The sequence below is a fragment of the Humulus lupulus genome, chromosome 7 (genome assembly GCF_963169125.1).
Source record: "Humulus lupulus chromosome 7, drHumLupu1.1, whole genome shotgun sequence".
In the NCBI taxonomy this organism is placed as follows: domain Eukaryota; kingdom Viridiplantae; phylum Streptophyta; class Magnoliopsida; order Rosales; family Cannabaceae; genus Humulus; species Humulus lupulus.
Window position 1 is genome coordinate 32202036 of NC_084799.1, and position 72089 is coordinate 32274124.

At 38.6% G+C, this 72089-nt stretch overlaps 2 protein-coding genes across 3 annotated transcripts; one reads left to right on the top strand and one right to left on the bottom strand.

Annotated features, from left to right (window-relative positions):
• Positions 1–19611: 19611 nt before the first annotated feature.
• Positions 19612–23941, bottom strand: LOC133791103 (large ribosomal subunit protein uL22c-like). Of its 2 annotated transcripts, XM_062229000.1 has the most exons (9): positions 23576–23941; positions 23341–23422; positions 22492–23059; positions 22168–22333; positions 21979–22061; positions 21064–21231; positions 20443–20553; positions 20273–20339; positions 19612–20197 (listed from the first exon to the last, which is right to left on the bottom strand). In XM_062229000.1, exons 4-9 carry the CDS (start codon positions 22286–22288, stop codon positions 19917–19919), a joined length of 831 nt encoding a protein of 276 aa, XP_062084984.1. In that variant the 5' UTR covers positions 22289–22333; positions 22492–23059; positions 23341–23422; positions 23576–23941; the 3' UTR covers positions 19612–19916. The 2 variants fall into 2 exon arrangements, with proteins under 2 accessions (XP_062084984.1, XP_062084983.1); XM_062228999.1 differs by lacking the exon at positions 22492–23059 and having other exon boundaries at positions 23576–23940.
• Positions 23942–25753: 1812 nt separating this feature from the next.
• LOC133791563 (uncharacterized) lies at positions 25754–27420 on the top strand. The gene is made up of 3 exons (XM_062229485.1): positions 25754–25790; positions 26070–26595; positions 26946–27420. Exons 1-3 carry the CDS (start codon positions 25754–25756, stop codon positions 27418–27420), a joined length of 1038 nt encoding a protein of 345 aa, XP_062085469.1.
• The last annotated feature ends 44669 nt before the right edge of the window (positions 27421–72089 follow it).

A 72089-nucleotide genomic window follows, 5' to 3' on the forward strand; every position in this document is an offset into this window, starting at 1 on the left:
AGTGATCTGTGGTATATGCCTACATGGTACCCCCACAACAATGGCTCAAAACTAAATTAAAAGAAATAATTACAGATTCTGTGAGCTACAAGGACTAATAGATGATTAATTAATGACTATAAGTTTCATTATAGTAGAAGATAGCCTAGTGAGAAAAGTACAAGAGGCATGCAATAATGTATATATATATATATGAAGTGTAATGATATGTTTAACAATTTTTGTCATCAATATTATGTTATTTATATATAATATTTGGGTGGATATTTTTAGGTATCAATAATATTCAACATATCAATTGAATATCTCTTATTATTATCTTATTCTTGTGTTGTTCTTACCAAACGATACAAATGGCCAAATGGGGTTTGGTTGGTCCCCCATGAGTCAATTTGCTTTTATCCAAAAAATCGGCCAGCTTCAAACCCGTAAAGCCCGAAAAATCAAAACCCGCACCTGTCGAATCTAACCTGATTTGAAACCCGCATTTTTAGATTTGGGTTCGGGTTTTAATATATAAAAATCGAATTCGGGTTAAACCCAAAACCCGAAACTATTTAAAAAAAAAACTATATTTATATATCCCTAATTCTTTCGGCCAAAGTCGCCCCTTTCCTTTCTCTCTCAATCCCTATTTCCAACTTCTCTCTTCTCTCTACCCATCCCTCTCTATCACGACTAGCCACACCACCCACCCCTCCCCAGGCAACCCTAGCCCCTCTCTCAATCTCGCCTCACTCCCCGGCAACTCCGATCCTCTCACTCTCATTCTCGGAGCCTCTCACCCTATTGCCGAAATCGACCCCGAGCCTCTCTTCTCGAGTCTCTGTGGCTGGAAGGAGCTTCTCAGTCAAAAGGAGCCTCTCCTCTTCGTCGCTCTCATTGTCTCTTTCCTCCTCTCTCTCTCTCTCTCACACACACACACACATGACTTCATCTTTTCGTCCCTCTCTCTCTGTCTGGCTAGGCCATGGAAGTATCCTCATCTCTCTAACTTGATGTTGTCGTCGACCGCGCACAATCGATGGAGGTCTTTGCTCGGCCATGGAGGTCTCCTCGAACATGTGATATTTTTCTTCTTTTTGTTATTTTTTCTCCTATTTCAATATCATTATTGTTTATTTGAGTTCCAAAATTAATGGTTCTGGAATTAGTTTGGGTTTTATTTGCTTGCCTCTATCATGTTAGTATCTGTTTGTGCTTAATTTTTTTTAACAAAAATATTGTTATATGGGTTGAACTTGAAAATGATTCTATTATGTTAGCATCTGAAATTGGTTTTTGATTTCTGGTTGTCTTTGTTGAAGATGATTCTATCTATTGTGTAGGTTCAACTTAGTTTTGTTTTGTGTTGCTAATGCTAATTGCTATAGTGGTCAACTGCCTTTGCTATATAGTGTTTGGCTTCTATACTATTTTTTGAGTTGTTTAATGTATAGATTCTTGTTATTCAATTTGATGTATTGTTTGAAAATCTTGCATAAACGATAAAAGTTTTGATGAAATGCTTGTTTCTCTGTTTCTTTTTAGGAAAGAGTTGAATAAGTATGAATATCTATGTGTGTATATAATATATATAAATGCTTGTTTATTATGATATTGATGATGAGTTTGTTATTTTTTATGTTTTGCAGGGATAAAATAGAAAGTGTGGTTGATCTATTTTTTTTTTTACTTTTTTATTATATGATAGGGTTTATACATTTTTAGACCCTATGTTTTGTCTCATTACCTGTTTAGATCCTGTGTTTTGACAAATTATTTTTTGGACCATGTATTTTCTAAAATAGTTCAAATAGACTCATAAACCTGATTTTGATCAAAGTTTTTTGAACTAAAATCACAAATAATTCATCAAAGTAACAACTCAGAACAAAAATATAGTCATTCTGCCTAAGAATTATGTTGTTATACTCAATTTTTTATTCATCAAAATCATTTAGGAACATATTTGAACCATTTTATAGAATATAGGGTCCAAACAATAATTTGTCAAAATACAGGATCCAAACAGGTAATGAGGCAAAATACAGGCTCTAAAAATGTATAAACCCTACGTGATATTATCAAGGTTTATAAATTTGTATTTAGTTTAAATTTAATTAAGATTTTATAGTATTTAAAATAATAGAATTTAATTAGATATTAAAGCCTAAATTCACTTTAAAATTGAAACCAAAATAAAAGAGGACCAAAACCTTTTATTTTACAACTTATCTCAAAACTTAACTTAAAAAATGATAAAAATGATATTTTTAATCTTTAAAATGATTAATTTCAATTTAAACTAAACCTGAGGTCCAATTGAGGCGAAATTCGAATCCAGTTGAAACTTGCTCGAAACCCAAATTCGCGATAAAACTGTATATATATTCGGATGGAATTCCGTAATTATTTTTTAAAATCTGAACACCAAAATATGAAATCCGTCAACTTCAACCCAGTACACCCTAGGGATAGGGAAAATACAAAATATATAAAAATAATTTTTCAGAGTCCAACCTCTTATACCTGCCCGGCTGGCGCCCCCCCAAATATAATTTAATTTGGTGTACCACAAACCTAAAACTCTTCTCAAACATTAAAAGAAACAAATAATCATAAATAAATAAATAAAAAATGAATGGTTACATTTGATTTTAATGTGTAGATAAACGACAAAAGTATTATTTTCATTCACTATTATTGGTGTTATTAAGTAGTTCCCTCTTGACTGCCGGGTCTAAAGCCGCCGTTTACTGTTTCTATGACATTAACATTTGAGGTTTGTTTCTTTGTTTTTTATTTTTTCGTAAAATGATTTGACTTTTTTTTTTATAAGGGTGAAGGGTTATATATGATTTGACTTTTTGTGGGTCTTCTCTTCGTTATGATCAATGTAAAATCATTGTAAAATCTATGATAAGTTTATTGAATTATATTCAAAACTCTTTCATAGAATTAATGGTGCATGCTTAAAGCGCCGTTGTTTTATGAAATGAAAAACTTGTGATGCACTACAAGAAAAACAAAACATATCAAAAACTAGAAAAATATATTCTTATAGATAGCTTCATAAGAAAGAGGCGTGAGCAATGAGCACTAAACAAAATCATAACTGGTATACAAGAAGCAGAGGATTATTTGTTGTGAAAATAAAAGAACATGGCATGGCTAAGCTAGAGGCTTAAAAAATTAATGTGAGTTGAATTTTTATGTCCTAATTTTACTTAATAGATTTAACCATGTTTATTATGATATGACCAAGTATTATAGATAGATTATAAGTAGATGCTTAGTAAGCTACTTGTTAATGAGATATGAGATCTATATCTTTATATATTATAAATGTGAGTTTAACGGAAATTGTTCTTCTATGTTAGATTTATTAAACCAAAATCTTATTTAATATTTTTTTTATTGTTTTCTAACACCGTTAGTTTTAAAGTTATCTAAATAAAATTAATAATTTTAAAAAAAAATAAAAATTAATAAATTCATCTAAATAAGATAAATAAATTGAAAAAAAAAATCATTTAAATAAAGTTAATAAATTAAAAAAAAGTAATAAATGAATAATAATTTATCATCACATATTTAAATTACTCTATCAATTATATTTTCAAAACTATAATCGAAAAATATGTATATGCTTAAATTTAATATTTATTCTTTTATTAATTATTTATTTTATCATTTAATTTTTTTTGTTTATATATCCAAGCATATATGTGATATTATAATAAGACATAAATATACATATTTTCTTATTGTGCTCTTTAGTTTTTTTAATAAGAAATTACTTATTTTAGTTCCTCTAGTTATTAATTAAATAATATATATTTATATATAGTTTTTTGTTGGCTTTAAGATTTATTAAATTAAATAATTAAAATTTGATCTAATAAACTTTTTAAATTCATAGTTTAAATTAAAATTTCTTAATATTTTATTATATTGAAATTCATATATATATATAAAAAAGAAAATTAGAAAAAAATATTTAATTTAAAAACTAGATTGCACCATAACTTTATATATAAAAAGTGTGTATTGGTTTAACATTTTTTATTTTTTTTTTTGTATATTTTATTAAAAAAAATTGTCTTTTTAAATTATTTTTAAAATATAGATAATGTTTGGTTTATTTTTTTAAAACTATGTTTATGTTATTCTTGTATAATATATGACATTGTTCATTTATTTAAAATTTATATGACAATTAAAAAATATAGTAAAAATAAATTAATATATTCTCTAAATAAATTAAGTAAACTTGCATTGCACGTTGTTTTAACTTAGTTTATATACATAGTAAAATATCTCTATAGTAATAATGTTGGGATCAACTATTTTTATTACTGTAAGGAGTTTATAACTTAATAGAAATATATCTATAAAATATTATAAATATACATACTTAACTTTAAATTAACTAATAATTTATAAACTATATCAAATATATTGTATAAATATTGATAAACGAAAGTACTTATAGATATAATTACCATGTATATATCTATGTTAGAAATATACAAAGTTATCTTAGAAGTTTAAATTGATAATTAAATTATAAATAAATATGTCATATTTAATATATAAGCATTGAAAAAGATATATATGATAGTTTAAAAAACTAGACAATAAGAGAGGGAAGATAATCCTGAGGATGAAACTACAAAAATACAAAAAGTTTCATGCCAAGAAGTTCTAAACATGTTTGAGAAGATAGAAATATTTTGGCTTAAACAATAAGATACTCATGTTGGTGAGTTATTACAAACTTGTGAATTCGAAGATTTGATAGCAACTCTAAAAAATAAATTATTGTCTCCAACAACTTTAGATAAATATAAAGAATAAATCATTGTCTCCAACAACTTTAGATAAATATTTTATTTCATCCTAAATTTTTAGTATAAGATTGTATATATATAAATTCAATTTTAAGATAATTATTACTATATGAAGGCGTATTTCTTAAGACAAGATTCAAAATATTATAACTTATTACAATATAGAGTTTATTCTTATTTATAACTGGTTCTAAGTTGGGACTCAAAAATTTATAACTATATAGGAGTTATTCCATTATAGAGTAACAATTTAGGGAGGTTTTACTCTATCTCTTCTATATAATAAGTATGTAGATAACGGAAATTCTTGGTTTTAACAGTTTTTATTTTTTCCCATTAACTTTAACAGAATATTCTTATTTTTATCGACAGGTTGTAAACATGACTTAAACTTAAATAAAATAAATAAATAATTAAACAAATTAAAATATGAGATTTTTGAGATATTTTATAATGATAATTATTTAAAAAAATAAAATCATATGTTTTATAATTTAAATAAAATTTAATTAAACTTAAACTTAATATTATATTAAACATATAATTTATAATCTTTTGTTGTTACTGCCAAATTAAAAAATTAGAACAAATATAAACTTAAAAAAAAATAAACTAATTAATTAATTGAAAAATGATATTTTTTAAGATATTTTATGATAATTTAAATAATGAAATCATATTTATTTAAAAATAATAAAAGTATACATCATTTTTTTTATCTTATAAATTTGTGTGATAGTTTATTTTTTATCAAGTGATTAGAGTTTTTTTTCTTCATCAAATTCACCAAAAAATAATGTAAGATATATTAGAAACTAAAAATAGTTGATGCATGCATATTACTATCTACGTACACTATGACTTTTTCTATTCTTATTTGATTTCTTTTATTAATTTTTTAAAATATTATTGTATTTTATATATATGTCATGTAGACTAGGGGTGAACATTTGACCCGCAAAACCCGCCCGACCCGAACCGCGAGAACCCGAATTTTTGGAAAATCTGTTCATTTCAGGCTTAATCTCGACATATGTCGGGTTGGGTTCGGGTTTAAAATTCAGTAATTTCGACCGAAATTTAAAAAAAAAATCTAAAAAATAAGATGATAACCCTAAAAACAATCTTTATTTTTTTTCTTCTTCTCTTTCACTCTCACTCACGCACGGCCCCCCTTCTTCTCAGCAAAGAAAACAAACTATAAAAATTTAAAAAGTGTAAAAAAAATTGGTATTTTTGCAAAGTTGGGCTTTTCGGCCCAAAACTCAACAGGCTCAGCTCAACCTGAAACCCAACCCGAAAAACTCGAAACCTGAAAATTTTGGATCGGTTTCGGTACCATTTTTCTCCACCCGAAACCCGCAAAACCTGAACCCGAAAATCTGACCCGTGTGCACCCCTAATGTAGACATGTAAATATATATATATCTATGTCAACGTTATGTTTAGATGTCATATATGTAAAGATTATTGATATAAATATTTATATATACTATAGAATTATAATATAATCTATTCTATATATATTATTTAAAAAAAACAGTGAACTAAATTTTATTAAAATTATAGACAATGTTTACAACTTTAAAACTAAATAAACGTGCATTACACATTGTTTCTACCTAGTATTTATATAATGTATTCAAAGCAGGAAATATAAATATATTGGTCAATTAAAGTTAGGAAATTAGCATATCTTACAATAAAAAACTTAAACAATATGTTTGGTACTAGTCATTTTTTTTATCAGCTTAATAGATTAATTAAATATTTAAAGAGACCTCATATTTAAATGGTTGTTAATCTAATCTCCGACACGTTTGAAGGATAGAACAAAGACTCATAATCCGGTTAGTTGGAAAGACAAGAAACGTTACATGTACTAGTCTCTTTCAATAATATTTATATATATATATATATATATAAGCAATATTATTATTTAGACCGAATGGTGGTGGGACAATATTTCAATTTATAGTAAGTAAATGTCTATTCACTCGGAATTTAAACAAAAAAATAATAATATGATATTTCTCTGGCTATATTAGACTATCTATCCTTAATTTTATAGAAATTATGAATAATAATAATAAGCACAATAAGTTCCACAGTTGTATTTTGTAGTCATATTGGATGATTATAGGCATCGTTGGGTAATGGGTTATTATTATTAAGCAATTATGGATGATAAGTTAAGGGAAATTTGATAAATCATGCTTACATTAGCTTAATAATTAAAATTTGAACCAAAGTTAACCACCTTATGATACAAATGCTTATCTTTCATTTAATACCAAAAATACCCCTCTCATAACAAAATCTCATACCTTTCCTCTCTAAAATCTTGCAAAAAAGATACACATGGGTAAGTAATTTTCTTTGATTCTTGTTGTTGTTGGTTGTTTTTTTGATTTAGATTGCTGTTTAGATGTTGGATCTGTAGTTTGTTGGTATTTTTTGCTGTTTTTTGGGTGAAAATCGTGGTCTGTGAAAATCTGCGTTTTTTTGGGTTCCTTGAATTTTTTTCTAAATGCCCGATAGTGTCCGATATAGGCCCGATGCAGGGACGATAGTTGTTGGGTTTCAAGGTTAGTGATGAGGTCCGATGGCCACCCGATGCTTGCCCGATATGTTTTGGTTACCCGATGGTCATTAAGGTTCGATGGCTACCCGATGGTTGCCCGATATTTATTTTCATTCTACAAACCCTTTAAGTACGATAATGGATCGATACGAGTCCGATGCATGCCCGATAGTTGTTATTAAGTTAATGCAGACCTATTAGTACGATGGTACCCGATAAGTGCCCGATGCTTGCCCAATAGTACGATGGTACACGATTTTACCCGATGGTACACGATAGTGATAAAAAAACTTGATAAAAACCGTACCTTTCGGCTTTTCCCCTGCCCATTTCCCGTTCCCTCCCAAATCCCAACTCTTCACTCCCACAAAACCATCGAGCAACATAAGTACTCACACCCGACGCTTCTCTCTCCCTCACCCACCATCACCCGACGCTGCTCTCTCCCTCACCCGACGGTCGGAAAAACCCCCACCGGAGACGTAGAAAAACCAAGCCCCAACCCCCACTGGAGACGAAGAAAAACCAAGCCCCAACCCCCACCGGAGACGAAGAAAAACCAAGCTCCAACCCCTCACCGGAGAAGAAAAACCAACACCCCATTGCGCAAAAATGTCTAGGGTATGTGTTTTTTTTAATCTCTTCTCCATTAAAAAATGTTATAGTATGTATTGTTGAATTTGACTGTGTTAAATCTGACTGTGTGACATCTGATAAACCGTAAAATTTTGAAAAAAAATTCTGGGTTTTTTTAGAGGTACGATAAGGTACGATAGTGGGTCGATATGGGTACGATAGTATTTGTGTTTCTCATAACTTCAGGTTGAAGATGAGTGTACGATAGGGGTACGATAGTGGTTCGATGGTGGTACGATAGGTTGTGTTTTCTGATAACTTGAGGTTGAAGATGGAGGTACGATAGGGTACGATGTTGGGTACGATGTGTGCCCGATAGTGGGAACAAATTGTTGTGTATGTTATAATACGATGGTGTATGATGTGAGGTACGATTGTGCACGATAATGTTATAGTTCCAGTTTTTCATTGGTGTCCGATATGGTGCGATAGATTCCGATAGTTGCTCGATAGTATATTGCAGAATATAAAATTTGATGTTTTTTTTTGTTATTCTATTTAATTGGGTATTTATTTGTTTTATGCAGAACTTAAGACCTCCACAACTGATAGTTCCAGTAGAGGAACATTTTACGGGACGTATCACTTGGCGCGGCAGTTGGTACTTTCCAAAGATTAAAGCAAAATTTATACAGTGTGGTTTATTGGATAGGGTGAAGGAATCCCCTTTCAAACAGTTCTTCATGGCGGAACCATTAAATTTTTCTGGTGCCTTAGTCCATCAATTGTTGTTGCACAAATTCAGAGGGGAGAAGACTGACGAAGTCCAGTTTTATATTGGGAAAAAAAGATGTAGATTTAGCCAATTGGAGTTCGCTTTAGTTACTGGTTTAAATTTTGAGGCCGGACCGTCTGAAGCTGAGATTAAAGCGAAGACCACTTCGGATCGGTTAATTCTTGAGTACTTCAATGGTCATTCCCAAGTGAGCATAGGGCAACTGCGCAGAACTTTTGAGAGTTGTCAAATAGTTGATGATGTGTACAAGATGGGTTTGTGCTTATTAGTTGAGGGTGTTTTGAAAGGTCGTGAGGAGAAGTTGATGGTTTGGACTGACATGCTGAAGATGGTAGACGACGTTGACTTCTTTTTCCAGTACCCGTGGGGGAAGATATCATACCAGAAGTTGTTACAAACTTGTCAAAAAGACTTTGTTGAAATGAAGAAGCATTTACAGAAGAAGATTGAGAAAGGAAAGACTCAAAAGGAGGCCAAGTACTCTATTTATGGGTATGCTGCAGCATTGCAGTATTGGGCTTTTGAGTCCATCATTGAGTTGGGTCAGGATCATGCTGTGAGATTGGGCCAAGGCATACCAAGAATGATCAACTGGCAGAGCAAGGAGAAAGTAGAGATACACAAAGAGCAACTTATTAAGTTGTTTGCCAAAAAGGTGAGCTTTTACTTTACTTTTGAATGTTCTATATTTTTTTTCTAGATATGCAATTTTATGGGTACTGCACGATAGGAATACGATAGAGTACGATTTGAGTACGATTATGGGGTTATTTTGTGGTTTTTTGTCAACTGTTTGAAAACTGACTAAGTGGTACGATTTGGTACGATGATGGTCCGATGGGGGTACGATATGTATTCTTTGTTAATGTAGTAGTAGTGGTACGATATTGGTACGATGTTGTACGATGATGGTACGATAGTTAGCAAGCAATTCTCACTTACGGGTACGATATTGTTATGTTATGGGTACGATATGGGTACGATAATTGCATGATATGGGTACGATATGGGTACGATTGGGGTACGATAGTTTACCAATTGACATGATATATTGTTTTACTTTCCAATCTAAATATGCATTGTTTTTTGTGGCAGTTGACAGTATACCCCTACCTGTGTGCCCGACCTGCTGAAGAACAGTATGTGAGGACCCTTACAGACAATGAAGCCCCATTGTATGTGGACATGGGGTTAGAGGAACTAGAGGTGGGTCCCGATGGACAGCCTACACAGGAAGCCTTACAGAGCCAGGCTGAAAAGCTTGCTGAAAAGTTAGCTGAGCAAGCAGAAGCAGCAAATATTTTTAAGGAGGTTCCACCAGCTCAACCTGAGGCACCTGAGGTTCCCCCATCAACACCTCATGCCAGCACCTCCTCCCAAGCTGAGCAACCAGGCTACTCTATGATTTTGGCCAGGTTGGAAAAGGTTGAAGGGCAACAAAGTGCCCTTATTAAAGGTCAGTCCGAGATCTTGGGTCAATTGCAGAAGCTTATGACAATGATGGAAGATCTTAGTAGGCCAGTTCCAGATCCACACCCTCAGTCCACTGAAGAAGGCCCTCAGTCTCCTGTAGATGAAGACATTCTCCCTAACGATTACAGACCTGATGATGTAGATGATCACATTTTTCGCACACCAGAGGATATGCAAATTACTGTAATCGGAGATACTGAAGATTCTGAAGTACAATTCTTAAACATAGCTCCACCAGCACCGGAGAAGAGGAGAGAAAGAAAGAGGCCTAGGTGGTTCGATGAGTACACTGCAATGAGGAAAAGGAATAAGAAATCGAAGACAGCAGTGAATGTGGATCCATTGAGGGTTGTTGATGGTAAATTACTTATGACCTTTCACAAGTGGTTGCTTGGCACGATTGGGAATAAATATCCGAGGGAATGCTTCTCAGGGACACACGATGCTGCTTGGTTCCTGAAACTGCATACTCCGAGGACATGGCTTTCTGACTCTGTAAGTTTTCTATAACTTCATAATTAAATAATGTTGAAAATTTATTTAAATGTTTCTATATATAGTGGTACGATATGGGTACGATATGGTACGAAAGTAGTACGATAATTATAAGTGTCAAATTATAAACTGTTTATGTCAATGGTACGATGGTGGTACGACATTAGCACGATAGTGGTACGATATAATTTGTTAAGTAGTTACTATTACCATCATAATTTTAGAATTTGTAGTGGGACAATTTAGGTACGATGGTAGTACGATAATGTACGATGATGGTACGACAGTGGGACGCTAGTGGGTACGATGGTGTATAATACTAGTTTTTGCCATAAAGGTACGATGATGGTACGACATTAACACGATATTGGTACGATAGAAGGTTTTATTGTTAATATATTCATGTACGATTGGGGTACGATAATGGTACGATTGGGGTACGATAGTTACTATATTCATGTCTGATAGTTTTTGTGTTTGTTTATTTTGGTACGATATTGTGGTTACTGACTTAATTTTCCTTTAATGTAGCATTTAGATGCAGCATTCCATCTCATGAGGAGGCGTCTAGAATTTTATCCTAACGTGTACCCTCAGAAATGTGTTGTTATGCCTACAATTTTTCCCGAATCATTGAAGGGTCGGTGGGACGCTTTTCCAGGTTCTGACTACTCTAGATTTAGTTGGGATGACAGTATATTGGACCTGGTTAGGGGTGATGCAGTCCAGTTCTTACCGAGTTGGCAGAACAAGGAGTTCATTTATTTTGCCCTCTTCTTGAAAGACCAAATGCATTGGGTAGCTGTAGAGGCAGACCTGAATGGGTGGATGCTCAACATCTTTGACTCCAGTATTGGATCAATTTCCGAAAACGATTTGATCAGCTTGATGGTTGACTGGTGTACCATTTTCCCGTCGGTCTTGCGACAATCCGGTTTATTTGAGAACCATGACGTTATACTCGCGCCTCAGTTGACAGCATCAGAGAGTCAGGTCAGACCCTTCGATTGGAAACTCATTCCACGTGAATTCGTACCGCAAACAAAATCCAGGTGAACTTTATTAAATATCACATATTAATTATTATTTCTTAATTACAAAACTTTATTAAATTATTGTTTATTTTCTAATGCAGTGGCGATTGCGGATGTTACGTAATTGAGCATATTGAACATAAGCTTCTACAACTACCATTTGATAATGTAACTGACAATAATATGAAACTTTTTAGGCAAAGGTGGTGTGTAGACTTATTCTACCAAAACTTATGTTGAACGGTCTTAATTTTTTTGAATTGTATAATTTTTTTGATTGCTCTTTTTGTAATTACTACATTTTAATGTGCTTAATCTCTGCATCGTACTATCATCGATCACTATCGTACTCTATCGTACCCTCACTTGCCTCACAAATTTCACGAACAGTCCTGAAACCATACCATCGTACCATTATCGGACCAATATCGTACATTATCGTACCCTAATGTCGTACATTAACTATCGTACTACATCGAGCAACGTCGTACCATATTGTAAGATACATTTAAATAATCCTACAACAAACAATATCGTGCATTGTCGTACCGGCATCGTGCACTATCAAACCAACACTGGATTATTACATATTTAAGAGTTTCATAATGGAGAAAAAAACAGAAAAAAACCTGCAAAATCCAGCACATAACAAATATTACTAGTTCAAGCAGAAATAAAACATAATAGGTCAACTAGAATACAAACAAAACAAGTTAACCTCGGTACTTGCAAGACGCTTTGTTGTGCCCTTTACCACCACACTTGCTACAACATCGTTGTATCACAACCTTGTCTCCATTAGAAGGATATCGATTTTTCCTAATTCGTCCGACCTTTTGCTTCTTCGGTCGGCCTACAGGTTTCTTCTCAATCGGTACTCCAACTTGGATGTTCTTAATGTCTTCAGGCAATTCCCAATCATCCTCATCACCAACTGGCATAATTGTCCCCTCATATGTGCTCTTCCAACTCTCTCTTGTGTAATATTGAGAGCACAATGCGTACATGCTAATATTTCGTTCTTGAGCAGCAGCACATGCATGTGGACAAGGAATCTTCATGATTTGGAATAGGCCGCAACTGCATTGTCGTGCCTCCAAATCAACTATACCACCGCTCTGAACTGTTCCTCCGGGGTGGACATTAAATGTATAAGGTCCAGCTCTGTCGACGCTTAAGAACCGAGATTTCTCAAATTGACATGACAAGTCCCCCTCCATAACTGGTGATAGAGTCGTGCTACACTTTTCAGCGTTTTCCTTTCGAGTAGCAAACCATGTTTGAATAGTAAACCTGATGAATTCAACAAAAGCAGTGATCGGGAAGGCTCTTGCGTCCTTAGTTTTGCTGTTGAAACTTTCAGCCCAATTACTTGTCATTACATTGTAACGGTCCCCTGGAAAGTACGCACGAACCCATCTTTCAAATCCAATGCCCTCAAGATATAGTGCAACTCGAACATCCATTGCTTTTATCTTTTCAAATTCTCTTTCAAAATCTGTCTTCTTATACGAGTATGCACAACTGTAAATATGATCCGTGAAGCAATCAGTCTTGAACTTGCTAGCCACGTTCATAATAATGTGGTGGTAGCATGCGCCATGGGGTGCATCAGGGAAGACAAGTTCCAAAGCATGAACAATGCTTTGATGCCTATCCGATACGAATGCTAAGTTCTCAACATCACCAATCGCTTGTTTCAACTTCCTCATGAAATAGGTCCAAGAGTCGTGGTTCTCACTGTCAACCATTGCGAAAGCAATCGGAAATATGTGGCTGTCTGAATCCAATGCCACGGCACACAACATTTGGCCACCATACCTAGTTTTCAAGAAGGACCCATCAATACATATAACAGGTCGACAAAACTTGAATCCCCGCCTACAAGCACCCAGAGAAAAAAAGCAATACTTGAAGCGACCCTCGTCTACCTTGAAATCAGTAATGGAATCGGGATTGTTCAACCGCAGCATGTGCAAGTACCCAGGTAACTTCGAATATGAAGCTTCAGGCGTACCCCTAACTATGTGGAGTGCTTTCTCTCTGCATCTCCAAGCCTTCTCATAACTCATTTCGATCCCGAAAGAATTCTTCATATCTTCTCTTATTTTGGAGGCTAAATAATCTGAACCGTTAACTGAGAATTTATCCTTGATCAGTTCGGCAACTACCAAAGGTGATGCTTGACGGTTATCTTTTTTTCGAACATCGAGGGAACATGTGTGTACATTTTCAAATGCTGTCACCTCGAACATGTTAGAAAGTTGCTTCTTCTTCCCTCTTAACCTCCACCCACAATCAGGATCCTTGCATGTAATATACCAAACATCAGTACCAGACTTCTTAACTATAAAGTCGAATCCCTTCTTCATTGCAAACAAGCCAGCAACCTTTTTTAAATGTTCCTTGTCTCTGAAAAACTTTCCTAAATGAATCTCCCCGCCCGATGTGCCACCCATAGATATATAGTGACTATTATCCTCAATGTCTTCTCTTGTAAACATCTGAGCTTTGAATTTACTATAATATGTCGAAGAAGAGAGTGGATCACTAAATTCTCTAGCATCATTTGTTCCGTCTGGACGACTACTACTAGTACCAGGTGTTTGGCGATCTTCTCTACGGGGTCTACTTCTACATGTTGTTTGCCTCGGTATTTGGTACGACAGTGGACTCAGGCTCAAAGCTTGAGAACGGACCTCTGTTTCTTGGTCGTCATTGCCCTCAAAATCATTTTCAGGGTCAGGACAATCAGGAAAATCATCATGAAATGGCATCTGTGCTACATGGTCAACTGTTGGTATGAAAGGGTTTGATTCAGGTATAGCAGTGGCTACCAGCACCTCCGGATTTGTTTCTGGAACATAAGTCCCAACCTCACTACGAGTATCCTTAACAGTACTTGGTGGAGGATTACGATCAACAATGATATTCTTCTCCACCAAAGTCACAAAAAGGGGAACAAATTCATCTGGCTTCTTCAAAAGCATTGACAAATATAAGCTTACACCCTTGTCATTCCTTATAAGTTCAGGCCGATACATTAACCCTTTCATGTACTTATAATTCACTTCTAATTTCAGGTCATACTGCACTTTGTCAACCTCCAGCTCTGAGTACAGAAGTTCAACAAGTTGTGAGTAAGTTATGTCCTTCTCCAACTCGAACGTTAAATTTTCGGCTCCATTAAAAACCCAATCTCTACCTTCACGCTCCCAAACACCATTATACATTAAGTACGCGAACAAAGTTGACCCTATCATGTACAAAGAAAAAAAATCAGTAAATGGCAACAAAATGTCGAAATTTAGTTCAAATGTTTGGGAATCGTACCAGTATCGGGCCATATCGGGCGGTATCGGGCAAAGTTTTATTTATGTTTTTTGATCACTTAAAACACTAATATCGGGCAAGTATCGGGTAACATCGAGTACCATCGTACTATTAGGTCAGCAGTAACTTAATAATAACTATCGGGCATATATCGGACTACTATCGATCCATTATCGTACTTAAAAGGATGTGTAGATTTAAAATAATAATCGGGGCAACCATCGGGTAGCCATCGTACCCTTATAACCATCGGGTAACCAAACTATCGGGCAACCATCGGGTTGCCATCGGACCTTCATCCCTAACCTTGAAACTCAACAACTATCGTGCCTGTATCGGGTCTCTATCGGACACTATCGGGCATTTAGAAAAAAACTCAGGGAACCCAAGAAAACGCAGATTTTCACATAACACGATTTTCACCCAAAAAAACAGCAAAAAATACCAACAAACTATAGATCCAACATATAAACAGCATTATGAATCATAAAAGCAACCAACAACAACAAGAATCAAAGAAAATCACTTACCCATTTAATATCTTCACTATGAGCAAAAATAACACAAAGCTTGGTGTTTCTCCTCAAACAATCCACAATGTCCGAATGTGTATCTTTCTTGCAAGATTTTAGTATAAAAATCTTGTGTGTAAAACGTATGGTGAAGAGAGAGTGAGAGAGAATGTATGGTGAAGAGAGGTATGGTGAAGAGAGGTAGAGAGGAAGAGGGAGAATAGAGAGGAAAGGTGTTATGAGAGGGGTATTTTTGGTATTAAATGAAAGATGAGCATTGATATCATATGGTGGTTAACTTTGGTTCAAATTTTAATTATTAAGCTAATGTAAGTATGATTAATCAAATTTCCCTAAGTTAATTGGTCATTTTAGCACTAAAACGTAGTATAGTGGCATCGTGGTTGGGTAATGGGTCCTAAGCTTTGTGGGGAGTCTTTTCGTTCAAATATTGAAATACAATGTTATTGTTTCTTTTAGTTGAGTCTCTCTTTGACGTCTTTACTTTTGTTGATGAAACTCAATACCTTAAGAAGGAAGTTAGGCACATATTACACATGTTTTCTTTATTGGTGATCTTTGCTTTGTATACGGAAAACTTATTGAAAGACAACACAACAGAGACACCGCCAGAAAATATAGTCAGCCAACAAAATTGAAAACATATTATAATGTTCACAAGACTTTAAAAGTATTTTTCAATATACAAAACCAAAACAATATTCTCTTCACAATAACAGAAGGGTTATAAACTAGTGAATAGTATTTATATTCGCACGATAAACCTACAAGTTTTAAATTAAATTTTATATAAAAGAATTTACAACATTTATCATAGTTTCCTTTAATTTAATTTTGATAAAATTTAGCTTTGACTTTCTATTTATGATCAATTAAGATAACAAATTTAGCTTTGTCACGTTCACACACCGACACAACACACACGTTGCCACCCTCTCTCACTCCATCTATATCATCATACTTTCTCTCTTTCTCTTTGTAAAGGACAAAATGAAAAAGAAAAGTCTTATTTGCGTTGGCAGGTCTCCTAATTATACACAGTTAGTTTAGTAAATTGGTCTTCAAACTTTTTTTTAGCAAATTGGTCCCTCCAACTTTAATTTTTTGGCAGTGTTAGTCCTCCACCGTTAATCACTAACGGTTGATGGACTAATTCACAAAAAAAAAAAAAAGTTAGGAGACCAATTTTCCAATAAAACTAATTAAACTTTAAGAATAATAATTAGGACTTTTTTTCTTTTTTGTTTGAGGGGTATCTTTTACATAAATATGGAGAAAATAAATAAAATTCTATATTTATGAAAAAAAAAATTATACAAAATATGGTAAGTTTTGAATTTTTTTTAAAATATGGTAATTCAATAAAATATAAAAAAAAATAAATTACCATAAACCTAATTACACAACTCTCTCTCCTCTCTCCTCTCTCCCTCATGATATCTCTATTTCTTTTCTCATTTCTTCCTCTCTCCTCTCTCTCAGATCTCTATTAGTGATGCTACCTCCGTCGCTACCCCTAATGGCGACGCACCTCGCCCCTCTGGTTCTTTGTCTTCTTCTTCTTCAAATCTGATTTTATTATTCTTCTTCTTCTTCACATCTCATTTTGTCATTTCAAATTTGATTTTGCACTTCATATTTGATTTTTCTAGTTTTTTTTCTTCAAATATGTTTAAGTAACCAGGGACCATGATGCCTGATTCATTTTATTCATATCTGACTTTTTTAAAACTTAGTTGTAACCATTTACAATAACGATTAATTTAGATTCTTTTGTTTAGATTTGATTTTGTTTTCACACCTGACTAAGTAACCAGGTGTCACGACGACTGGTTTTTTTTTTTCAAACCTAGCTGTAATGAGTTACGATTATGATCAGTTTAAATTTTTTGTTTGAATCTTTTTTTTTCTAGGTATGGCTAAGTAACTGGTTGCCATCACAATTTTTTCACACCTAGTTGTAACTAGTTTCCTTCACGATCAATTTAGTTTATTTTTTCCATATTATTTTTTTTCCAAATCTCAATAAGTAACTAGTTACAATTTAGTTGATATTTTGATAATGGTACATTACTAAAAAAAATCAAAATTACTTTTATAGTTGTAACCACTTACTACAACACCCCTTAAAAAATAAAAATGATTGTTATAGTTGTAACCAGTTATTACACATCACTAAAAAAAATTGACAGTGGCATACCATTACTATCACAAAAAAAAAATCAAAATAATTTTGAAAGTGGTAACCAGTTACTGCAGATAAAATGTTGATTGAAGAAGATAAAAAAAATGGAAGAAAAAAATAAGAAATGGGAATAAAAAGTATGGTGAGGAAGGTCTCGGTTTTTTTTTCAAAGAATTATGTAAAAAAAAATATTTTATAAAATATGAATGATAAAAAAATAATACAATCTCAAAACATATCAAAACTAGCTACAAAAAATATATAAAAGATAAAATATGGTATACAAATAAAATTTTACAAATATATGGGGAAAAACTCCCATAAAAATGTAAACTAGAAAAATATGCCATAAAATACTTAAAGAAAAAAAAAACTGCCATATTTTTCAAAGTTTAAGAAAAAAATCACATATTTGGTGTAATTTTCTTTTTTTTCTTCTAAATGAGTAAGGTGCATATATTTCATTATTTTCATCCATTTTGTTATAAAAAAATAATATATTAAATTAGAATTACTTACTAAAATTGCCTATAGTACCATTTTATTTATTTTTTTCAAAAAAGGATCATTATTCTATTTGCTCATTAAAAACTTTGACCAAAATTATAATGGTTCAAAATGTTTCCATATGATGATTTTTTCTATATTGATTTTAAGAAATTAATTCTTTTTAAATACTTATTTTTATATATTCTTCTTACATAAATATCAATATCATTAATATAAGCATCTTATTTATATTTATTTTATAAATTTTATATTTTTCTACACTTGATTTAAAATTTTATTGAAATTGCTAGTTATTAAATAATAAAAAAAAACTAAAATAAACTTTTTACAACTATATTTTTTGCCCCAAATATTAAATATTTTCAACATAGTAAAAGTCCATATGATGATTTTTTCTATATTATATTTTTACAACTATATAAATTTTGAACAATATCTTAGCACATAGGTCAAAAAATTTTGGCAAGCTAGTCCCCAAACTTATTTTTTTAGCAAATTGGTCCCCCAACTTTGATTTTCTTGGCAGCAATAGTTCTCCACCATTAGTGATTAATAGTGCAGGACTAATGCCGCCAAGGATTCAAAGTTTGGAGACCATTTGCGAAAAAAAATCAGATACCAACCTGTCAAACTATGTACATTTGGGGGACTTGTCATGCAAATAAGCCAAAATAAAATGAAAAAAGAAAAAAAAAATTATACAACCTATAATAAAATAAAATAGTTGATGGAACTACCGATTATCCACTCTTCTATATATCAATAGATATATATTGTATTTGTACTTTTCCACTTTTAAATTTTATTTTTAAAGATAAAATATAAAAATTATACAAAAAAATTGTTGTCAAATATGATCACCTACTTATGATTTATGTTTAATCTATATTTAGTGCTTATTTAATTGTTGAAATTTCTTGTTATTTTAGATCGTTTTGATGGGATGCAAATTGTTTTGTTAAGATGTACACCAATATTTACTCTAGTTTATTCACGTGTATAGATAAGCTTTTGCCAGGGTTTCTTTAAATGATAATTTTTGTGCCTAGTTTCCAAGAGACTGCTTCCGTAAACATTACAATGGCGCGTATCATGGTGTTTCTACTGTGTGCTCTGACTACTGCCCAAAAAAATACAAAAGAATCTAGTGCTTTTTAGTCCATTTGAGCCCTGGATCATAGACTCCTCTTCAAAGCGAACAATGTACCAAATAGAAGTTTCCATGAAAAGGGGACAAAACTCAAAACATATCAGATATAAAGTTGAGGAAAAGAAGCCAAATTCATTTGCGTCATTTTCCATTGGCAATGCAGAATTTGCAAAATCTTTCTTATTTGTCTGATTGTGCCAGCTTAGAATCACATAACATCTAAATTTCTGCTGCTCTCTAATCTACAACTACAATAAATGGCAAACAAGCAAGCAGGTATCTCATAATTTTATTCCTTTATGGAATACAAAGTTTTGGCACTTCAAAATTCCCCTAATAAAATAACATTTGGGAAGTTCAAACACTTCTGGGAAACTTTCCATTAAATTGTAAGAAGACAAGGGAAGCTGGCTCATGCAGTCATACCACTTGATTCACGATTGTTGCTTCTGCCTTTCCTGTTCCAAATTGGAGTGGTCTCTATCAGCTTATGAGGGACAAGGCGGTGTTCACGCTTGGTGAGTTTGCGGAAATTGTGAACTTTCAGTCTTGCTATCTCTGCCTCCTCTTCAGGGGTAGTTTCCCTAACAACTACTGTCAGTCGACACTCAGGTCTCACCATAATTCCGCTTCTTCCTTTAGCGTGATAAGAAACTCTCTTTTTGAAAAAGCCTTTCCCAACAAAGGCCTCAGCTGCAGTGTATAGAGAAATGTAAGTAGGGTAAAAGACAAAAAAACAAAAATGAAACTTTACACTCATTTATTTACCAACAAGAAGGCGTTCTGGATCCAATCCATGATTATGAGTTGCATTTGCACGGGCTGAGTGAATAACCTGCAAAACAAAGTGTGATGATTCAAACTTTCATCCTCTTTAGAACAATTAAAAATAGCAATAACCTTTTGACTGAGCAAGGTGTTAAGACTGATAGTATCACCTGATAGACAGTCTTTGAAGCTCGCTTCACAGTCACTTGCAACTGCAACAATGCGTCCTCAACACGCATTCCACGCACTAATGCAGCAACCAAATTTACCTTCTTTGGACTCTGGAGTAGTAAACATTAATTAAGTACACAAGATAAAGCACATGAGTTAAATGTAAATACATGGAGAATACAAATAATCTGTAGTATTGAGGTCCTTCAGATTAAGTACAGACTGGAGGAAAAAAAATGTAAACAATAGTATTTCACTTGCTACTTTGAATGCCAGCGTAAATAAGTTTTCCATTTGAATGCTATTTCTAATACCAATAGCAGTATTGCATGACTATTATATTCGGGTAGGCAGATCAAGTCTTTTCTACAAGGAAAAACTCCCAACTAGATGGTACTCGTTAAAAAAATTGTCTTAATCCCACATCACTTTTAGTTTGCCATTTCTTTTCATGAAAATGACAGAAACCTTATGGTCAAAACAACAGCAACAACAACAGAAAACCTCATCAAGATAATTAAATCTGTACTACCACTAACCCTCTCAAATTTACCAGTTACCAGCAAATCTTTTATCATAAAACCAACATTGATACATGATAAAATTTGTGCAGCCTGTACCTGTTTTATCTTTTTCAATACAGCTTGAACTGTAGAAGGCTTAGAAACTGCTTTCTGCTGCTGGTCTTCTGCTTTGCCACTATTTAATGCCAAAACAGGGGTCAATGGAGACCTTATAGGTGCTTCCTCAGATGAATCTGCTAGTAACTTCCTTGATGTAGAAATTTCCTGTGTTAACGAGGAGATAAAACACTTTAGGGCAGTAAAACAAGCAAAAAATAGTATTTTACGTAAATACACCATGTTTCATCTCGATAAAATTCATATGATAGTCCACAAATCCTATCATGATGAAGGGAAAAAGAAAAAGAAAAAAAAAAAGCAAGAGAGCAAGCAAGCACAACTACACAATTTTAACTCCCCCTACATTATTTCTGACCAATCAAAAGATCATGCAAAGGGATGAGGGGAAAAAAGTATTAGACCAATATCAGCAAGTGCCACTGATAGAAGAATTTACTAAAGAAATTAAGCTAGGAACTGGGGGGAAGATTACAATCAGATATAAGAGCAGAACTACAGAGCTAGACAGGGACATTGGATGGATTGTAGATGAGCTCCATTATAAGAAGACCCAAAAACCATGTGAATGCTGTTATAACTAACAAAACACTTGTGTCCTGTGCAAAATACTTTCCTCCAGTCAGTTTAAGCAAATTTCATAGTCATAGAAAAATTATTAAAAGCATGCCCTAGAACATTTTATTCGTTCAGCATCACTTGTAACACAAGGCATTGATACAGAAAATCATATATCTATAATCTAAAAATCTCACGAGAACATTTGAGTTGTTGAGAACAAAAATTATATTAGTTCACAGTTTTATAGAAAATTTGTAATTATACAAACCATATGTTTCATTTTGAAAAAATTATCATCACATAGTAGAAAATTATAGAGCCCAATAACGTTACCAACTGTTGAAGGTATTGATAAAAGGGCCTCAAAATGGTTGCAGAGGCTGGATTCTTCAGCCTTTGAAGGTAAGAAAATTCAGCTGTAAAAGTATGACGACAAAGAAAAATTGCAATTAACATTCCAAAATTCATATGAAAAGTGATAAGAAGACAAAAAGCATCCTGGCAAGAGAATAGAAAACGGACCTGGCTTAGACAAGAACCCTGTGCGAGAACTACATAAGTTGGCAGATGGAGTGTAACTATGTTCCACTTTTTTCCCAACATGCTTTAGTAGGGATTTTATATGTCTTTGCCACCCAACCATGGCTTCCAATCCTTATCAAAATAAAATAAAAATAGAATTCTCGACCTACACATATCACAAAATAAACGCTCTCTTAGTTAAATATATGAGTTGCAAAATGGAATTTTGGATATGACCCATCTAAACAATAAAGGTATATAACATTCCTAACACTACAAATGAAAACTCAATTTAGTATAACGTTAGAAAATGTTTCCTCCCACCTCATTGAGCCAAACAGCAGCCAGGGCAAGCAATGGTAAATATAGATAAAGTATTATTGTTAAATTGTGATATTAAACCTCATCATGGTATGAGGGCTTTAAGATAAGTGTAACAGGTCTTTCTTCTACTCTTAGCTGTTTTTCCCCCTGGAAATGATCTCTCATGGCTTTACCTATTATCAAACCCTAAAGATTTCTTAAAGCTAGATTGTCATTCTTTTTTTCCATCTTTGGAATGTGTCTTTGAAGGGTTCCCCATACTGTTTGATAATACATCATTTTAACAAGGATCTGACATAGCTAGAAGCAGACTGTTGAGAAACATAAACAACGCATGATGTGATTGGAAAAGCTGAAGCAACTCCACTCTAGGATCATCGGATCACCACCCACAATTCTAGTAAAAAACTGCCAAATATCTGACTTTCCCTCAGGCTTTTATTTTTCTCATTTTCTTTTTCCCCTTCTACTTCAACATCAGGCATATGCATATCATTTTCTTCAACAACAACCTCATCTTCTACTTCAAATTCAATAGGAATATCTTTTGAAATATCCATAATTCCACCTAAAAAATAAAATTGATTTTAGACCTATGATAATGACTTAATGAGCATGCCAGTTACAAAGTGAAAACAAGAAAAACATAAAACATAATATTTTATTAGCCAACATACCTACCAATCCTAGAGTATTATACAACATATTAACAAAAATTAAGTATTAAACATAATTTCCTATCTTATCACACACAAATCAGTAATACAGCCAAACAAATACCACAAATCCCAGAGCATTGGATTATATCATACTTTAAAAGGAAAAAAATTAGAAAGAAAAAAAACTAACCAGAATACCACAAGTCCACAATGATGTCCAACAGCCAAGCAAATATCTCAATGAGATGTACTCCAATAGATAATTGATCAACCTTAAAAAAAAGTATAGGAAAATCAACATTAGTATAAGTAAAGTAATAAACTGAAGAAAATCAAAATCATATAATATACTGTATATTAATATATGTATATAAATAACTACATATATTGTATAAACTATATAAAGGGAGAGAGAGAAACCGTACCAGCGGTGAGGAATGAGGACTGAAGCCGTGAGGGTGACAGAGGCGGAGCCGTGCGGTGGGTGAAGCTCAGTTGGCCGCCGGCTGCACGAAACAGGGAACGAGCCGAGACCCGAGAGGGTGAGACCTTGAGATCCAAGAGGGTGAGATCGTGAGAGTGGAGAGGGAGCAGTCGGCGCCGGAGCCGGAGTGTGGCGTGGGTTACTGCGCCGGACTGCCTGCCTAACTGAGAGAGGAGAGAAGAGGAATGAGATGAGAGTGAGAAAGAGTAGAGAGGACTGAGGAGGCAGTGGCTGGTGAACCGAGTGACAGAAAGAGAGAGTTAGGTTGTCCTTAGGTTTTTCTTTCTTGCCTTATTTTTTTTTCCATGGGTCCGTCCGTGTGTGTGCTTTTTTTTTATATGGAAACTTTACACTATATGCATAGTGAAATATTTAAATTTTTTAACATGACAAAAATACTCTCCACACTCAAATTTAACACTTCACAAATTTTTTTCTCTACATCTTTCTCTCATCCATCATTTACAGCCATTTTTTTATAGCTACTCGGATCTGGAACGGATTGGAAGTTTCTTGGCATTTTTTAAGAGAAAAAAGCATAGGTAAGTATCATTTCATTAATCTACTTGTGAATATGAAATATCATGGTTAGATATTAGATTTGAACTGTTCCACAGTTGAGTTTTGATTTTTTTCTGCAATTTTTGAACTGTTCTTCAGATCTGCGATTATGTGGGAGCCATTCCAAAATCGATGGTATATTGATGGCATTTCGATGGCACATCGATGCCATTTCGATGGTACATCGATGGAATGTCAATGCTGAGGCGAACATCTAATTTAGATGTTATTTTTTATGATATATCGATGTTGAATCGATGCCATATATGTTGATTTGGTTCAGCATCGATATGGCATCGATATACCATCGAAATGGAATTGCGTACAGATGGAAACCATCAGCATCGATGATACATCGATGCCATTTCGATGGTACATCGATGGAATGTCAATGCTGAGGCAAACATCTAATTTAAATGTTATTTTCGATATAATATCGATGTTGAATCGATGCCATATATGTTAATTTGGTTCAGCATCGATATGGCATTGATATACCATCGAAATGGAATCACGTATAGATGGCAACCATCAGCATCGATTATGCATCGAAATGTCATCGATGTGGCATCGATGTTGAACTGCAATACAGATTTTCATAGGCATCGATTCATCATCGATTTACCATCGATTCTTCATCGATTACACTTTATTTTTATAATTTTCTTATGTTTTTTATTTTGTAAATTTGCAGGTTCCAGAGTTAATATAATTGTTTCTTACAATGGTGTTTGGGAATAAAAAGCAGAAAAATGGAATTTCAAAGCTGGTTTGAACACTATAATACATGTACCAATTGATGTTGGTTACATAGAATTATTGGAGAAGTTGTATTCAAAGTTGAAAGTGGATAGGTCCTTGTTCGACTTAAAGTTGGAAGTGTCGTTTACATGCAATGATTTTAGCGTAGATCCCATTGAAATCACAAATGATGAAGGAGTTAGTGCTCTTATTCTTGAAAATTCGAAGTCCTTAAAACATCGGGTTCCTTTATGCGTTAGTTCGATTGCAAAGAACATTGCTCTTATTGATCCATCTCCTAGAGCGAGTGTTAATATGGAAAATCATAATCAATCCTGCACGGTTGTTCCACAAACAGCTCCTGGGCCAAGTGTATGCATGTGGGAGGTCCTAGTCATAATGAAACTTTTTTTCTCCCAACAAATCTCTCGCATGATGATGGGTATGAGTATGAGCCTTATGTCAATGACAATCCAGTTGCCCATTTTGGTGATGATGATGAAAGAGTTGAGGGGTGCAGTAGTTCTGATGATAACTCAGAGGATCGATTGTCGATGCTACATGTGGTTTAAGTAGATAATTTAAATGTACGAGCATTGCCAAGACGTCAAGAAAGCCAAGGACGGAGGACTGCTAGCTCAGAGAGTAGTCGTCCAACTACACAAGATGATGGAGTTCTCCAGCATATACTGCTGAAGATATCCCATGCCCCTCTTATGTTATCCCCACGTTATCTGGGGTGAGTTGTGGAGTAATAGAAGTTGGGAAGGTTTTTGAGAACAAGTTAGAATTGAAGACGAAGGCACACTTGTATGCAATGAAGCAGAACTTCGAGTTTGTGGTGAAGAAGTCAGGTACTGAAGTTTGGTATATCACTTGCAAGGATCCTGATTGTGGGTGGAGATTGAGGGGGAAGAGAATTCCTAAATCTAAAATGTTTGAGATAACTCATTTCACCAACAAACACACTTGCTCACTTGACCTTCGACATAAAGGCCATCGCCAAGCTGCACCTTGGGTTATTGGTCATTGCATAAAGAAAAAATATCAGACTGGATTGAATGCGTACATGGCAAACAACATAAGAGAGGACATTAAGAATGATTATGGCATTGAGTTGTCATATGGAAAAGCTTGGAGATGCCGAGAGAAGACTATTTCTTATGTCAGAGGGACACTGGAAGCATCCTACCAGAAGTTACCATCGTACTTGTTCATGCTTCAACAGAAAAATCCTGGGACGTTGACAGATTTTGTCACTGAGGAAGATCGATTCAAATATTGTTTTTTCTCACTCGGAGTTAGTAGAAGAGGATTTCGTACATGTCGGCATGTGTTATGTGTGGACGACACTTTTTTAAAGACAAAATACGGTGGGCAGATGTTATGTGCAGTCGCGTTAGATGCAAATAACCATCTATATTCAGTTGCATTTGTTATTGTGGATAGTGAGAATCATGATTTTTGGAAGTATTTCATGTCAAAGCTAAAGGAAGCGATTGGGGAAGTCGAGGACCTGGCGTTTGTATCTGACAGTTATGCAAGTAGTACACATGCCTTGGAAACTATTTTCCCCGATGCTTATCACGGTGCTTGCTACCACCACATTAGTATGAATGTGGTTGCTAAATTCAAGATTGATCATTGTCATGTGTTGATGTATAATGCGGCATATGCTTTTAGGAAATCCGAGTTGCACGCTAACTTCGAAAAAATCAAATCAAAAGACCCAGCCATTGCTCAATACCTAGAAGGCATCGGTTTTGATAAGTGGTCCCGTGCTTACTTTCCTGGAAATAGGTACGTCATTGTGAATTGTATTTTAATTTATGAAATCTTCTAAATGTATGTTACTATTAAATGTTAGTTTTCCTGGATACTAGGTACAATATAATGACAAGCAATTACACTGAAAGTTTCAACAATAAGACCTGGGACGCTAGGAGCTTTCCGATAACTACATTCGTCGAATTTATTCGCTTCACACTGTAGTCCTGGTTCTGTGATAGGAGAGAAACTAGCAAGAAGACAACTACAACTCTTGCACCGACCTATGAGAAAAATTTGGTGGATATGGCTGAGAAAGCTCAATTCTTGATTCCTTATGCAATAGGGAGGCATGAGTTCCATGTGTTAGATGGTGAGCTGAATGGTGAAGTCGACCTCCTGAATAAGACATGTACATGTGGCGTGTTTCAGATTATTGGTATCCCATGTGCTCATGCACTATCTGGATCCCTTAAGCGAGGGGTGAACTTTTATTCGTTATGTTCAGATTACTATAAAATTGAGACATGGAGGTCCTGTTACACAGAATCTATATATCCTACTGGTAATGAGGAAGAGTTGATTGTTCCACATGACATTATAACAATAAAAGTGAGAACACCTGCGCAGAAAAACCCGGTTGGTCGTTCAAAGAAGAAACAAGGTAGGCCTAAGACGAAACGCCATCCTTCCAATGGAGATAAATTGGTTGTATAATGCAAGTGCGGCACTTGTGGAGGTCTAGGCCATAATAGGGCAACTTGTAAAGTTCGTGTTTGAAATTTATGGCATCAATGTTAAACTTTTTATTTGGGTACTAATGGTCTTTGTTAATCTTTTTATTTGTGTATTAATGGACTTTGTTACTCTTTTTATTTGTGTATTAATGGACTTTGTTACTCAAAATGACATTTTTTAAATACAAAACTAAGGAGAAATATACTATTGTGTGTCATCGAAATCAAAATAAATGTTCTAACATCAAGGGTACACATTCTCATAAAAAATGTCGATGCATAATTTATCCCTGAAGTACTGAATGTTGTCCTCGATGACATATGATAAGGTAATGTCTCCAAGAAAAAACTCCAAGTGTTTGATGGCGAATACGCTGCAATCTCCGCTGAAACCAAGAAATCTTGATTGTGAGTGTATTGAAAATTAAAGGAGAACAGTGTTATGAAAAACTGAATTTAGTACGTCTACCTGGTTCTAGACTGTGGGACAATATCAGTGGACATGCACCGCCAATCAAAGTTTGGAACGATGATCTTCGGTCTAGCTATTTTCAACTTAGGGTGTCCTTTAAACATACCAGAAGCGTTGAGTAAAGATGGAAGCATCCTAGTCCAAGGCTCGATCAACTTAGACAACTTATTATGGCTAAAGTTGGAATGATCTGAGTCAAATACAGTGATCGTCCAATCAGCGAAATTTACTTCGCAAAGGACCCAGTGCCGATTTTCCAAGCACCAGTGGAAGTAGACCTCGTTGCAATCACCCCAAGGCTTCTTGTATTTTTTGGCATCTCCTTTCAAGAAATTAAGAATGTCCGAGTCCCATTGGTAAGTCCTGCCATTTTTCTTGAATTCCTCATATCTAGCAGGAATATATTGTGCAAATGATGAATCAAGTACGGTGGCTTTCACGGGGTACATCTTCGGCAACTCAAAAAGACGGCTCCGTATAAGATAATTCGTAGCATCGAGATGCTGCAAATAAATAGAGTAACGTTAAGGAAGAGTTGATTGTTAAAATGAGATAAATGTTCTAACAAACATAAGAGACTTACAGTTTCTGCCAACCATTCTTTTGCCACCTTCAACTTCAAGAACCAAACAGAGGTCCCATCACAACATTCCAACTTCATTGGTCTGTTGTTGTCAATCTCACCGAGTACCCATCGGTTAAAAGTTGTCAACATATCTTGATCCAACACCTTTAAAGGAAGGATCGCAACTGGGTCCTTGAACTTTGGTTTCTTGGCTGCTGGAGTATAGTCCTCGTACGTTACTAGTCTCAGTCTAGTGCGCTTACCTGTAAAGGAGCAATTAGTATCTAATCTCTTTAAAATATGTAAAAACTCATGGATTAGTCGTACCTAAGACCGTCTACACTGGCTGAGAAGGTGTGGCTTCTCCAACAGAAGGCTCGTAACATGTGGGGAGAATGTCGTACTCTACATCCTCTGTTGGAGTAGGTGCAGGAGTAGGTATACCACCTAGTGTTGCCAGCTTCTCTAATATGACTTCTTGATTTTTAAGGACGATACCTAGAGTGGCCTTAACCTCATCCACTGGACCTGATAGTCTGGCCATCTCACCCAACACCTCCTCATAAGCCCCAGGAGCAGGTGCAGAAGTAGGTTCTGTACTAGTATCTGGAGCAGTCTCTGTCGGGGCATCCTCCACAAATATGCCAGCCTCCACGGCTATCTCAGCCACCGCAGCAGCCTCTGCCTCAGGATCGTAAGGTCTTCCATCCTCTAGTGCAGGCTGGATCATATTCTGCAGCATCGCATACCTAGGAGCATCCCCCTCTGTCCTCTGATATATGGCATCGAAGAAGTCTCGCTCATTTGGTCGAGGCCTTAGGATAGAAATGCATGACAACTGTAATGGAAACAAAATAATCAAATTAGAAATGACATAAGTTGATTAGTATAATTCAAAAGTTCTTGAATTATTTAAATTTAATATAACTTACATGTCTCCTCGCAAGTACATCCTTCAAATGCAAATGCTTCGGCTGGCCTATGCTCTCCCACTGTAGCATCCTAGGGAACTTGAATCCATAGGGCTTGGCGTGTTCCTTTTGTAAATCAAGAATCGTCTCGTATGCCCAATATTGCATGGCTGGTGGATACCCCTTGCAAGTGTACTTTGCCTCCACCTTAACACCCTTAGAAGACTCCATCTCAGTGATCTTCTCCGCCTTCTTACCTGGTATTGTAGCACCAATCGCTTTCATATCTCTATTGAATTGTTTCACAATTGTATCGAATGAAAGGGATCCCCACGGATACTTCTCAAAATAATCTAAATCCTCGACCATCAACAATGAATCTCGCCAAATAGCATTGTCGTTCTCAGCGCCCAATAGTATCCCCTCCACAAAGTAAACCAAACTGAGCTTGTACAAATCATCAGGTACATCGCACATACTAAAAGCTCATTCCAACATACTGAACCGAATGTCTTTCCCGGGTTCCACACTGAAATATGTATCAACTAGGCGGGAGGAAGTAATGTGAGGTTGAATGTCAACGGCAAGTGGTGGACAGGAGCAGCTCAGGCCGGTGATAATGGCAAACTCGTGCACCCCAAACTTACATAAGTTTGGGCCCATCAAGAAGTGCACCTCATCGCCATGCGGAGACTTGACCTTCCGCAAAAGCAGTGTGTGCACCAATGCCCCAGAGAACAAAAAGGGAGGGGCTGTGAAGAATGGTCCAAAAACAGACTCATTCACCCTCCCCAACAATCCATGCTCCTCAAATCTTTTCTTCAATTTTGTTAACCTCCCGGAACCCCTATAGGTCATACGACTGACATAATGATCCTCTATATGGATCTCAAGCAGTGGGATACGTTTGGGTGGCATTTGCAAAATATCCAAAAAAAAAAAGAGAATTAGTTGAATTTACAAAAAATACTCAGTCTGTTGTTGTCATCGAAATACTATCGATATACCATCAAAATAGCATCGATAGAGCATGGAATAAACATATAAAGTCATCGACATCGCATCGACATAGCATCGAATAACCATCGATGCATCACCATAAAATTAATGTGCTCGAACAACCGTCGATATACCATCAAAATAGCATCGATGGAGCATTGAATAAACATATAAAGCCATCGACATCGCATCAACATAGCATCGAATAACCATCGATGCATCACCATCAAATTAATGTGCCTAAACAACCATTGATATACCATCGAAATAGCATCGATGGAGCATCGAATAAACATATAAAGCCATCGACATCGTATCGACATAGCATCGAATAACCATCGATGCATCACTATCAAATTAACGTGCTCGAACAACCATCGATATACCATCGAAATAGTATCGATGGAGCATCGAATAAATATATAAAGCCATCGACATCGCATCGACATAGCATCAATATAGCATCGAATACCCATCGATGCATCACCATCAAATTAATGTGCTCGAACAACCATCGATATACCATCGAAATAACATCGATGGAGCATCGAATAAACATATAACAGCCATCGACATCGCATCGACATAGCATCAAAATTTCATCGACTTTTATAAAAAAAATGAAAACCATGCAAGCATCGACATGACATCGATATACCATCGATTGCGCATCGATGGAATATCGCCTTCATTTACTGGTCCATCGAAATACTATCGATGGAGCATCAATTGCGCATCGATGAACAACTTTTCAATATTTTAAAAATCTGCACATGCACTGTATGTCATCAAATTACCATCGATGAAGCATCGAAATGGCATCGATGTGGAATCGAATGAACATCAACCCACAAATTTTTTGCATAATTTAAACATAATCTTCCAAAATGATGCACATAGAATCAAACCCATTTTAAGCTACATTTTTGCAAAATAAAGATTAACAATCAAACCCATTTCATCGATTTATACATTACGATTCAATTTTTTTTTTTTTTAAAAAAAACCACATGACAACTGTCTTACCTTACCGTGGCCGGCGATGGAGAAGAAGGTGGCGACGGTGGCTGTGAGGAGAGAGAGAGAGCTTCGCCTGAGAGAGATGGTGAGAATGTGAGGGGTCTTCTCGGTTGAGAGAAAATAATGAGAGAGTTTGGCTGGGAAGAGAGAATGTGAGGGGTCTGCTCGGTTAATGGTAGGGGTGTTTTTGTCCAATATTAAAAAATGGCATAGGTTTGGGAGAGTATGTTATGTTGGCATTTAAAAAAAAAAAGTATGTTATTGAACATACAGTGTAAAATTTCCCTTTTTAAATTGACCCATTTTATGTAATTAATAAAATAAGAGAAATCTACAAAAATTCAATGAAAGTTAAAAAAAAAAATGAAAAATACGGTGCATTACAAAAATATGGAATTTTTGGATAAAAACACGGAGTAGCAAAAGTATAAATATGGAGTGACTTTTAAATCGTAAACAAAAGCGGTAAAATATAATTCTTTGTGATCAACGTTTACAAACTTGTAAATATCTGTTACAGAATTATAAATATCTGTTACATATTTGTAAATAATATTTACAAAAATCAGTTTTAAAATTGTATTTTTTTTTACAGAAAACTTACGAACAAATTCGTAACTAATTTTTTATTTTTGTAACAATAGTTTACAAATCTAATTTCATAACTAGGAAATATATTTTTATAACTAACATTTACAAAAATAATTTATAGTTAAGAAATTCTAACCAACATTTACATAAAAATATTATACTTTTCCATATGTAACAATATTGCACCAAAAAATTACAGTAACTATCAAATTTATATTATACAACTTTAAAATATAAATTTAAGATATTCATTATTTATAAAACACTTTATTATATATATAATGCAGTTACATGAATTACAATAATTTTATAAACAAGTTTTACATTTTTGTAACAGTAGTTTGCAAAACTAATTTCACAATTAAGAAGTTTATTTTTGTAACTAACATTTACATAAATATTTATAAATTTATTTAACATGATTGTCACAAAAATTTACACAACTAGCTTTTTAACTTAAAAATATATTTTTGCAACAAAATTTAAACTTTGACTGGATTCAGATTTTAGTTCAACATTGAGTGTTGAGATTTGACTAACTATGGTTTTCAAAATAATATAATATTTTTTATCACCATTTCTCCTACTACTATTAATATATGTTACAAAAATTTATGAATATATATATAATAAAATTGAAAGATAATTTATATTAATTTAAATAAAAATACGATTGTAAACAAATTAATTATAAAAAATATTAATGGAGAGAAAAAAAAAGTGAAAAAGCCCATATTTAATTTGAAATTTTGTGAATGATACTAAGACAATAAAATAAGAAAAGTAAAAGAGCAAATATATAATTAATAGTAGAGGAAATATATGCGGTGGTGTAAATTCACCGTATTTTGGTTATTATTTTATATTACCGTATAAATCAAACTTTTTTTTTAATTACCGTAAAGGATGTAATTTTCCCATAAAATAATACATTGGTCTGGACACATGGCTAAATTTCTTCTAATTTGGTAAACTAATAATCTATTGTACATACTTAATAGCTAATCTAAAATATAGCACTTTTAAAGACAAATAACAAGTATATCTCTTGAAAAATAATTTAATATATATATGTGCGGGTAATGCTCTAACCCATACTTGCCCACCCACTTAGCAGGTTGGGTTGAACCTAATTTTAGTGGGTTTTTAATGGGTGGGCTCAATGTGGACAAATTTTGATAAGTTGAGGAGGTGGGACGGATTTGTGGATCTTTTGTGCACCCCTATTTGGAACTGTAAACTTTATTTTGTTTTAATACATCTCCTTTCAACACAGCTAATATAAACATTAAAAAAAAAGAGATTATCAATTTAAAAAAAAATTAAATTGTACAAAGTATAAATGTAGAAAATTGTGATTTTATTTTCAATTTTAATTCTTATGTTATAATATTTTTATGATATGCTAATATATATATATATTTTATTATTTATTTCATATTAACTTTATATTTCATAAAAAATGATAGTTGTCATAGTATAACTTAATTTTGGATATTTCTAAAAAAAACATAATTTTGGATACATTTTTTTAGGTTTTTTTTTTACAAAATATGATTATTTTTACTTAGCTAATTATGATTAATGTTCTAAGTTATTAATTTTATTATTATTATTATTATTTTAGTTTGGAATATATAAATAATTATATATAGATGAGAAAATTAATAAACTCTAAAAAGGTGAATAAATAAGTTTGTTGATCAAGGATGGCCATCGACACTCTGAGATAAATAAAATGATAATTAAATAAATAAGAGCACACATAATTTATAGTAGTTCAACTCTAAGGATTGACAATGACTTACATCCTGTGGATGCCAAAAATCCCCCAAGGAAAAAAGGTCTGGTCCCTTATTGAAGTAAACGACTAAGGGGCACCGAAGCCGTCAAGTATGCGATAGAGGCCGAAGGTTATTACGTGCTGTGAATACGAAAAATTGTCCCTTTGAACACCCCGCACCAAGTCGTAGGGATAGACCTCAATATATGAAGGTCTTCTATGCAACTCCCCAAGAATGACTTCCCAAGTCGTCAAGATTCCTCCGAAAGGAGAAACGACTAGGCCATGTGTTGGGCGCAAGGGCCTCGCATAGCGAGGCATGCCTTGGCCGCCCAGTCCATCCTCCGAGACACTAAGGCCTCGTGTAGTGAGGCACGCCTTGCATCACAGGCCTGTGTCGAGACACTAAGGCCTCCCGTAGTGAGGCACGCCTCACGCCACAGGCCTCTTCCGCGTGCCAGCGCCTCGCACACCTAGTAGGACCTCGTTAGGAGCCTCGCGTACTAAGCGACTACGCCCCCGTCTCGCACCATGCCAGACCCTCATCAGGAGCCTCGCGTACCAAGTGACTGCGCCCCTGTCTCGCACCACGCGAGACCCTCGTTAGGCGCCTCGTGCACCAATCAACCACACGACGTCTTGCACCACACAACCTCACACCTCCTTGCATTCCAAAGGTGTCATCAATAGAGCAATTATATGAGCGGAGAAGGAACATCCAAAGGTTAAAGGAATAGGTGCCCTGTGAGGGTAAGAACCTATACACGACTCAAAGAGGTCGTACGGGTATACAGTATGTACTGGTATACGACTCGGAAGACCCCAGGCATCCGACCCTCGTATCCATGTCACACAGGTAGTGGTCGTACGAGTAAAGTACTTGATGTGGTCCTTCTCAGCCAACCTCTGATACCCATGCCTAGCAAGTAGTGGAAGTACGAGGAGTGAGGGCATGACTTGCATGTCTCTGACTACAAACAAGCATCGACAACACGATCCTCTGCTCCCCCAAGACCTGTGTCACTACCATGACAGTGTACCCAAGTACCTTCTTGTTCCCTGGGACCACCTTGTATCAAAGACCATTAGGGTCAAGCTATAAATAGACCTCCACCCTTCAAATTAAGGGTTTTTTTTTTTTGGAAAAATTAATGGTAGAGAGAGATAGTAAAGCAATAAATGAGATTTTCCTCCATTGTTGTTTGGCATGTTTCTTTCTTAAGTTTTTCCTAAGTTCAATCTACGCATTCTTTGTAACAAGCTTTGAGTTTTCCATCCATATATCGTTGACGAGTTTCTGCCGTCAATAGTTTGGCGTCGTCTGTGGGAAGAACAAGCATCGAGCCAACGTTCTTTCATCACTTCCAGTAAGGAAAAATGTCAAGGCGTTCAAAACGCTTACAACGAGTACAAGATGTTGAGGTTCATCTGGGCGGAGAACAACTGAAGGCTTCTAGGAAAGACCCTCCTCCACCTGAGCATGGAGATATGTCAGAGGAACGTCCGCCCCCAAGGGAGGAGAAGGAAGCATTGTCCCCGACTGTCCGGCACGACGGAGGTCATTTAGAGCCACTAGTCCACCCACATCCTCAGCCCCCGGTGGCACCATGCTCAGACCACCAAGACCCGGGTCCCTCGACATGCAGGCCAGGCAAGGGTCCCCGAGTACACTCGGTGAGTTCTAGCTCAAGGGCTCGCTTCTATGAGGACGAAATTTGCAAGTTGCACGAAAATAATCAAAGGCTAGAAACCTCACTAGAGAACATGCAGGAGGTTTTAAATGGCCTTTTGCAAGGAAAGTTAAGCCTACCCCTTCCGAAGCATAAGAAGAAAGAGCGTGAAAGAGGGGAAACCCCTGTCCTCGTAGACGATGGGAGAACCTAACTTTCCACCATCAATAATCCCCAAAAAAAGTATCCCCAGGAGCAAAGGCAGAGGGACGGAAATGGTCATAAGAATGAAGCCAAAGACCCCTCAAAAGAGGCGGCCCCTGGCCTAGGAGAAAAGCTCAATGGGGTGAGATCATAAGTAAGGACGACTCTTCCCATAGCCCTTCGAGGGGCAAAGAGAAGAGAAATGCAAACCCACTGAGCTGAGAGACTCTTTGAATAGGAGGCGACAGGAGTTGGACACCGAGATGAGGAGTCTTCGAAAGAGCGAGATCGTCACAGTGTCTGGGGGGCACGTTATCGATGAAGAGTTCGACTACGAGTCACCCTTCACAAGGGAGATCCAGGTTGAACAATTCCCCGCTAGCTTCAAAGAGCCTTGCATGACTCCGTATGATGGTACTACGGACCCAGAGTATCACTTAGACTCCTTCAATAACTTGATGAGGTTAAGGGGGGTCAACAGCAGAGCAAAGTGCCATTGCTTTGTCGTTACACTTAAAGGAGTTGCGTATAAGTGGTTCAAGAGGTTAAGGCCGGGAACAATCAAGTCATGGCATCAATTCTCTGGCGAATTTCTTCGGCAACACCATGCAGTCCGTGATTATGTTATGCCAATTACCAGCCTTGCTAACATAAAACAAGGTTAGAGTGAAAGCCTGAAAAGCTATATCCACAAATTCAGTATGGAAGCAACTAAGATGGGTAGTGCGACTAGAGCAGAGCTTAAGATAGAAATCACCCCTGGGATTCATTTTAAAAGCAGGTTATGGGATAACATGCTTAAAAGGGAGATTACGGTCTTAGAGGAGTTCTTCGAAAGAGCCCAAAAGTACATACGTGTGGAAGAGGGCTGTAGGGACTTGCATGTTGAGGAAAGCGAGTCTTCCTCTGATCATCCTTCCACCAATACGTCTGAAGATTCCACATAGAAGAGATCGTTGTGATAGAGGAGTCACTGATCAGGTTGAAGATTAGAAAATGTTTACAAGAAGGCTTCAAGGAAGAGACAAGCGGGATTCAATGAGGATAACCTCTAATAAGACTCCCTTTATATGAGTCACTTAAGAACCAAAGAAGTCATCACACTTGGCCTCCATAAAGATCCAAAGAGGTCACCAAGCTGACTGCAGAGATCTGAAACTGTCTGAGCATAAAAAAAAAAAAAAAATAAAGCGCTTGGCAAGATAGACCCCATCAACCGCTTGGGAGGTGTTCAACCTCGCAAGCCTCAACAGGCACCTATCCATGTGCGAAATAGGTGCCTAGCCTCACAAGCCTCAATAGGTTCCTGCTAAAGTTTGAAGCGGGTGTCTGGCCTTGTAAAATATATATGTAAGTACTTATAATACATATAGGTATGAGTGGTGAACCTTATAAGACAACATTTGAATCTATAAGGACAAGCTGCCCTTATAGAATCTAAGAAAGTCAAAAGGACCCTCAAAAGTTACCTCTCCACGAACGCACGCACCCTATAAAAGGACCCCATCGCAAAAGACCAAAGGGGAGCCCAAAGAGATCCCTAAGTCAAGATCGGCCGAGTCGCCTTACGGAGGGAAAAATGGCCTTGAAAATAGGCGCTTGTGAGGTTTCACAAATACCATCTCCCTATCGAGGATCCCACCTCTAGGGTGGATCACATCTGCACCAATCGACGCGCCAACAACTTGGTTTACAAAAAAATCACACAGTAGTACCACCAGAGCATAGTGAGTGTTAGGCATGGCAAAATGGGGCGGTATGGCGGGGCGGGGCCCCGACCCGACGGGGCATCTTTGCCCCGATAAAAACAGGGCAGAATTCGGGGCGGGGTCGCCCCGCCTTGAAAACTTTTTTTTTCTATACTCTAACCCAATTCTCTCATGCTACTTATATACATAGTACGTAAAATTGACATTTTATATGTGGTTTAGAATATCCTTAATTCTATATAGACTAGAAAGAATTATAAATATTAAAAAATATGTTTTATATAATTCATCCTTATTCTTGTATTTATTTTGTAAATTTTAAAATAAAAAAAAACACAATATAATATTTGATGGTGTAGTTGATACGAAGTGTAAAATATAAAGATTACAATAAAAAAAAATATTTAGGCTTAGGAAAAATTCTAAAATTATAATTTAATATTTCAAAAAAAAAAGTTAAATGGGGCGGGGCAGACACGCCCCAATTAAGCTGGGGCGGGGCAGACTCGCCCCATTTACATGCAAAGTGAGTGTAGCATTACAACGAGTCTACAAGTACGCCTAAAGGCCTCCTTATAGACTAGGGGCAAGTGTGGATGCCGAGAATCCACCAAGGAAAAAAGGTCTGGTCCCTTATTGAAGTAAACGACTAAGGGGCACCGAAGCCGTCAAGTACGCGATAGAGGCAGAAGAATATTACGTGCTGTGAATACGGCAAATTGTCCCTTTGAACACCCCGCACCAAGTCGTAGGGATAGACCTCAATATATGAAGGTCTCCTATGCAACGCCCCAAGAATGACTTCCCAAGTCGTCAAGATTCCTCGGAAAGGAGAAACGACTAGGCCATGTGCCGGGCGTAAGGGCCTTGCTAGCAAGGCATGCCTTGGCCGCCCAGTCCATCCTCCGAGATACTAAGGCCTCGCGTCGTAGGCACATGCCAAGCCACTAAGGCCTCGCATAGTGAGGCACGCCCCGCGTCACAGGCCCGTGCCGAGACACTAAGGCCTCGCGTAGTGAGGCACACCTCGCGTCACAGGCCCGTGCCGAGACACTAAGGCCTCATGTAGTGAGGCACGCCTTGCGCCACAGGCCCTTGCCACGTGCCAGTGCCTCACGCACCCAGTAGGCCCTCATCAGGAGCCTCGCATGCCAACGCCTCGTGCACCCAGTAGGCTCTCATCAGGAGCCTCGCGTGCCAGCGCCTTGCGCACCCAGTAGGTCGTTGGAGTGGTAACAGACGTTGTAGCTACGGCTCAAACTGTTACCTAGAATAACCAAGGGGGAAATAACAAAAGGAAGGGAAATGGCAAGGGTGACCAAAGCGGGATGAAGAAAAATAAATCCGTGGAGAAATTCAAACCTATTTATGCTACTTATACCGACCTAATGGACACTAGGGAGCACATCTTCCTAGCAAATTCTGCTCACCTTCTATGGAAGAAGGCAGAACCGTTGAAGAACCCGAGGGCGAAGATAGATTCTTCGAACTTCTGCCAATTCGATAATGATATCAGTCATAACACTGATGACTGTCGACAGCTGAAGGATGAGATCAAAACTCTCATTAGGGCGGGAACTTGAGCCTAGTACGCCCAAAATCGGGTGGTCCTTAATCAGCCCGGTGGACAAAACCCTCCATCAGTTCCTGAAGCTCCAGTAAGTCAAACCGGAGCTCAAGCGAATCAGGACGACCCTCCTCCGATAGTGGGGGGAGATATAGCCACCATTTCAGGAGGACCTCATCTGGCAGGCACGAGCAGCGGGGCCCAGAAGAGATACATTAACGAACTCAAATCCCATAATGGAGTGGAGTTCGTCCTGAAACTGCGATTATCAAAACAATAATGATTGGAAAAACAACTAATCATTTTTACAGAAGAGGATGCTAGCCACATCCAATTCCCACATAACGATCCCTTGGTCATAACTGTTCAGCTCACCAACCGGAGGGTCCGGAGGACACTAGTAGATAACGGGAGTTCTGTGAATCTACTTTTCAGGGCCACCTTGGAAAAAATGGGGTTATCTGTAACAGACTTGAAGGCGACCTCAATGACTCTGTACGGGTTTCTGGTGAAGGTTCAGCAGCCATCGGGGCGATCAAATTAGTGGTAACATTGGGAGAAGGCTCACGAACTGTTTCCAAGTTACTTGAGTTTGTGGTAATCGACTATCCAGCTGCATACAATGCGATTTTGGGCCGACCTGCATTGATGGTGTTTGAAGCCATAACCTCTATCCACCACCTAGCAATAAAATTCCCCTCAGCTGCTGGAATATGCACCGTCAGAAGTGATCACCGCCAGAGAATGCTATAGCATTTCTATGAAGGGAAAATCACAACCCGGGCAACAAGCTATGGTCATAAATGACGGAGGTGAGGAGTCTCGAGAAGTAGAAGTTACTTGCGGGATGGAAGAACCTCAGCAAAAAAAGGACAGTAATGACGCCCAACGCGATGACATTGACCCACAGATAGGCGAAGACAGGTCAGAACTCCAAGCTATAGAGGATCTCGAGGAGGTAAACATTGACCCTAATGAAGCTTCAAGAGTTGTAAAGATTGGGAAGAATCTTAATGATAAAAGGAAGAAGGAGCTGGTCAATTTCTTATAAGAGAATCTGGACGTCTTCGCCTGGTCACATGAAGATATGGTGGGAATAAGCTCGAGTGTAATCAGGCACACTTTAAATTTGGACAGGAACATGCCTGCAAAATCTCAAAAATGGAGACGCTTGGGAACAGCTCGAGCTGAGGCTCTTGAGGAAGAAGTAGCTCAACTACTAAAGTGTGGATTTATCCGTGAAGCAAAATACCCGATCTGGGTTGCCAATCTCGTGCTGGTCCCAAAGCCCAATGGGAAATGGAGGACCTGCATCAACTTCTCCGACCTAAACAAAGCTTGTCCCAAGGATTGCTTTCCACTACCAAGGATTGATCAGTTGGTATATGCCACGACAGGTCACGAGCTCATGTCCTTCATGGATGCGTATTCTAGATATAACCAGATCACGATGAATCCTGCGGACCATGAACATACTAGCTTCATGACCCCAAATAACGTATATTGTTATAAAGTCATGCCCTTCAGGCTGAAGAATGTCAAAGCTACATATCAACGCTTAGTCAACAAAATGTTCACTAATCAGATCAGGAGAAGTATGGAAGTGTATGTCGATGATATGCTTGCCAAATCAAAGACTGTCGATAATCATGTATTCGATCTAGAAGAATGTCTTGGAATCTTAAGGAGGTATTACATTGTAATGCCCTAAAATCCCTAATGAGGTTTAATGGTTGGATTAGTAGGTCGGGAGGGCCATAATTGATTTATTATGCCATTAAATGATTATATGCATGTTTATGTGAATTATATTATAATATGATGTTAAATGCATGCATGAGGGTCCACATTTCATTATAGGGGCAATTTGGTAATTTGGCCCGTTGATGGCGTAATTGTGTATTTTCATGCATGTTGATGAACTATTGTTGAGGCCACATAATAATGTGGATTTTTTCGAGCCATTCGACATGAGACGATCTTTGAGTAACAAGTTAGTGGTTTGGTCATAACAGGTTTAAGTTTGGGGCTCAGGGTGAGTCTCGGGGTGATATGATGATTAGAGCATTACCGGGAATTAAAGGGTAATGAGATATGATTTTATTAGTATTTGAGAATAACGGGTTTTGGAGAGTGTTAATTATGATTAACGAGATAGGTGGAAAAGGACGGTTTTGCCCTTGGGGGTTGTTAAGGGATGAATTAAGCATGTAGGGTATTTTGGTCATTTGACATAGGCTATATATAAGTTGAAGACTGTAGAAAATAGAACAAAAAACAGAGCCTTGTTTTCCTTCATCATGATCATCATCTTTCTCTTCTCCTTCCTTTGAATTTTGAAGCAAGTTTGGGGATTCAAGCTTGGAGATTGAAGCTTGAGGTCTTAGACTAGTGTTCAGCCATTGAAGAGGATTCAACCTAAGCTTTAAGGTAAGGTTTTAGTTCCATTTTATAGTTCCTTGCCCTATTTTTGTGCTGGTTTTAAGGTTTGGACTTTTGATCATGGAAATGGGAATTTGGTGAAGTTTTGATTGGTGTAAGGCTTAGGTTTTGATGCTTATATGGTAGATAAGTTGTGGTAACAGTTGGTGGTTTTTCTTGGTGATATTGGGAGAGTTTTAATGAGGTTTTGAAATGAGTTCGAAGGGGAAAAACAAGGGTTTTTGGCTGAGTTTCAGGTGGGGTCACGGCTCTGTTCTAGAGCGTCGCGGCCCAAGCTCATTGAAGAGGAAGGGGGAAGCTGCTGGGCCGTTGGGCCGCGGCATGGAGAAGGAAGGCCACATCCCGTGTTGGGGAAAGGATGTACGGCCGCTTCTGGTTGAGGAGGTGGGCCGCGACATGGTGAGGTAGGGCCGCGACCCTTAGTGGCATTTTGGCCAAAAGTGTGTTTTTGACTTGGGGATTCAAACCTTAGGCCTCAGGATGGATCCTACTACCAGGTTTAATAGGATTCGATGTCTCGGAGGCTAGGTTTTGATCCGAGAACCTTTGTTCTTCATTTTATTGATGGAATCTCATAATTAGTTATGATCAGGTGACCGTCAAAGGTTGATCGTTCTCAAAGGTCGTTCTTTTATTAATTCTCGCTCGAACCAGAGGTAAGAAAACTGCACCGCATATGTGACATGCATGGTTATTCATGCAGCATTTTGAGTGTTTAAATGTGGACATTGATTGCATATCGAATGCTTAGAAAATCTTGCTCACTTGTGCATGGCACTGACTAAATAGTCAGAATGGGCAATGGTGTCAGTATTAACTGTAAATCTATGACTCCTTAGTCAAGTTTAGCAGTAGTACTGAGCACTGGTCACATAGTATTGACTAATAAGTCAAGAACGGTCTTAGCGTGTTTAACGCAAGCCAACAAAGATTAGATTTAATCGACATCTGCAGTGAATAAGTCAAATGAGCATTAATGCCGGACTGACCTCAAGTTCGATGAAAACTAAAAGCACTTGTCTAGCCTATGGCTAGTCACTTAGAGCCAGGGCCAGAGAGCCCATGTGATTGCTTCATCACATGGCTATTGGTGTTGAGCCCGTAGTGACTGCCCATCAGTCACTCATTTGATTGGAGCCAGGGCCAGAAGGTCCAGTGACTGTTTAGTCACATGGCTATGGGTACTGAGCCCTGTAGTGACTTGCTCGCCTGTCACTCATTATGGTTTACCAGAACCTCAAGTGTTAAATCACTCATCTGATTAGAGCTATACGCTCCATCATGGATAATGGAACCACAAAGTGATATTCACTCATCTGTTAAGGGCTATAAGCTCTGTATGATTATCATGATCATCATATGATATTATATACATGTAGTATTGAGTTTTCTTGCTGGGATTTGGCTCATGGGTGCTATGTGGTGCAATTGAAGGGAAAGAAAATCTCACCCAGCCTTGAGTGGAGAGCTTAGGTGGTGATGTGTACATATGCGGCCGCTTGACCACCACGGCCAAAGAGTTTCTCGGAGGAACTAGGGGGTTAACCCTACTTTTACCACTTAGGTCGGCGGGTTGTAAATTTTACATTGTAATGACCATTTTGTATTGTAAATAACTTGTAAACATTTTTATGGGCCCATGAACAGTTTTATGTTTTAAAATAAAATATATCTTTTCCTTTTGATTGGTTTTTCACCTTAACCTATTAATGACACCTAGATGCATGTTTATAACCAAAGAACTCAATTAGCGAGTTAAACACGGTTCAGAGTTCACAGTAATGGTCTTGGAGTAACCAGGGCATTGCAGACATGAACCTGAATCCTCAGAAGTGCACGTTCGGAGTGGCATCTGGAAAATTTCTGGGTTTCATAGTCAACACGAGGGGAATAGAGGAAAATTCTGAGAAAATCATATCGTTGTTAGAAATGCCCTCGCCTAGGTCGCGTAAAGAAGTTCAAAGCCTGACTAGAAAGGTTGCAGCTTTGAATCGTTTTATTTCAAAATCCACTGACAAGTGCATGCCATTCTTCAACTTGCTCAGGGGAAACAAAAAATTTGAGTGGACTGAGGAGTGTGAACATGCATTACTTGACCTAAAAATGCACCTGGCCGAGCCCCTAGTGTTATCTAAGCCTATGTCTGGAGAACCTCTGTTCCTTTATTTGGCCACGACAAAAAATGCAGTCAGTGCCGTATTAGTTCGAGAAGAAGACCGTTCTAAAAAACTAGTATATTATATAAGCAAGAGACTTCTCGGAGCTAAATCATGATATCCATTGATAGAGAAACTAGCATTCTGTCTGATTTTGGCTTCCAGGAAGCTCCAGCCATATTTCAAATCCCATTCAATCAACGTCATGACCGACCAACCTTTTAGGCAGGTTTTGTAAAAACCTGAAACGTCAGGACATTTGTTAAAATGGGCTATCGAACTTAGCCAGTTTGAGATATTGTACGTACCATGGACCTCAATCAAAAGTCAGGCCCTTGCTGATTTTATGGCTGAATGCACTGGATTTTAGGAGGAGCTCTCGAAGGAGCCGGTGTAGGAGTTATGGAAAATCTTCATGGATGGATCATTAAACGAGAATGGATCGAGAGCTGGAATCATCTTAATCTCCTCAGAAGGGCATCGATTTCATACAACTCTGAGATTCAGATTCGAGGCATCCAACAACGAAGTCGAATATGAGGCTTTACTAGCTGGGCTGAGAGTGGCAAGGGAGCTCAAGGCAAAAGCCGTCCAATGCTATAGTGATTCTCATCTCGTGATCAATCATGTATTGGGAGAATATCAAGCTCGAGGGTACCAAGATGGCAGCCTACCTAGCTAAGGTGAAGGGAGAACTGCCTGAATTTGAGTACATTTCTGTTGAACAGATACCTCACGAGCGAAATTCAAATGCTGACGCCTTGGCATGACTCGCCACCACAAAAGAAGATGAGACATTGAATGTAGTGCCAGTAGAATTCTTGGAGAATCCGAGTATAACAGAAATGATAGAAGTCGAAATGATCGACATAAGACCGACCTGGATGACTCCCATAATGGAATACCTCACAACATGAAGGCTACCTAACGATAGAAAAGATGCAAGAAAAATACTTTATCAAGCTCCACGGTATGTGATAGTGGATGGGACCTTGTACCGACGTGGTCATTCATTGCCTCTCCTACGATGTGTTCTGCCTGAGGAAGCTAAAACCATTTTGCAAGAAGTGCACGAAGGCTTTTGTGGAGATCATGTTGGGGGGCAAAACCTAGCACTGAAAATACTAAGGCATGGATATTTTTGGCTCACTCTAACAAAGACTCAATCTCGTATGTTCAGAAGTGCGACAAATGCCAACGTTTTGCCATAATTGCCCGAGATGCTCCAGTTGAGCTAACGATGATCTCATCCCCATGGCCATTCACGGTATGGGGAATCGACCTAATAGGGTCCCTACCTATGGGAAATGGAGGAGTTTGTTACGCGGTGGTGGCGATGGACTATTTCACGAAGTGGGTAGAAGTCGAACCTCTGGCAACCATCACTTCAAAAAAAGTCCTGGACTTCGTGGTGAAGAGTATTATATGTCGATTTTGGCTTCCTAAAAAGATCGTGTCAAACAATGGGACACAATTCGACAACGATCTCTTTACCGATTTCTGTGAAAAGTATGGCATTATGAAGAGTTTCTCCTTAGTAGCATATCCGCAGGCCAACAGGCAGGTCGAGGATGTGAACAAAACCTTAAAGGCAAGCTTGAAGAAGAGGTTAGACGAAGCCAAAGGACTATGGCCTGAACAGCTCCCGCAAGTACTGTGGGCCTATCGAACTTCTCACAGAACCTCCACAGGGCATACTCCTTTTTCCTTAACTTTTGGAAGCGAGGTCATGCTTCCAGTCGAAGCCTTGGTAGCCACTCACAGGCAAAGGAAATTCAACCAAGAGCAGAATGATGGACTGCTTAACGCATCTCTCGATCTAATTGAAGAAAAATGAGAAGAGTCGCAGTTACAGCTCCCCCATTATCAACAAAAAATCACTCGCTATTTTAATTCTAAAGTCAAGACGCATAGATTTGGATTGGGCGATCTGGTTCTCCAAAGGGTGTTTCTAGCAAATAAGGATCCCAAGGATGGTGTTTTAGGCCCGAATTGGGAGGGACCATATCAGGTCGTTGAGGTTTTGTGTGAAGGAACTTTCAAGATAGCTCGACTGAATGGGGAAGTAGTCCCACAGACCTGGAACGCCCTACATTTGAAAAAATATTATTAGTAGTACCACCATCAATGTAAGGCTTATTTATAAAAGCCATTTGATTAAATAATAGATGGATTATTAAATAATTTCCTTTTTAGATTGTATTAGTTCGTGTTCTAATGTTTGTAAAAGCAACTAATAAAGTTTCTACATTCTGGTTACTTAGGGGGCACATAACCCCAGGTTGGAAAAATTAAACCTGCTCGATAAGATTAACATACTTAGAGCTTGGAAAAATTGATTATTCGATGGCTTTTTAAGAACTCGAGTTTTCAGTAAACCTAGCGCGAACTAAGTTTAAATTATTTAAAATCTTGGATATGACCAGGTCTGAAACTTAGAAGCTTGGAAAAATTGATTATTCGATGGCTTCTTAAGAGCTTGAGTTTTCAATAAACCTAGTGCGAACTAAGTTTAATCATTTAAAACTCTGGACATAACTAGGTTAAAAACTTGGAGAGTTGGGAAAATTGTTATATCAAGGGCTTGTTAAAGCCCGAGTTATCAATAAACCTAGCACGAACTAAGTTTAAATTATTAAAATCCTGGTGTTTACCCAAAAAAGGCTACTGATGACGTGGCAATGATTTCTCACACGTGGTTGACACGTGGCGGAAGTGCTGTTCGACTATCGACCAGAGGCACATCACTTCGTCAGGCTTAACTATTAGATACGACCAGGCTGGTTGTATAATTTGATTTATTTACTTCTAATATTGTAATCCTTTAATAATTTCATTGAATATTTGCTCTTTATTACCTTGATACGCAGTTATTGAGGAAAGTTAAGGCCCATTGGCCCATATAACCCTTCTTGAGCCTATAAATATGCATGAAATAGCTCAAGGAAGGGACTTTTGATCTCTGAATCTTTTTCTTGAATATTGAGAGAGAGAGAGCTATAATGCGATTATCCATCGTTTCATTGTAATTCTCCCACGGTTTGTGAAACTCAAGAACCCTAGTTCTTTGATCACGACTTTGAAATTCAATATTAATAATAACACTAAGTGGACGTAGGTCATTACCATTCTTTGGGGCCGAACCACTATAAATTGTTGGCGTTTTCTTCTTTACCATTCGATTAAACTCTTAATTGTCGTCTCATTTTCTATCGTATATTTGACTCCGTGTCGTTGGCCAAATCGAGGGTCAACATTCTGGTGCTTTCATTGAGAGATTGATAAAAAACTGAAAGAAAATCTAATGGCGAAAACATCCAAGAAGACTGGACAGGCCGCTGGCACTGCACCATCCCAACCTCCTCCCCTAAATGTGGTTGAGAATGAACCACATTTGGAGTTTGAAGAGGAGGAGTTAGATTCCGAAATGCTGCGGGAAACGCTGGGGGTGTTGCATGATGAGTTGGCTAATCTGAGGGCCAATCAGGAGAATGCTGCGGAGACAATGGCGCTGCAGCAAAGAGAAATAGAACGCCAGCACCATGAGTTGAGTGAGCGGTAGGCGGACATGGACCGTCGGCAGAGGGATGCCATGGCCGCTCTCGAAGCAGCCATCAAATTGGCTCGGAGTCAAGCTACGCTAGCCTCTCAGCCAGATCAGCGCCGAGTGCGCCGCCTTAGAGGGCTCCCAATCCTAGTCCTCCCTTCCAGCCAGCAAGCCCTCAAAGGCCGGAGCAGCCCCCTGTGGCTCAGGATGATGTCCCAGTTAGGGATCCTGAGCAGAAGCATCCCTCTCAGGCTGGTCGAGGCAATCCCCAGTGCCCGAGGCAGAATAAGGCCAGGCAACCGCCCTGCAGCCCTAGACGCCCAGAGGATGAAGAGCCAAATATACTGAGCAAGGGACAACATCCTTTCGCCAACAGAAGGAACATCGAGTCAGGCTCTGCGGTCAGGGCACCCCCACGGCATAGCAATGCACGGGGACCTAATGACCAGCGCATGCCTCCCCCTGATGTTCGGGAGATGCCAACCCAAGGAGGAAATAGCATGAACATCCGGTCACGCCATAGTCAGCCACAATTTAGAGATGGCCATGACTATAATGAAGCTGATTCAGACAGAGGAAATGATGGTCGGAGAAATGAGGAGAGAGGTGGAGGTAGAAGCCCTCCACCTATAGGCCAGCTAGCCATAACGCTGAGGGGCAACCCAGGCAACAGAACGCCTTTGATCGGCTAGGAGTTAGCGAGCAGAGACGTGAGGACGATGATTTAATGGACGTACTTAATGACCGCCATGAGAGGCACGATGAGTACGCTCCCCCGGCACCGGTTGCCCCAGCAGTCCCAGAAGCGGTTCAGGCTCAGATTGATGCTCTGAACCAGGCGGTACAACAACTGGTCGGGGGACGAACGTCCCATATAGAGTACGATAGGAGGAGGGGCACTCCCTTTGTACAGAGGATTGCTGCGGCTGAAACCCTCAGTAATTTCAAGATGCCAACATTGCCGAACTTTGATGGGTATAGAGACCCAGTATTTCACGTTAATAAGTTTGAGATAAAAATGGATATACAGAAAGTGTCGGAAGATGTCCACTGCAGGATCCTCCCCACGACACTATCTGACACCGCCCAGGAGTGGTTCTTCAAGTTCCCTCCTGCTAGTATAGTATCTTGGGAGATGTTCGTAAAGGAATTTTACGGACAATTCTACGCGGGTCGCGCAAACCCCACAGAGGCCAACCAGCTGGTCGAGATACGCCAGAAGAAGGGAGAGCCCTTACAAGAATATGTCCAACGCTTCATGTGAGCAGTAGCTGGAGCCAAGACAGTGGGCGATGAAGGTAAGATGATGGCTCTAACTGCTGGGGTTAGGCACCATTCACCCCTCTGGAGTAGCCTCAGAAAGAATGGGGTAAAAAGTACCCAGGATTTTTTGGATCGGGTTGATCGATATATCAAGCTCGAGGATGCGATTGCCAATGAAGGGAAATCGCCAACAAAAGACAAGGGGCCGAAGGAAGAACCCGCCAAAGCCACCAACAGGTCGGAAAAACCCAATGGCAACGGCAAGGGCAACGGGAATGGCAATGGTAGGAACGGTGGAAAATGGGCGAACAATGAACCCTCAACTTCTGAGAATAAACGCCCCAAAGGCAGTCGATACGAGCCGAGATTCACCAACTACACGGCCCTTGTCGAAAGCCGAGCGAAAGTCTACCAGGCAACCAGCTCAAGCGTGCCTTACAAATGACCCGCACCTATAAGGAAAGATATCTCCAAGAGAGATACGATGAACTTCTATCATTTTCACAAAGACTACGGGGACAATATGCTCGAATTCTATGCCACGACCAGGACATCAAGATGATGAGTGTGGAGGATCGAGCACCAAAGAAGGCTCGAACAGAGGAGTAATTAATAACCTTCTCTGAAGATGATGCCCAACACGTATGATTCCCACACCTGATCCGTTGGTCGTGGACATGCAAATTGCCAACATGATGGTGAAGAGGGTGTTGGTTGACACAGGAAGCTCGGTCAATATCTTATACAAGTCTTCACTGGAGAGAATGAAGCTGTCCGTCAAGGACCTGGAGCCACGCAACCAAACCATCTATGGTTTTCCGGCGAAGGACTCGCCCCAACTGGGTCGATTAGGCTTCCAGTTACAGCAGGTACTACACTTGCTAACAGGACATTACTCATTACTTTCATAGTAGTTGATTGTCCTTAGGCATACAATGCTGTAATTGGGAGGCCAATTCTGGTCGACCTACGAGCCATCACTTCAATATGGCACCTTGCCATGAAATTCCCAACAGATGCAGGGGTAGGATGCGTATTGGGAAATCAGCGGGAGGCAACGGAGTGCTACAATGCCTCGATAACCAAGGCAAAGGAAGGTGTGTCGAGAGATGTTCCCGGAAAAGAGTTGCAAATTCAATTGATGCTCAGGCCCAGTCAGGTGATAATGTCACCAAATAGGGCGTTGCCCAAAGTGAGGATAAATACTTGGATCCTTGCTTTGGGGATTTTTAGGAAGGAGTAGGACCCATCGAGGATCTTGAAGAGGTCCAACTCGATGAAGAAAATCCAACCAGGGTTGTGAAAGTCAGTAAAAACTTAGAGGCAACAATAAAACAAGCACTGGTGGAGTTTTTGAGGAGGAAACAGGAAGTCTTCGCCTGGTCACACAAAGACATGGTTGGAATAGACCCCGTAGTCATCAGCCATGTCCTGAACATCGACAAGAGTTTTCCACCGGTGCAACAGAAAAGAAGGCTGCTCGACAAAGATAGATCAAAGGCCTTAAGAGAAGAAGTCGAGAAGCTGAAGGAGAATGGGTTCATCAGGGTGGTGTTTTATCCATCGTGGGTCTCTAATCCCATGCTAGTTCCCAAGCCGAATGGCAAATGGCGAACATGCGTGGATTTCACAGACCTCAATAAAGTCTGCCCCAAAGATTGTTTCCCACTCCCTAGGATCGACCAACTGGTCGATGCTACTGCAGGGCATGCGATTCTCTCTTTTATGGATGCATACTCCGGATATAATCAAATTAGTATGCATCCCCCTGATGAGGATCACACTAGCTTTCAGACTGATACCGGGCTTTACTGTTACAAAGTAATGCCCTTCGGTTTGAAAAATGCTGGTGCGACTTACCAGCGACTAGTCAACCACATGTTCAAGGAGCTGATCGGGACAAACATGGAGGTATATGTCGACAACATGCTGGTTAAGTCAAAGAAGGCAGAAGGGCATGTAGAGGATTTGCAGCAGTGCTTCAACATCTTGAACAAATATCAGATGAAGCTTAATCCTCTCAAATGCTCCTTCGGAGTAGGATCAGGGAAGTTCTTGGGATTTATAGTTAACTCAAGAGGAATTGAAGCCAATCCTGAGAAAATCAAAGCCCTGATCGATATGAAATCTCCAGCAAAGATTAAGGATGTTCCAAGTTTGACCGGAAGGATTGCCGCTCTCAGTAGATTTATTTCAAAATCAACGGACAAGTGCGTTCCATTTTTTAATCTACTTAGAGGCAACAAAAAAATTGAGTGGACGGAGGAGTGTGAGCAGGCTTTCCAAACATTAAAGACTCACATGGCGCAACCACCCATCCTATCAAAGCCGGTCGATGAGGAAACCTTGTTTGTCTACTTGATGATTATGGAATATGCTGCTAGTGCTATCTTAGTAAGGGAAGAAGAAGGCGTGCATCAGGCTGTTTATTATGTAAGCAAGAGGCTAATTGGAGCGGAGTTGTGATATCCACCAATTGAAAAGTTAGCCTATTGCTTAATTTTGGCCTCAAGGAAGCTGCGGCCTTACTTTCAAGCCCACCCAATCACAGTTTTGACCGACCAGCCTCTACGACAAGTGCTGCAAAAGCCAGAGGCTGCAGGAAGATTGTTGAAATGGGCAGTCGAACTTGGGCAGTTTGATATCTCTTACTTACCACGAGCAACGATAAAAGGACAAGCCTTGGCTGACTTCATTGTAGAGTTCACTAAACTTACAAATAGCGAGCAGATCGAAGAGCCTGAGTCTCAAAACCAACCTCCCTCATGGAAGTTATTTACAGACGACTCTTCCAATGAGCATCATGCAGGAGTAGGGGTGATCCTTATTACGCCTGAAGGGCATCTATTTCACTGTGTAATCAGGTTTGACTTCACTGCTTCCAACAACGAGGCTGAGTATGAAGCGTTGCTCGCTGGGTTACGATTAGCCAGGGACATGAATATAAAGATACTTGACATCTATAGTGACTCTCAGCTGGTGGTAAATCAAGTCATGGGAGAGTACCAAGCCCGAGGTTTAAAGATGGTTGGCTGCTTAAACAAAACAAAAGATCTGTTAGCACAGTTTGATAAGTACACCCTAAAGTAGGTACCTCGCGACCAGAATTCAAACGCTGATGCTTTGGCCAAGCTAGCAAGTGCAAAAGATACTGATACTCTAAACATAGTGCCAGTTGAACGACTATCTGTACCAAGCATCCAAGCAGAGGAGACCACTCTGGTGATCCAGGTGGCGGATACATGGATGGTACCATACATAGAGTATCTGACGCAAGGCGTGTTACCAACGGACAACTAGGAACCTTTAGTGATAGGCTGCTAGGTACATCGTAGTCGATGGAATCTTGTACTGAAGGGGATACTCAATGCCACTCCTCAGATGTGTTTTGAAAGAGACGGCCAAAGAATTGATGAAAGAAGTACACAAAGGCTTTTGCGGGGACCACGCTGGGGGGTAAAGTTTGTCGAAAAGATCCTGAGGCAAGGGTATTTCTGGCCAACAATGAATGAAGACTCGATGGAATTCGTACGGAGGTGTGACAAGTGCTAGAGATTCTCAAAAATCTCGCGAGCAGTCACTAATGAACTGAAACAGATACAAAGTCCATGGCCGTTTGTAGTGTAGGGTATAGACTTAATCGGATCTTTACCCACAGGAAAAGGTGGCGTCAAATATGCTGTGGTTGTCGTCGATTATTTCACTAAATGGGCCGAAGCTGAGCCACTCGCAACCATAATGACCAAGAAGGTGCTGGATTTTGTGGTAAAAAACATCATTTGTCGATATGGATTGCCGAGGAAAATTGTCTCAGATAATGACACACAGTTTGATAGTGATTTATTCACGGACTTTTGCGAACGACATGGGATTATCAAGAGCTTTTCTTCAGTCGCTCATCCCCAAGAAAATGGACAAGTCAAAGCAGTCAATAAAACGCTAAAGGATACCCTGAAGAAAAGACTGGAAGAAGCTAAGGGTGCATGGCCAGAGAAATTACCTGAAGTCCTTTGGTCTTACAGAACTTCTCATCGAACAACAACATACCATACTCCATTCTCTTTGACTTATGGGTATGAGGCTATGTTGCCTGTTAAGTTAGATCCACCCTCATATCGCAGAATAATGTACGATCAAGACTCTAGCAGCCAGCTATTGATGGAATCCCTGAAGTTGATTGATGAGAAACATGAACAAGCCCAACTTCGAGTAGCTGCTGTTGAATCCCAAAAGAGGGTGTTTTAATATTTAAACTCGCAAGTGCACGAATCGTTTCGGAATATAATGTTCATGTAAGTACGAGGTCGAACCCATGGGAGTTGAATAACATCAAAAGAAACTATTTCAAACAAAGCAAGAATATTCTAACCTAGTTCCAAATATTTGATGAGATTTTGTTTTTAGAAAAATAAAAGACAAGTAATAAAAAGATTTAAGATTAAATAGAAAAATGGTTTTCAAATGAGATATGTAAAATAAGATTATTAAGATATTAGAATCCACAAAATGCAAGTTCAATAGTATTTATAAGTATATTGATTCCCAAGTTTAGATATAGTTGAAATAAATCACACTATATTTTTTTGTCAAAATACATTTTCTATTCAAGCACAAGTTACTTTAAAAAAAAGGTAGGATTTTTCTTCACTTATATAAGATATAATTTCTAAGTATTAGTTGTGTTACAACCTAATGAAACTACAAAAAATCAAAGAGATTATGTTTAGGCAAAATATGATACTTATGCTCTAAGAATTAGATGTGAACAATTTAATGAAAAACATTTAATCAAAGAATATCATATTTTTGCATAATGAAGAGCTAAGTGTAATATGCTTTAACAATCAATAATATATGAAAAATGCATATCTTTGATAGAACAATCCATAAACAATGTTGCACAAATGGGAAATCAACATACAACCAAAAAATACTATCTATTTACATTTTGCTTCATCATCATCTTAATAATCTTTGAAAAAGATTAGAAGCTCATAACTAGATTGAAATAAAAATTACAAAATAACATACTCGACATGCTCTTCAAAAGATGAAAATGGTAGAGAGAAACTAGTGAAAAGAAGAAAAATATGATGTGTAGAAGAGGTTGAAAAGATGAAGAAGAAGAGCTCCCCCAAATGGTCTTACAAGACTCTATTTATAGGCAAAATATGGAGATTAAATTAATCAAATTAAAATAAATAAATTGATTAATTTAATTGTGTTGGGAGGTGGTAGGATAAATAGAGTAAGTGTAAGAGTATTGGAAAGATGAAATGTTTGGTTGGGTAAAAGATTAGTGAAAAGCTAGGGTAAAAAAATGAATTAGGAATGTTTATTTAAGTAAGAAAAATAGGGAATAGTGAATTGATATTTGAGTGAAAAATATTGGGAAGGAAAAATATGATTTTTGGCATTTTGGTGGCTGTGTTGGCAGCTTGGTTGACTTGGGCCGTTTGGGCCTTGTGCTGAAGGAATGTTGGGCCGTGTGGCTGGAAGGAGCAATATATCCAAATGGCTGAAGCTTGATGCAAATGGGACAGCTGGTGGATTTAGGCGTGAGGTGTTGATGGGCCTTGCTGGTTGATGGCTGGAGATAGGAGATTGCATATGTGATGCTCGTTGGGTGTGATGCGTGAGCTTCGGGAGGTTTGCTGAAGGAACTTGTGACAGCTGGTGTGGAGAAGGAAGTGCTGAAGGCTGAGGAAGGGATGCTTCAGATTGGGCCAGGCGCAGAGGCAGGTGGGTGGGCCTGGAAAAATGATACTTTTAACTATTTTCTTTTCAGATTTGCCACTTTTTTCCTTATTTTCTTTACTTTTCAAGAGTATAAATTCCCTACAAAATAAATCATAATACAATATTTTCAACTATAAAATAAATCAATTTAATTCTTTGAAAATATTAATTATAACTTAATTTATATTTTACATTTAAGTTCAATAATACAACATTTTTTACCACTAACTTAACAATAATAATTCAAATAATTAACTACAACATTTTATAACAAAATACTTATAAAAACACACAAAAGTATATAAAATAATGATAAGACTACTAAATTCAAAATTACTTAAAAACTTAATAAATCAATTAAAAACTCAAGAATTAAGCAACAATTAGCACATAAAAAGTGGTAAAATAACTCTATTTTGTAGAGTTATCAGCTGCGTACCAGCAAAAAGTCGCTTGATATTTCAACTCTAAAAGTACGCGAGAGAAAATTCAACGTCAGAGATTTAGTACTTCGAAGGGTTTTCCTAAATACCCGCGACCAGGCTGCTGGAGTACTCGGACCTAATTGGGAAGGACCATACCCGATTGAAGAAGTCCTCCATCCAAGCACCTACAAACTTGCTCGCTTAAATGGAGATCTCATTCCTCGCTATTGGAATGGAGAACACCTGTGCAAGTACTATCAATAAACAATTCTTCTTAAAGAATTGGCTTGTATTAATTTTACTTTTTAAAAGTTATGAAAAAGGGTTGGTCATTTTATATGACTAATCGCTTATAAGTGTAAGATCTTATTGATCACTCATATAGACACGTTTTTTTCCATTTATTACGATAAATATAAGGGACTGCGCGCAGCCAGTTATTCTTGCCAATTATTGTATTTATTACAAGTATTTGCTCATTATGTGTGTTGTTTTGCTGTATTATCATTATAGTTATTTTGCTCCAACCAATAATGTTCGAACAGGTTCTGGTCAAGGCAAGTGACCAAGGACCTAAAGCTCCTCAATCACTTGGGGGGCATATAAGGCATCTAGTAAGCAAAGCACATCGAAAGGTATGTAAACACATGAGCAAAATAAGTGAAAGCATGCTAAGGTACTTAGAGTATTTTTCAAAATTCTATATTTTGTTAAATCAATCCAAAGTACTATGCTAAGTTCGGTCATGAGAACAAATGTTATAATAAAATGCAAATATTTTAATATCTTAAGGAAACCTTTTACACCGCGAGCAGTTACTGCTCGGATGTAATTGTTCAATTAAAAGTAAAATCTGCCCATGCAACAATAAAATTTTAACTAGAAAATTATAGTGTCTTTACATCACGACCCGTAGGTCGTGTAATTAAAAGATGGAAAGGAAAAAGACTAAGAGGCTGGAGGGTCTTGAGGAACATCCTGGTCGACAGCTGCGCCAGCTTCATTATCTGCACCATCTATCCCTATTGCCAGGGAGATCTCCGGGGAAGCAGGAACTTTAGCCCTCTCTTCTTCCTCCAGGAAAATGGCACATTGAGACATTAGAGTCTGCCTCAGGCGATCTGACAGGTAGCTAAAGTTAGCCTTCCGGTTGTGCTTCCAAAACTCATAGAAGCAAAGATGAGTGGCTTCCTTGTACTTCTCCAAGTTCTTGCCTTCGAGTTCCTTAAGCTCCTTCACGCGCTTTTCCAGCTCCTCCGTCTCCTGCCTGCTTGCATTCAAATCAAGCTCGAGCTGTTTGGATTGTTGGTAGTTGAGTTTGGCGCTTTCCCTGAATTTTTCTTTGTCTTCATTGGATTTCTTCAGGGCGTCCCGACTCTCCAGCAGCTCCTCGGTCAAAGTGACTTTTTGCTTGAGTAGTTCCTCATTCTGCTTAGATAGCTCCGCACTTTTCTCAAGCAACTCGCCGTTCTGCTTGGTTAGCTCATTGTTCTTCTCGAGCAGGTCAGCATTTTTCTCTTCAAGCACTTTCTTAGCCTCAGCAGGCTTGGTGTCAAAATTTTTGGTCTTGGACACCATTTACACCCGCACGCCACCAGACAGCGGTCATGGTCAACAATCCCTGCAATCAGATGAAAAGGGTAAGGCGATGGCAGAAAATCAAAAGCAAATTATTCAGCATAAGGAAGTAACTTACGCTAACTATCTCATTCAGCCCTCGGTTGAGTATTTGGTTGGTCTCCATGGAAATAGTGTCGTCAATGGCCTCTTGACTGTGTTTGTGTTTGGAGAGCTTGTATATCCTCTCCCTGGCTGAGCTGACCATGGAGCTGGACAGGGAGCCTTTGGGCTGAGAGGGCTGAGTGCGGTGTGTTCGGCTGGTAGGGTCCTGAGGTGTGGGGTGCTGGTCGACAGGTGTTGGAGGAGTAGCGTCCTGGTCAATCGGAGGAGTTGAGTCCAGCTGCTCGAGTGGCGATGGAGGTGGCGTGTTCTCCTTCGAAGGGACAGTGGCTGGAGGGCCCACAGTTCAGGCCTTCTTTGAGGCAGTTTTGCTGCTCTCCTCCTGAGTCCTCTTGCTGTCCTTCTTCCTACCTGAAGATGTAGCGGCAACCTTTTAATGCTCGAACACGTCTTCAGATGACATATCTGCACAAAAAGAAACAACAAAAGCAGTGAGACAAGATATATAGGCGGAAATAAAAATGAAAGTAGAGAGATTATAAGTAAAGTACCCATGCTACAACTACTGGTCGCTACATTACTTACTGAACTACTTACTGCCTGGAATAAATCTGAACTTAAGTTTGGAGTATACTTAAAGTTGCCGTCCCCGTCAAATAAGTGACAGGGAATTGGCAAACTATCTAAGAGCGAGAGATCAGTACCGTTCTCATCTGAAGATTCATTGATGGGAGCGGGAGGTTCGGTGGCTTTCCTTTTTCCCTTTCCCAGTGGGGTGGGGGGAGCGGCAGCTCGCGGGATGCTAGAGGGTTCCCTGATTGTCACTCCAGCCGTCCTCCTCCTTTGAGGTTGTGACACATCTGGGTGCTGCTCGGGAATCTCCTCGCCAGTGGCACTTCCTGCTGTTGACTCCCTCACATCCTGGTGAGGATCTAAAAGCTCGAATAGCCTAAGGTTAGCCTTTGTGACCAAATGCTTGACGGTCTTCTCCACGTCAGTCATACTAGCCAAGAGGGCTGATCGAACCTCCATGTTTGGAGTAGGGCCTGGTCGCAACCATGGGCCTGAAAGGCGCTAAAAATCTAAGGAAAGTGCAGGAAAAAATTAAAGAAAAATAAACGACCAGGGGTGTTAAAGTATTACCTCCTTGGGTGAAGGCCAGATTGTTGGCAACCATGTCCGTAGTCAGGAAGCACTCAAGGTGGTACCTCCCTACATTGGAAATAAAAGTTGTGTCACTCAGGAAAGTACGGGACGTTTCTTGGTGACAAAAGTGGAAGAACCCCGTGTTTTCCTGGTTGGGGTTGGATTTTAGGTTGAACAGATAGTTGACCTCGTGTGGTGTGGGGACAGGCCATTTCTTATGGCTATAAAGGATATAGAGTGCCGAGAGCATTCTATGTTCATTAGGGGTTATTTGAAAAGGAGCGACCCCAAAATAGTTGGCCACTCCTTGAAAGAAAGGGTGAAGAGGCAGGATAGTTCCTGCCTTGATGTGATACCTCGACCTGGCGTTGAAAGCACCTCCAGGCAAGTTCGCCCTTTGGTCTTTGGTGGGTTGGACTAAGGTTACCCCAGGAAGTCCGTATTTTTTAATATAATTCGCAATCATCCTAATTGTTACTCGGCTAGAAGGGGAGACATACCATTCAACATCTGGTTGAATGGCATTTCGAAGTTGAGCGTGAGTTTGGATGCTAGGGTCGGGGATATTTCTTTCTCAACCACTGGTCGAGGGAATTTCAGCCCGAGGAGCACGCTGATTTGAAGGATTGGAAGGTTTCTTTTTCTGGGCTTTAGTTTTTGCTCGATCCATATTTTGGATGAGGATCGATGGAATGTTTGAAGTGGCGCAAGAAAAGGGAATTTCAGGTATTAGTAACAACGGTTGCTCCTCATCCTCAAGCAATTGAGCTAGCAAGTCGTCATCAATGGGTCTCTCACCTCCCCACAGATCTTGCATGAAAAGCTGCGAACAAAAAAAGGGGAGTTGAGAACTTAAAGCTTAAAAGCTTGTGTTGAGAGTTGGAATAACGTTGCTCGCATATAAAAATTAAGTTTTTATATGGCCAACAACATCCTAACAAAAACACTAAGTCTCTTACGAGCAGTTTGAGAAACAGATTGAAAAGCGGAAGTAAAAAGTTTTTTAGAGAAATTTTTTTCAACTCCGAGAGGGCGGGAAAAACCTAGTTTTTCAACTAACTTAAAAATCGAATTTTTACTTCGATTTTACGCCTTAAATCTACGGTCTTGACTATCAAACTGGCTCCTAACTCCTATACAACACTATTTCACTTCCCTATCAAGCATCGATCAATATGCCCATTACCCCAAAATAGTTTCGGTCAAGAACACATATTTGAATACATAAAAAATAGTTTTGCATGGCATCTCAAACGTCCAAGGGGTTCGTAAAACTTACTTGGATGAAAAGAGGGGTCTGAAACGAAAGCTTTGAGCGTCCGAATGGAGGATCCTTAGAGCAGCGATGGAAGCTCCTCAAATTTTTTGGGCTTTGAAAGTCAAAGTTCTTAGGAGTTCTTGACAAGAAAATGGCGAGTGAAAGTAAAAAGTAAAAATATGGATTTGGGGTATTATATATAGTGACTGCGACACGATAAAAGAGGTAATCATGAATTACTTTTTTCTGAGTATGGGGAAGTGTAATAGCCGTTAGACAAGTTTTTGGGAAACCAAAAAGGCTTGATTAGACATGATTGATTGCTTTTTCCAAGAGGGCATGGGCGGCTCTGACAGGTTTGGTGGAGTAAGCAAAAGGTCAGTTTCCTAAGTTTACTTATTGCTGCTCGCAATAAATAAACTTGGGGGGCAAATGTTTACCCAAAAAATGGCTGCTGATGATGTGGCAAGGATTTCTCACATGTGGTTGACACGTGGCGGAAGTGTTGTTCGACTATCGACCAGAGGCACATCACTTCGTCAGGCTCAACTATTAGATACGACCAAGCTGGTCGTATAATTTGATTTATTTACTTCTAAGATTGTAATCCTATAATAATGGCATTGAATATTTCCTCTTTATTACCTTGATACGCGGTTATTGAGGAAAGTTAAGGCCTATAAATATGCATGAAATAGCTCAAGGAAGGGACTTTTGATCTCTGAATCTTTTTCTTGAATATCGAGAACGAGAGCTATAGTACGATTATCCATCGTTTCATTGTAATTCTCCCACGGTTTGTGAAACTCAAGAACCCTAGTTCTTTGATCACAGCTTTGAAATTCAATATTAATAATAGCACTAAGTGGACGTAGGTCATTACCATTCTTTGGGGCCGAACCACTATAAATAGTTGGTGTTTTCTTCTTTACCATCAGATTAAACTCTTAATTGTCGTCTCATTTTCTGTCGTATATTTGACTTCGTGTCGTTGGCCAAATCGAGGGTCAACACCTGGATATAACCGGGTTCAAGGCTTGATTCTTAACAAGTATGATACAAATCAACACACAAAACTTGGATATAACCAAGCGCGATAAAATCTATCCTAATCTAAAAATCGATTCCTAAAATCTCGAATGTACAAGTCTAAGGTACCATAAACATGAGAGATAGTAAAGTAAAGATAAATGGATCAAAAAGATGTATATTGAAATAAAGCAAGAAAAATTATCCCGAGGAGAAAAAACCTCGAACTGAGCCCGAAGGCAATTGTTTGATAAAAAAAACTATTAAACAGTTACAGACAAAAAAATGTTAACAATTACAAACGAAAAACAAATACAGAGGAGATATCATTGAGCTCCATCAGCTCGCCCCGAAGATGTGACCTTGTTGCCATCTCCCTCCTCCATTCCAAATGCATTGCTAGTCTCTGACGGTTCTTGCAAGAGCCAAGCCTTGAATTTTGCAAGGTACGGATTCCACAGCTCAGGTCCCATGAAAGAGAAGTTCCCATCCGGGTTAAAGGCCCAGCAATGGTATAGCATCTCCTCCATGGCTGATGATGACGATGCCTTTTCTTCTTTGGCTATGACTTCGGCCTCGAGTAGTTTTGCTCTGACCTCAGTAATCTCGGCCTGAAGTTGTACAGTTTGAGCTTGGGAGGCAGACAGTGCAATCTTTGCAGCCTGCTCGCTTTCTTTGGATGAGGCAAGAGCAGCCTTGTCATCATGCTCATTCTTCTGAGCAGCCGCCAAGGCAGCTTTGGCGGCCTGCTCGCCTTCTTGAGCTGTAATCAGGGCGGTTTGGGCCGCGTTCAGTTCGGCCCGGAGCTCATCATTTCTAGCCCTAGCACGGGATATGCAGCGATACTAGGCTAGGGAAGACTACAAAATAACAAAACAAGTCAGAGACATACACCCAGTCACAAAAAAAAAAAACTTTTCACTAAGCAAGGAAAGAGAACTTATAGTGAGGTTCATCCCCATAGCTGATTCCATAACGTTCTCCGAGCTACGCTCCTCGATGGTCCTCAGGTCCCTCATGCTGGCCTTGTAGGCGTGCCCCACCATGAGAGTCACAGTCTCATAAATGATACCCCGAAAGGCTTCAGGGATCTTCTCCAGGTCCTGAGGGTCTACTGGTATTTGGACGGTATGGGCTAGGGCCTCGGTCTGTATAACTTGAGGGGCCACGAAGCGAGGTGGGGGAGGAGGAAGTTGCTCGGTAGTGACCGTAGCCACCGGAGCTAGCTCCTGAGTTGAGCTTGTCTCCTTATTTTTAGCGGGGGATTTTGAGGTGTTCCCCATTGCAAGGGTGGCCTTCTTCGTAAGCCTAGGCCTCTTCACAACGGGGCCTGAGCCGACCTTCTTAGCTTGGAATGTAGTTCGGAGGTCAGGAGCTCCGGGTTGTTCCATCTCTTCGCCTAAAAAGTGCAAAGGGAGTTAGTTCACAAAATAAAGTTGTCAAAAACATAAATAAAGAAAGAAAATAAAGATCCTACCCTCCAGGCTGGGGGATGAGTCTATTATCACCAGCTCGGGTGTTTTGACCGGGATAGGCATGACCTCCCGCCTTGGGACTAATGGAGGAGAAGGGGAGTCTACAGTTAATATTTTTGGGATCTTAAGGGGTTCAGGTTTAGGTCCTTCCTCAGGGTTGGATTCCTCTACATATTGTTTAAATCTAGGGGCAAATGCACCCTGGAGCAGAGAAGGCCAGGCCCTACGGTTGGTCCCATATTCCTAAAAAATGGCGGATCTATAGTTTAAGGTGTTATCAACTACGACTGTGCCCTTAGGATAACTACTGTCATGACATATCATTAGGTGGTCTACACACTAGAGTAGGGTTATATTTTGATCTGGGTTATAAGGATGATGGTGGACGAGCTGATTTGGATTAAAATAAACTAACCTAAAATCGGAAACAACCCTATCTAATTCCCTAAAGGGGTATGGGTTACCTTGGCCGAAGGGGCCGGCTGCTGCCCCTGACGCAACTCTTTCTAGATCGGGTTCCCGGTTAGCCTTGAAAGCCCGCCTTTTTTGCACTAGAGGTACCTCATCCTCTTCATCCTCCTTGTCCTCAATGGCTGGCAAGGCCTCTTGAGAGGATGGGAGCTCGGGGATCGCCGGAAGGGAAGACCGGGTCCTTAAGGCCAGTGTTTGACCTTCGCCAATCAACTGTCAAGCTAGCATCATGACATCATTCACGACCTGGTGGTAGTCCTTCTCACTGGGGGGAAGCCTAGATAACTTCTCATACTGACCCCCGAGGGTCACAGACTTTGCTGTCCTCACAAATATGGTTGCACGAGAAACAAATTCAGTTAAGACATGTAAAATATATATATCTTAAAGAATGAAAATTCACGAGCTTAATTCATAAGGATGGAAGACTTATGAGGTCGGTTGAAGTATCAGTGTTCGTAGTTCTGGAATCCATTCGACATAAAGAACAACTCTTTGTAGTCGTTTGGATGACTGGGAAGCTCGATGACGGAGGCTGAGTTAGGGAATCGTGTGAGGTAGTAGAATTCATCACCGCGTCCCCTCTAGTCAGGGCTCGCCTTGAGGCAGAAGAAATACAAAATGTCTGTCGAAGTAGGGACCTCTCACTCGTGTTTCAAGAACAAATACTTCAGTCTTGCCAAAAGTCTATACGAATTTGGGGGGAGCTGAAATGGAGCCAGCTTCACGTAATTTAAAAAATCCATGAAGTACTGGTCCAAAGGGAGGAAGGCCCTAGCCTTCAGATGCTCGTCACTTCAAGCCGCAAAGTCGTCTTGCAGAGGGGAATAACTCCGTTCCCCTTTGAATGCAAGTCGGACGAGGATAGTTCCAGTTCCGACCTCTATATTGTGGCTCAACATGATCTTGTTTACTCTCCCCTGAGTCGTGATATTTGAAATGATACGCTCAGCCTTGAAGTATGCATTGGGATCAACCACAATCTCCTTCTCCATCACCAGACCGAAGTGTGGGATGGGAGATTCTGGGGCGATCTGCTTCCCTTTGTTCTTCTGTTGAGAGGACGAGCTCGAGGCATTCTTCATTGGGGAATTCTTCTTTTGAGGATCCATCAGATCGCCTAATGACAAAATGACCTAGTTAGCAGGCGACCTAAGAAGATCTAATACTATGACGTGAGAGTACGACGGAAACAATGTACTTTTGTTATACGAGATAAGGTTAGCCTCAGCCGCATCGCGTGACGCCACGCAATATCCTAAGCTACACGCCTTGGTTTCCTAACAGACCCCTGATAATTTGGGATGCGTGTGTCAGAATGTTAGATCACTAATTTCCTTAGGAGGCGGTTTAGTGCAAAACCACCCAAGAAAATGTAACATCTAAGCTATCTGGTTCTAAACCTAAAAACCTTTTATTTCCTTTACCCCAAATGGGTATTCTTTAAATTAAAACACCATTAAAGTTACCCGGATATACCCAAAAATTCCCCATTTTTATGAACGTCTTATTTCTAAAATGTTTTTTGACTTACTCGTTGAACCTAAGTCAAAACCTAATCCCTAAGAACTTTTAGAAATAGCCTAACAGTAACTACAATGAATGTTATGGATGAACATGATGAAGAATAGAAATTCCATTGGATAAAAGAAAAGAAAAACTTTTAAAACCAAAGGATGAGATACTTACAAGAAAGTACGATTCGCAGATTGGAAGGAATAGACTCGGCAACGAGAAGCTTCTGAAAAGCTTCTGAATATCTGGGCACGATGAATGGTTTCTGGGATTTCTGGGAGAGAAGAGAGGCTTGGTAGTGTAGAAAAGGAGTTTTTTTAAATGAAAGGTGGTGCTGTTTGAAGTTTGGCCATCCTACTTATACGTAAATTGTGTATATTAATCTGGGCCATCCAATTGGGTTAGTTCAAGATCCAAGAGCTAAGATTAAATAGACCAAACAGTGGCAAAAAGGTGACAAGACAATTATTGCAGTCCTCGAAACCCGAACAGATGCCAATTATGGTACACCACGTGTCCAGCACTCAAGTAGTAGGCAGGCGTGGTTTTATGTCAGAAAGTGACGACGTCAGAAAGTGTTGGGGAAAATGTTGTACCCTAATTTTAGCCCGAGTTCATTCACTCAGCTCGGGTACAGCTGGAAAATAAATATATGGAGAAATAACCAAGGGAATGATATTTGCTTATTATCCACGTGCACAACTCGAGTTTCATGTGGTCTCGCGTGGTGTTAGGCATCCTGGGTTTAACCCGAGCTAGGGATACGGAAGCTGTGAAGCGCGAGCTCAGAATATTAAAACGGCTATCAAAGCACGAGCATGGAGGAGATATCCAACTCGTGGTAGTTCTAGTATATTGTATACCCGCGGATCCCCAGAGACTCGGGATCCTTTTATACGTATATTTACGACCAGGTTGTCATATTTAATATCCGAGATATTAGGAGTACATTTACCTTGTGATCAAATCATATCCCAATATAAATGGGAATTATTTGTATTAAATGTAATAATTATGTAAACACGTGATTGACTCACACGATTACCCAAACCTGTCCATAAAATTCCCTTATAAATACTGGGAATATTGGGCAGGAAAGGGGACCATTATTCTATAATACCGAAACTCTGCCAAAATAGAGAGAGAGAGAAACATCAATAATATAGACTCGTGGACTAGGTGGATTTTAACCACTGAACCACGTAAAAATTCTGTGTTCTTGAGTGAATTCATTTATTTTTCATTACGGTTTATTAAGCTCTAATCTACCTTATTATTTCTTAATACATTGTTGGCCAAAAACCGCGTCAACATAAATTTATTTAATTTGGGTGATGATTTCGGAAATTAGATTTGTATCGAAATTGGTATATGGTAATTTTGAGATGAATTATGTTGGTATTTGGGGATATGTTGTTATGGCAGGTTAATTGATGTTGATTACTGATTGATTTTTGATATTGGGGATAGGAAAAAAAATAAGGGGAAGCTCTATCAAAATTTCTCAAAGTGACTAAGATAAATCTAACGCTCGATCTAAAGTTGACACATTATTTTATGGATATTATAAATGATATTTTAATGTCTTTGCTGTCATTATAGTGGTATGAAATTAATTTTGTGGATTAGGCGATATTGACTTGATTAAGTGATGAAAATTATTCTGGTCATGATTAGAATACTATGAAGATTTTGGAGTTTTTCTAAAGGATTAAGATAACGAGTTAAGTTTATATATATATATATATGACAATTGGAATCCTAAGAAAACCATATATTTGAAATGATATGAAAATTCATGCTATTGTTAGGATAAGCACATCAACACCTAAGTCATCACTTGTTGCTCAACGAAATATATTTTGGACACAAGGTAAGTAAAGTACTCAACTGAAACACAAGAATTATGTGATATGTGAGGCATGTCATGATTACCTTTTATTGAATGATAAGTACGTGTACATTTGCATTTCTTAATCAACTCATATGCATGGCATATAAAGTTATATGGTGGGTTAGTATATGATATGAGATCTTGCATGAGATTATGAGAATAAAATATGATATGCTTTAATAAGTATTATGTAAGGTTAAACAGATGCATAACGACAAGATTTTAGCAAGATGAGAATAATATAATAAGTGGTGCCACTGTGTTAAGAGTGTGAGTTTATATGTAAGCCTAGATTTAATAAGTTTTTAGCTCTCTCTGTTGGGGTTTTATGCCCTAATTAAAACTCAATTTCTTTGTAATCTCATTTTATTATCAATAAAAGAATAGAAATCAATTTTTGACTTGGTTAATCACTTTACTCACATGTGTTTATTTTCATAATTACTTGTTTAATATAAACCTCTATTAAATCTTGAGCATATAGCTAATCATATTTATAGTGACGTAATCACAGTAGAATATAAATATGATTATATGCTCAAACATAAGTTAGTCCTAAGAAGAGTCAGTGCACATGATTTACACTTACTTGCCAATCTACGATATAATCTACTTACACATTGTAGTGTTATGTTATTTCCAGAATATTAGCAAAGTAGATAAGATCGGATGTATTTGTTACATCGGACTGGACCGATATTGACAATAGATAAGATAAGTAAACATACCATTATTATCTATTCTAGTCATATCATATAGTTGAACATAGGTCAATTCAATCTTAATTCTGAGTGGTTAGTATTCTAACTGATTGTATTATTTGAGTTCTTTGACTTGTTCGTTACCAACTTACCCTACGGACTAGCCCATACTTACATTGTGGAAACTCGATAGTATAATTGAGTGGGAGTGTTAATCATAGATATGAACATCTATAACTTCTGATGAAGAAGTGAAATGATGATTTCCTTTTAGTTTGGTTCAACGTGCTAAATTATAGAGATCTCATTTCAGTAATTAATATTAGTTTACTGAAATATTATTTACAAGGAACTAAGTGTTTTAAGGATAAAATACAATGAGGGGTAAAACTGTATTTTAGTCTCATCTCATTGTAGACCGTCTATAGAGGATTGAGTGATAATTATGGTTGTAGCAATGGATAACTAATAACAAATCTATATTGCTTCTAGAGCGTTCTATGAATTCAATAGTGTAATTTTGAGTCTTTAGTGGAGTCACGAGGAATTAATAATTTAGTAAATTTATTTGTTAAATTTATGATAACTTATTGGAGCTTGATGTCATAGGCCCATTATAACATCCCAAATTTCCTAATGTGGCTTAGTGCTTGGATTAGGAGGCCGGGAGGCAATAATTGAGTTATTATGTGAATTATATTATAATAAAATTATGCTTGCATGTTAGAGATATTAATATGTGTATGTGGGCCCAATTCTTATAAGAGGGGTATTTTAGTAATTTGACCCGTTCGGGGTATAAATGCAATATATGCGATATTTGTGATATATTTGTGATGCGTGATTCGAGGCGGTCCTAGGGAGCCAGTTAGCTAGAAAGTCACAACGGGGTCAGATACCCACCTCGGGAGGAGCCTAGGGGTATTTCGAGAATGTAAAACGAGTTCAGATTTATGGAGTAACGGGTAGTAGTTTGGTAAGGAATTGGACATGTCGGGATTAATGGGGATTTATAAGACTACTCGAGGACTTAATGGGGTATGGCAAATGACTAAATTTCCCTTGGGTTACCCAAGAGGTTAGGATAAGCTTAAGGGGCAATCGGGTCTTTTGGTGAGGATATACTTGGTTTAGGTAGGTTGAGGGGTCTAAGGAAGTCACTGGAAATTAAGGGATTGGAAAGAAAAAGAAGCAGAAACTCTCTCTCCCTCTCACTCTCTTGAGGCTTGAAAGGTTTTGGGGGTTTTTGAGGAGAAAGCTTTGAAGTTAAGGCTGAGAGTTGGGGAATCAAAGCTAGGAGCAGGATTATAGACAGCTCAGGGTCGAAACCATTCTTGAGGTAAGGTTCTTTGCTCTGGTTTTAATGAATTCCTGCCATGGTTTAAGAGTTTTCTTCTAGGTTCAAGTTTAAGTTTTGATCTTGAGATTGATGAAGTTGTGGAATAGTTCCTGGGGTTCTAGAGCTTCTTAAAGTATATTAGACTGGTTATGGGACTCAGTTCTGGTGTTGGGGTGTGTTTGAAATGATTTTCAGGGAGGTTAGCTTGTAAAAGTTGCATAGAATTTCTAGGTTTCGGGGTTGAGCTGTGGCCCTGTTCTTAGGCGCCGCGGCCCGCTTGAGTTTATAGGCTAGTGGGCCGTCAGGACATTTCCTAGGCGTCGCGATGCAAGGTTTAGGCGCTGCGGCCCTAGGCTAGTAGATGCGAGGCAAGTTTGCCTCTGTTTTGGGGTGCGCCGCGGCGCTTAAAGGGGGCTGGGCCGTGGCTCAAATCTGGATTTTTGGCAAAATGAGGGTTTTTAGCTCAGGAACTCGAACGTTAAGGCTCGGGAAGGTTCCTACTACCCGGTTTGGTAGAAACCAAGGTCCCAGAGATTAGAATTTTATCTCGAAGTTATTTAATGGATTAGAATGTGGTGGTTGATTATTATTCATGCGTTGTGACTAGGATTTCTCCAAGGCTCGAGTTAAATGATTGTGCTCGTGATCGCGATGCGTGGATAACTTGGGTCATAGGTAAGAAAACTGCACCTGTTATGTGAAAGCATGATTAGAGCTTAGTCAAGGTGATGAATGATGAGATATATAAAGCTTGGACTTTGTTGATGAACATGATTATAATTATGTTTATGAATATCTGATTAGGCACATTGTAATGTGCATAATTGTGATTATGCCTATGACTGCTGTGTGAATGTATTATAATGCATTGGGATTGTTGATAAGTATGCTATATGAAACATATGACCGTCTGTTATTGTAACACCCCAATTTGCTAATAAGGTTTAGGACCTTGATTAGCGTGCCTGGAGGGCAATAAGTGAGTTAACATGTTAATATATGAATTTAAATGAATATGTGATTAGAATGCATGTGTTAGGTGGTATAAATATGCATGCGGGCCCCGTTTGTCTGTTAGGGGTAAAATGGTAATTTTAGCCCGCTGAGGGCATAAATGTGATAATTGTATTATATGATTAGTACCACGTGTGAGTGGTGATATTATTGTGATGCACGTGCCGAGACGGTCCTAGGGAGCTAATTAGTTTAAAAGTCACAACGGGATTAAATACCCGGCTCGGGAGGAGCCTAGGGGTATTTTGGGAATTTAATGATTTGAGTTTGTGGGTTAATGGTTAATGGTGATTGAGTAACTTGAGTGACCATTGGTGACCATTAAGAGTAACCGATTTTAGATGAGAAAATGGTAGATTTGTAGGAAAGGTGAAAAGACATAAATGCCCTTGAGGTTTCGTTAGGAAAGGATTTTGATGGAGGGGTAAAATAGTCTTTTGGCAGAGGTTTAGATAGCTTCAACTGGGGGAAAAGAAGATTCACGTTCTAACACTTGGTCACATTTTGTTCTTGCTGAAATTGGAGGAGAAACTAGAAGGAAAAGGAAAACCAAGGGCAAGAAGAAGAAAAGAGGGGAGCTGAAATTGGGAACTTAGGAGGAGAACTAAGAGGCTTGAGGCAACTAAAATCAAGTATAGGCTAAGGCTTGTTCAGAGGTAAGAGTTTATCCCCTGTTTTACTAAGTTTAAAGTTTGATTTTAGAAAGTAAGCATGAAAATTGAAAGATTGTTGTGGCTGGTTTTGTATGGGAATTCAGCTTGGTAATCAAGAGGATTTGGTTTGAAGCTGGGTTTGGAGAGGACTCAAAGTCGAATTCTTGATTGAGGTAAGAGTTTTAAACATTTTTGAGTTTTTGTATCTGATGTGGTTTAAGAATTTGGAAGCATGGTTTAAGTTTTTCAAGCTTTGGTTTAAGTTTTTGGCCTACTGGTTTAAGTTTCTGAAGTTTGAAACCAAAGTGTGGATTTTGGGTGTGATTGTGTGTTTGACCTTGTTGCTGGTGTTTATAGGTTGTTAGATGGTTCATTTGAGGTTTAAAATTGGTTTTGGGGTTTAGGTATGTGTTTGGGTTGGATTGGAGATGTTTTGGCTTGGGGGAAATGCAGGGGAAAACAAATTCTGGGTTCGCGAAGGGGCGCCGCGGCCCTGTTATTTGGCGTCGCGGCGCAAGGCTGCATCAGGAGCTAGGGGATTTTTTGGGCGCTGCGGCGCTAGGCTATTTCTAGGCAGGGAGATTTTGTAATTTTGGGCATTTTCCCCAGGGGCTCGGGGGATGTTTCCGTTACATTGTTTTGGGAAATTGGATGTCCCGAGAGTACGGGATTGGTTCCGGGAAGTGGTTTTGGATTGATTAGTATTAAAGAGTGTTTTATATGTGTTGTGACTAGGTTTTCAGAGAGGCTCGGGTTAGAGGACCGTGCTCATGACTTTGGTGCATTGTAAAGCTTTGGATACAGGTAAGAAAACTGTAGTACTCGTAGAGCAGGGCATGGGCCCATAGTGTTGTTGCAGGGCACAAACCTAGATTGTATTATTGTTAGGGTGTACCCTTGATTGAATTATTATATGCTTGAATGTTGTTTGAGTTATGCTATATGTGATTATAGTATAATGGACGGCAAAGGAGCCGGGAACGGCAAGGAGCCGAGAACGGCGAAGGCCGAGAACAGCGAAGGCCGAGAACGACAGTGGGGCTGGGAATAACACTTAGCATATGGAGTGCTTATTGTTAGGGTGAGACCCCAATGGATACATGGGATATCCTTACGGTGAGAACCGAGACCCCAGGCTTTGGTAACGCTTCTGGGACGGCATGGCCGTATTTGTTTAGTCTGATGGACTATCTGTTTATCTGTGGATTATCTGATATGTTGATTAAATAATATGCATATGCTATGTGCTGAATGATTTTTCTTGCCGGGCTTCGGCTCACGGGTGCTCTGTGTTGCAGGTAAGGGCAAAGAGAAAATCAACCAGCCATGAGTACGGAGAGCATGAAGCGGCACGTACATGTTTGGCCTGCCCGACTGCTTTGGTTCGGGGCATTTTGAGAAATGGCTGTATTAAACAGTGTTTTTGATAGTTAGTTATCTGTGAAACCTATTTTGAGTTGTAAATATTTTATACACCTTATTTTGGGATCCCAAATGTTAGACACTTGGAATTTTCAATGAAATAGGGTACTTTCAAAGATTACAGCCTTGACTTTTTGTTTAATCACACTTTTGTTCTAAAAACCTCGTTTAGCGAGTTAATCGCACATTTTAAACTCACTTAGTAATGGCTCTAAGGTAGTAGGGCATTACAGTTATGACTGTGAAGCCTGGTTTATAAACTAGAGGGTTATTAGGGTGTTAAGTGGGAATCAACTTATAAGTTGAGAATATGATGGACTCTGGGAGACTCGCCTCATAAGTTGAAAGTCCCAAGGCTTCAACTTATAAGTTGGAGGCACGTGGTGGCTTGACTTATAAGTCAAGGGCTTAAAGAACTTAGTTTATAAGCTAAGATTAGCATAATGCACGTGGAGTGCAGGCCATCATGGCTGGGCCACCCTGGGAGTGCGACATGCACTTGACTAGCTTGGATGCCAACAACTTGAAAGAAAGTACAACATGCACCTGTGTTAATCTATGGTCTCCAATTTGGTTTTATGAACACACCAATTTCAGTTATTACTGTTTGATAGTCATTTTATTCTGTGAACTATTGATTACGTTTTCTTGCTGAGTCTTCTGGCTCACAGGTGCTTTGTGGTGCAGGTAAAGGTAAAGAGAAGCTCAACCAGCCATGAGTCGGAGGGCATTAGCAGTGGTATGTACATATGCAGTCTGCTCGACCACCACGGCCGAGATGCTCAGGGGAACTAGGGTTGAACCCAGCTTTTGCTGCCTAGGTCGGCTTATTATGTAACCTGAGTATTGTAATTAACTTTTAAACTGATTTTTTTGGGATCCCATGTAAAGAACATGTTTTTAACTTGATGAAAATACTTATGAGTTGATCAAAAGTTTTTAATACCTAAACCTATAGTGGCTTAATCACACGTTTAGTCCAAATAACTTGTTTAGCAAGTCCAGCATTGGTTTTAAACACACTTGGTATCGGTCCCTAATTAGTAGGGCGTTACAACTTGGTATCAGACCAGCCAAGGTTTAAGGGTTCCTGATGTTAGACTGGGCATGTACATTCACTGCTAAAGACAAGCTCGACTCAGGGTTGGGTAACTATATAGTTATGTGTATACTTGCTTAAATGAGTTATGTGTGCTTTATCTGGTAATTTAAACAAGAAGCATGAGTTGTTCTGATAGGACCTGGTCCTTGACTATTGTGTGTAGATTGGGAACGTGTTTATTAGCGCGATAACTACTTATAAATGTTATAGTACTGCTTATTAGCATCACTGAATTTGATGAATGTTGGAAACGCTTATTAGCGTTATTGTGTGTGTACCCTGGATAGAGGATGCTTATTAGCGCCGTAGTATGCACAAGGAAAATGTTTATTAGCATTGTTAAGTGGTTATGCATGCTAAGAATATGCTTATTAGCACCCAATTTGGGCGATATCATGAGTTTCTCTGTTTATTAGCATGATTATTGTATGTGAATTATTGGGATGCTTATTATCATTGTCAATGCATGTGGATGCTTATTTGATCGGTTTTGAACCATGGGCTGATGTGAGATACTGTTATTGCCTGATAAGCTGAGTCATTGATTGCAGATAGACTTGGAAGTATGCTTCCAGGGCAATCTAATGAGCCAGCCAGCGCTGGGAATCAGGCCGAAAGTAATGATCAGGGTCAGGACCCTCCACCAACCCCTAAGAACTGGCAACAGGTGCTTGCAGACTTGCAGGCTCAACTGCAGAGACATAGTGAAGAGATTCGACAGTTGAGGCAACATCAGGTTCCGGCTGGGAACGCTGCATTAGGGGTCCCATCTGCTGTTCCAGTACTGGCCGTACAGCAGCAGACAGAATTAGAAAACCACTGGGAGTTGGTATATGAGGGGTTCAGGAAGAAACACCCTCTGGTATTCGAGGGTGGCGCAGATCCAC

What these genes read in the sequence shown, in the direction of transcription:
- LOC133791563 (XM_062229485.1), top strand. Translation starts at nt 25,754, where the DNA reads ATGAAGCAGAACTTCGAGTTTGTGGTGAAGAAGTCAG. An exon ending in GTTTGTGGTGAAGAAGTCAG is followed by an intron (nt 25,791 to 26,069) that starts GTACTGAAGTTT and finishes CATATGGAAAAG; the next exon opens with CTTGGAGATGCCGAGAGAAG. An exon ending in GATCATTGTCATGTGTTGAT is followed by an intron (nt 26,596 to 26,945) that starts GTATAATGCGGC and finishes GTTCTGTGATAG; the next exon opens with GAGAGAAACTAGCAAGAAGA.
- LOC133791103 (XM_062229000.1), bottom strand. Translation starts at nt 22,288, where the DNA reads ATGGTTGGGTGGCAAAGACATATAAAATCCCTACTAAAGCATGTTGGG. An exon ending in ATCAATACCTTCAACAGTTG is followed by an intron (nt 21,232 to 21,978) that starts GTAACGTTATTG and finishes TCGTTAACACAG; the next exon opens with GAAATTTCTACATCAAGGAA. An exon ending in TATTGAAAAAGATAAAACAG is followed by an intron (nt 20,554 to 21,063) that starts GTACAGGCTGCA and finishes TTACTACTCCAG; the next exon opens with AGTCCAAAGAAGGTAAATTT.